The sequence below is a fragment of the Dendropsophus ebraccatus genome, chromosome 13 (assembly GCF_027789765.1).
Source record: "Dendropsophus ebraccatus isolate aDenEbr1 chromosome 13, aDenEbr1.pat, whole genome shotgun sequence".
NCBI classification, from domain to species: domain Eukaryota; kingdom Metazoa; phylum Chordata; class Amphibia; order Anura; family Hylidae; genus Dendropsophus; species Dendropsophus ebraccatus.
In genome coordinates, this window is record NC_091466.1 from 20,748,256 (window position 1) to 20,820,344 (window position 72,089).

The 72,089-nt window shown below is 46.1% G+C and overlaps 3 protein-coding genes and 1 pseudogene across 3 annotated transcripts; all 4 read left to right on the top strand.

The window, feature by feature from the left end:
* Positions 1–22,267: 22,267 nt before the first annotated feature.
* LOC138770463 (zinc finger protein OZF-like) lies at positions 22,268–23,909 on the top strand. The gene is made up of 2 exons (XM_069949566.1): positions 22,268–22,330; positions 22,938–23,909. The coding sequence occupies exons 1-2, from the start codon at positions 22,268–22,270 to the stop codon at positions 23,907–23,909; spliced, it is 1,035 nt and encodes a 344-aa protein (XP_069805667.1).
* Positions 23,910–33,770: 9,861 nt separating this feature from the next.
* On the top strand, positions 33,771–38,581 carry LOC138771059 (olfactory receptor 6N2-like; annotated as a pseudogene).
* Positions 38,582–43,713: 5,132 nt separating this feature from the next.
* Positions 43,714–44,652, top strand: LOC138770464 (olfactory receptor 6N2-like). Its single transcript, XM_069949567.1, has one exon. The coding sequence runs from the start codon at positions 43,714–43,716 to the stop codon at positions 44,650–44,652; it is 939 nt and encodes a 312-aa protein (XP_069805668.1).
* Positions 44,653–68,699: 24,047 nt separating this feature from the next.
* On the top strand, positions 68,700–69,668 carry LOC138771244 (olfactory receptor 12D1-like). Its single transcript, XM_069950823.1, has one exon. The coding sequence runs from the start codon at positions 68,700–68,702 to the stop codon at positions 69,666–69,668; it is 969 nt and encodes a 322-aa protein (XP_069806924.1).
* The last annotated feature ends 2,421 nt before the right edge of the window (positions 69,669–72,089 follow it).

Sequence of the window (72,089 nt, forward strand, 5' to 3'; positions counted from 1 at the left end):
TATATACCTCCTGCAGCCAGATATTATCCTTATAGTCAGGTATATACCCCCTGCAGCCAGATATTATCCTTATAGTCAGGTATATACCCCTGCAGCCAGATATTATCCTTATAGTCAGGTATATCCCCCCTGCAGCCAGATATTATCCTTATACTCAGGTATATACCCAGCAGCCAGATATTATCCTTATAGTCAAGTATATACCCTGCAGCCAGATATTATCCTTATAGTCAGGTATATACCCCCTGCAGCCAGATATTATCCTTATAGTCAGGTATATCCCCTGCAGCCAGATATTATCCTTATAGTCAGGTATATCCCCTGCAGCCAGATATTATCCTTATAGTCAGGTATATCCCCTGCAGCCAGATATTATCCTTATAGTCAGGTATATACCCCCTGCAGCCAGATATTATCCTTATAGTCAGGTATATCCCCTGCAGCCAGATATTATCCTTATAGTCAGGTATATCACCTGCAGACACCAGCCCTGGCACACACCCCACCAGCCACATACACTTCTCCCCACATCCATTGTGTCACCTGTGCCGCACAGAGAATATTTCATATACAATCTTAGCGCTCTGGAATTAAGGGCACTCTAAAAATACATAATAATAATAATGATACCAAGTGTCCACAGCTGCTGCAGAGTATTACACTCTGCAGACTACAGAAGAGTATACAGCAGTGGTATTTGATACTACGTGTACACAGAGGCTGCAGAGTATTACACCCCGCAGACTACAGAAGAGTATACAGCAGTGATATCAGATACCAGGTGTACACAAAGGCTGCAGACTATTACACCCTGCAGACTAGAGAAGAGTATAGAGCAGTGATATCAGATACCAGGTGTACACAGAGGCTGCAGAGTATTACATCCCGCAGTCTATAGAATATTATACAGGAGAGATCAGATACCAGGTGTACACAGATTCTGCAGAGTATTACACACTGCAGATTTTAGAAGAGTATACAGCATTGATAACAAATACCAGGTATATACAGATGCTGCAGAGTATTACACCCTGCAGACTATAGAAGAGCAAACGGCAGTGATATAAGATACCCGGTATACACAGATGCTGCAGAGTATTACACTCTACAGACTATAGATGAGTATAGAGCAGTGATATAAGATACCAGGTATACACAGATGCTGCAGAGTATTACACTGTACAGACTATAGATGAGTATACAGCAGTGATATCAGATACCAGGTGTACACAAATGCTGCAGAGTATTACACTCTGCAGTCTATAGAAGTGAATACAGATGAATGGTCACCACACGTTATACCTAGGGGATGAGCTGCAGGCCCACACTGTTCATGGGCAGCATCTCCCATTACACAAAGGTCCCGGCTCCCAGCAGCCTCTTCCCTCCCCTCAGGCTCTGCTAGCTGCAGGAGGGACCTCACTGCCAGGCCCTGGGGCTGGGAGGAGAGAGCGCCCTCTTGTGGCTGCAGGGAGAATATACAGCCTCCGGCCATTGTAGTGTATAGGGCACAGAGTGATGTATGTGCGGATTATATAGAGGGGCAGTATACAGTGTTATCATGCACAGGAGATTGCACATCTATTATCTGTCATATTCACTATTAGTGCTCTCCACATTGCACTTGTACATATCTCTCCTGTACATGATGACATCACTGGTTATGGTTGGCCCCTCCCCCACACGATGACATCACACACAGTATATAAGCAGCTGCAGAGCTCACTTACCACTTAGGGCTGCAGTGGTTGGTAGAGGTAAGTCTGCTGTGTCCATCCGTCCCCTATAGACTTCCAAATGCCTGAACCGTTTGACCCCAAATTTGGCCCACATATACATAGGGTGCCAGGGGAGGTTATAGCGAAGGTCCCGTCCCCGCCAGATGTACAGGAGGGGAGGGGGAGGGGGAAGAGCAGCGCCCCATAGAGATGAGTGGGAAAATCTCCACACTGCCCACACAGCTGATATAATTAGAAATTGCGGTTGGAAGCCTTAGCAACCAATAGGATTACTACTTTCATTTTCCCAGGAAGCTGGAATCTGATTGGTTGCTAGGGCCAGCTGCCTAACAACAGATCCACAGAAATAAATACAGTAACAGTGTATATACAGGTGGAGATTTATCAGACATGGTGGAAAGTGAAACTGGCTCAGTTGCCCCGAGCAACTAATCAGATTCCACCTTTAATTTTCCAGAGTCTGTGAGGAAGGAAAGGTGGGAACTGATTGGTTGCTAGGGGCAACTGAGCCAGTTCTGCTCTTCACCATGTTTAATAAATCTCCCCCATTGTGTATACAGTAAGCGGCCTACCTGCCGGGTGGTGATGTTGGGGAATGTATACAGTGATGGCGTGTTAGGGAATGTATACAGCATAGGGGCTACCTGGGGGGGGTGTACAGAATGGGGGTTAAATGCAGAGGGGGGGGGGGGGTTGTAAACAGTATGGTGGCTACCTGCAAGAAGGGGGGGAGTGTATACAGTTTGGGGGCTACCGGCAAGAAGAGGGGGGGAGTGTAAGCAGTATGGGGGCTACCTGCGGGGGTGGCGTGTAAACAGTATAGCGACTACCTGCACAGGGGGGGGGGGCGGGGTTATAGAGTATGGGGGCTGCCTGCAAGTGGGGGGAGTGTATAGAGTATGGGGGCCACGTGTGGGATGGAGTGTATACAGTATGGGGGCTACTTACAAGAAGGGGGGGGAGTGTATACAGTATTTGGGCTACTAGCAGGGGTGGAGTTTATACAGTATAGGGACTACCTGCAAGGGGGGGGGGGGAGTGTATACAGTATGGGGGCTACCAGCAAAGGGGGGGGTGTATACAGTATGGCGGCTACCTGTGGGGTGGAGTGTATACAGTATAGGGACTACCTGCAAAGGAGGGGTGTATAGAGTATGGGGGCTACCTGCAAGTGGGGAGAGTGTATAGAGTATGGGGGCTACCTGCAGGGGTGGGGGTGTATACAGTATGGGGGCTACTTGTGGGGTGGAGTGTATACAGTATGGGGGCTTTCTGCGGGGGTGGAGTGTATACAGTATAGGGACTACCTGCAAGGGGGAGGGTTGTATAGAGTATGGGAGCTATCTGCAAGTGGGGGGAGTGTATACAGTATGGGGGCTGCCTCTGGGGTGGAGTGTATACAGTATGGGGGCAACCTGCAAGAAGGGGGGAGTGTATACAGTATAGGGACTACCTGCAAGGGGGAGGGGTGTATAGAGTATGGGGGTACCTGCAAGTGGGGGGAGTGTATAGAGCATGGGGGCTACCTGCAGGGGTGGAGTGTATACAGTATAGGGACTACCTGCAAAGGGGGAGGGGTGTATAGAGTATGGGGGTACCTGCAAGTGGGGGGAGTGTATAGAGCATGGGGGCTACCCGCAGGGGTGGGGGGACAGATTATAATGTTGCAGGATTGTGTATGCACTTATTATTATAAGTTGCAGGTTTTCAACACAAACACATACACACACACTAATGGTCTGCAGTCGGCAGGGGGGAATTGGGACCCCCAAACTATACACTACAGGTATACAGGACCCCAGAACTATACACAACAGGTATACAGGACCTCCACCAACTATACACTACAAGTATACAGGACTTCCACTAACACTGTCAATGTTGTATATAACCAGGCTCAGCATAACACTACCAGTGTTATTCATAACCAGGCGGTATATAATACTGCCAATGTTGTATATAACCAGGCTGTATATAACACTGCCAATGTTGTATATAACCAGGCTGTATATAACACTGCCAATATTGTATATAACCAGGCTCAGCATAACACTACCAGTGTTATTCATAACCAGGCGGTATATAATACTGCCAATGTTGTATATAACCAGGCTGTATATAACACTGCCAATGTTGTATATAACCAGGCTGTATATAACACTGCCAATGTTGTATATAACCAGGCTCAGTATAACACTGTTAATGTTGTATACCAAGCTGTATACTGCATAACACTACCAATGTTGTACATAACCAGGCTGTATACTGTATAACACTGCCAATATTGCATATAACCAGGCTGTATATTACACTGGCAATTTTGCTTATAACCAGGCTGTATATAACACTGACAATGTTGTATATAACCAGGTTCTTTATACCCGGGCAGCACCGGGTAATTTTCTAGTCTATATAATAAAAATGAAAGTCTGTCTGTCTTTCTGTCTGTCCTCTATAGACTTCCAAATGCCTGAATCGTTTGACCCCAAATTTGGCCCACAGATACATTGGGTGCCTGGGAAGGTTAGAGCAAAGGTCCCGTCTTTGCCAGATATACAGGAGGGGAGGGGGAGAGCGCCACATAGAAATGAATGGGAAAATCTCCACACTGCACTCACAGGTGACATAATTAGTGCTGCAGCTTCCCAGCAGTAATGGCAATTGGAGGCCTTAGCAACCAATAGGATTACTACTTTCTTTTTCAAAGGGAACTGAAATCTGATTGGTTGCTAGGGCAGCTGCTTGAGAACAGATCCACAGAAATATATGGTAGACCCTCTACTCCAACTATACAGTATAGGTATACAGGACGTTACAGGTATACAGGACCCAAAAACTATACACTACAGGTATACAGGACCCTCCAAACTATATACAGTGGTGCTTTGGATTACGAGCATAATTCGTTACAGGACCGCGCTTGTAAACCAAATCCACTCTTAAACCAAAGCAAAGTTTCCCATAAGAAATCATAGAAATGCAGACAATTGGTTTCACACACCAAATATAATGATTTATTATTCTGAATAACATGTAAAACTGATGAAACAAACATTCAGAAACAGCAGAATATGTGATATTATAAGTTACTGTACAGTATAGCAATCAGCATGTGGTGTATAATGTAAAGTAAGTGCATAACACTGATAACACAGCAGCAGTGTGTATAGCTGAGTGTAAGTGCAGGCACATTATAGCAGTGTGTATAGCTGAGTGTAAGTGCAGGAGCATTATAGCAGGAATGAAGAAGATAGGAAACACAAAGGCAGACAGAGACTGCAGGGAGCATAAAGGAATGAGCAGGACATATGTGGGCACATACATGCAGCGCTCTCTGTCCCGGGACAGAGGGGTTACAGCTATTGAGAGATTATCTCCACAGTCCTGTGCCCTAATGGAAGCCCCAGCCTGAAGTGGATCTGCTATGATTTGGAAGGTGAGGTAGACTTCCTGGGTCAGAGGACAGGGCTGAAGACCCCACCATGCAGACCATGCCCCTCCTCCACTCGCGCTCCCACCCAGTATAGGGAGCTCTTAAACCAAAGCAATGCTCTTAAACCAAGTCATAATTTTTAAAAACTGTGAGCTCAAACCAAAACGCTCTTAAACCAAGTTACTCTTAAACCAAGGTACCACTGTACTACAGGTACACAGGACCCTTCAAACTATACACAACAGGTATACAGGACCCCCAAACTATATACTACAGGTATACAGGACCTCCACCAACTATATACTAAAGGTATACAGGACCCCCCCACCCCCAAACTATACACTATAGGTATACAACATCTTCACCAACTATATACTACAGGTACACAGGATCCCCAAACTATAAACTACACCTCCCCCAACTATACACTACAGGTATAATGGACCCCCGAACTTTGCACTACAGGTATACAGCACCTTCAACAACTATACATAGCAAATATATAGAAATTCCAAACTATACAGTGCAGGTATACAGGACCCCCACACACACACACCCACACACTCTACACTACAGGTGTACAACACCTTCACCAACTATATACTACAGGTACACAGGATCCCAAAACAATACACTTCAGGAATACAGGACCCACCCCAACTACACACTACAGGTTTACAGCCCCCTAACCCCCACCCCAACTATACACTACAGGTATACAGGACCCTTAAAAACTATACACTAAAAACTATATGGATGTACAATGTATCTGATAAGGCTATATGCTGTGATCTCCCCCTGGATACACAATAAATATTCAATTTAGTGTGTTATACAGTGCAGTAGCCCCATAAAAGTCAATGTCATTTTGATTATCTTATTTCCGATACATTACTATGGGGGCGCCCATGCCTGGTATAGATGAAGGAGTTTTGGTAATAGATTTAGGCATGTTTTTAAGTGCAGGTACAAGTTAAAGGGGTACTCCGGGCAAAATGTATTTTTAATATGTTATTACATAAGGAAAGTTATACAAATCCCTAATATACACTAATTATGGGAAATGCACATATAGTGCTATTTCCCTCAATTTAGTAGATCAGGCAGGCTTTACAGTGTAGTGTCCAGCAGGGGGCGCATGTATGCATCTATGTAGCTGAATCAGTGCCTTCTCCCTCCCTGTGCTGCCCAGTGCTCTAATGTACCCCCTCCCTCCATCCCATCACACTGCCTGTCTCTCTCCCTGCCTCCCCGGTCCTATTATACCTTCTGCCCGGTTCCCTCACCCCGCTGCGGAGGCACCCGCCGCCCGGTCCCAGCTGGGTCAGCAGTCCCCCAAACAGTTCTGAGCTCACCCAGCCGCCCCATCCTGTGCAGGAGCGCTCATCCGCCGCTCGCTCCTGGCTGTGTGAGCGCTCCTGCACCTCCCTACGTCCGGTCCCTTGCAATAGCGCTCACTCGCTGCTCGCTCCTGGCGGGGTGAGCGCTCCTGCCCCTCCTCATCTAGTCGCCTGGTCCCTTGCAGGAGCGCTCACCCGCCGCCCGGTCGCGGTGCGGTAAGCACTCATGCACCTTCTCCATGTGCACCAGTCCTCCCTCAGAGGCCCTGCTGCTGATGCACAGCATAGGAGCTGGACCGGGCGCCGGGGAGCTGATCACTGAGGCGCAGTAGGGCACGGAGTCTGTTCTGGCGGCGCCTCAGTGATCAGCTCCCCGATGCCCGGTCCAGCTCCTATGCTGTGCATCAGCAGCAGGGCATCTGAGGGAGGACTGGTGCACATGGAGAAGGTGCATGAGTGCTTACCGCACCGCGACCGGGCGGCAGGTGAGCGCTCCTGCAAGGGACCAGGCGACTAGATGAGGAGGGGCTGGAGCGCTCACCCCGCCAGGAGTGAGCAGCGGGTGAGCGCTCCTGAAAGGGACCGGGCCACTTGATGAGGAGAGGCAGGACAGGGTGGCTGGGTGAGCTCAGAACTGTTTGGGACGCTGCTGACCCAGCTGGGACCGGGCGGCGGGGGCGTCCGCAGCTGGTGAGGGAACCGGGCAGAAGGTATAATAGGACCGGGGAGGCAGGGAGAGAGACAGGCAGTGTGATGGGAAGGAGGGAGGGGGTACATTAGAGCACTGGGCAGCACAGGGAGGGAGAAGGCACTGATTCAGCTACATAGATGTATACATGCGCCCCCTGCTGGACACTACACTTGAGACGTGACATCACTTTTTTTTGAGGAAGTAAAGCCTGCCTGATCTACCAAATTGAGGGAAATAGCACTACATGTGCATTTCCCATAATTAGTGTATATTAGGGTTTTGTATAACTTTCCTTATGTAATAACATATTAAAAATACATTTTGCCCAGAGTACCCCTTTAAAGGGGTTATCTGGGGTTAGAAGACTTTCCTGAAATAACAATGCCACCCCTGTTCTCAGGTTGTGTATGGTATTACAATTCAGCTCCATTTACTTTAATAGAACTGAGCTGCAATACCGCAACAAAACTTAGGACAAGAGTGGTGCTGTTTCTGGAGGAATGGTGCCATGTTTTTCTAAGCCTTTAAAGGGGTTATTCAGCATTAGAAAAACATGGCCACTTTCTTCCAGAGACAGCACCACTCTTGTCTCCAGTTCACTTCAATGGAACTGAGTTGCAAAACCTGCACCTAAACTGGAGAGAAGAGTGGTATGGAAGAAAGCGGACTTGTTTTTCTAATGCTGGATAACCCCTTTAAGAACAGGTCTGATATATGAGAATTTCCCCTTACTCCCATATCCACTAATGTCTGATGTTCACTTTTGCATCCATAAAGCTCATTGAGTAATTCTTGACTGTTCTTCTTTACTTGTAGGAGAGAGAAAAGCGAGGAGCGAACGGAGTTGTTGGACGAGGTAGTGTTGGTGGAGGAGGAGATGGCGGGCGTGGTGGAGGAGGAGATGGTGTTGGTGGAGGATGTGGTGGGGGTAGTGGAGGAGTTTGAGGTGGAGGGAGTGTTGGTGAGAGTAGTGCGGGAGGTAGTGATGCAAGAAGTGATGGTGGTGAGGAGAGTGATGGTGGAGGGGTGGATGCTGCTGGAGGAGGTGGTGGCAGATGAGGTGGTCATATGGGAGCAGATGTTCGTGGTGGAGGAGAGAGTAGTGCAGGAGGAGGCAGTGGTTGTGGAGGAGGAAGTGGAGGAGGATGTCATGGAGGATGAGGTGGTGGAGGAGATGATGGTCGTGGAGGATGAAGTGGTGGAGGAGGAGGTTGTTGAGGAGGAGAGTAGGGTGGTTAAGGAGGAGTTGGTGGTTGATGAGGATGAGATGGTGGAGGAGGAGGTGGTTGAGCAGGAGAGCACGGTGGTGAAGGGAGTGGTGGAGGAGGAGGATGTGGTGGTCGTGGAGGAAGAGGAGGTGGTGGTCGTGGAGGAAGAGGAGGAGGTGGTCGTTGAGGATGAAGTGGTGGAGAAGGAGGTGGAGGAAGAAGAGGAGATGGTGGATGATGTGGTGAAGGAGGAGGTCGTTGAGGAGGAGAGTAGGGTGGTGGAGGAGGAGTTGGTGGTTGATGAGGATGAGAAGGTGGAGGAGGAGGTGGTTGAGCAGGAGAGCACGGTGGTGAAGGGAGTGGTGGAGGAGGAGGATGTGGTGGTCGTGGAGGAAGAGGAGGAGGTGGTCGTTGAGGATGAAGTGGTGGAGAAGGAGGTGGAGGAAGAAGAGGAGATGGTGGATGATGTGGTGAAGGAGGAGGTCGTTGAGGAGGAGAGTAGGGTGGTGGAGGAGGAGTTGGTGGTTGATGAGGATGAGAAGGTGGAGGAGGAGGTGGTTGAGCAGGAGAGCACGGTGGTGAAGGGAGTGGTGGAGGAGGAGGATGTGGTGGTCGTGGAGGAAGAGGAGGTGGTGGTCGTGGAGGAAGAGGAGGAGTTTGTCGTTGAGGATAAAGTGGTGGAGAAGGAGGTGGAGGAAGAAGAGGATATAATGGATGACGTGGTGAAGGAGGAGGTGGTAGTTGTGGAGGATGAAGAGGTGGAGGAGGTGAGAGAGGTGCTGGAGGAGGAGGTCATGGTGGATGAGGTGCTGGAGGAGGGGTTGAGAGTGATGGAGGGGGTGAGAGAGGAGGAGGTGAGAAGGGCGTGGTGGAGGAGGGCGTGGAGGTGGTGCATGAGGTGCTGCAGGAGTGGGTGTTGTGGAGGAGGAGGGGATGATGTTGAATGAGGTGGAGGAGGTCAGGAAGAGAAGACCCCCCCTTAACATCTAGAGGGGTCTGGAGGAGGCGCCCATAAAGGGGTTATCCAGGTAACTAAACTGGTGTTGCCTTTTCTCCCTCACCAGCATCTCACTTCCGGTTTGGTCTCTTCTCAAACCAACACCTTCTGACCTGGCATAAAGTGCGGTGAGCTGAGACAGTGGGGCAGGTACTAGGTTGCGAATGTCGCACGTGGGTGAAACCAGTGGCAGCCAATGTACACACGATGCTCCCGATGTCATCAGAACATTGTGTGTACATTGGTCACTGCTGGCGGTGAGTTTCACCCACATGTGGTGATCGCACCATAGTACCTGATCTACTGTCTCAGACTTGTGCCAGGTTAGAAGGTGTCGGGATGAGATGTGACCAAACTGGAAGTGAGAGGATGGTGACGGAGGAAAGAAATACCTTTTAAGCTACCCAGATAACCCCTTTAACATCAAGAGGCAGATGAGGCGCCCAGAAGATCTGGAGGAATCATTTGCCTCATAGAGGGGAAGGAGGAGCCCCGCTTAAAGATCATAAACTGGAGGAGAAGACCTCCACTTAACATCTAGTGGAGCGTGGAGGAGGCGCCCATAACATCTAGAGGCAAATGAGGCGCCCAGAATTTCTGGAGGGATCATTTGCTTCATAGAGGAGAAGGAGGAGCCCCACTTTAACATCATAAACTGGAGGAGAAGACCACCCCCTTTAACACCTAGAAGGGTCTGGAGGAGGCGCCCATAAAGGGGTTATCCAGGTAATTAAGAAAGTGTTATCTTTCCTCCATCACCAGCATCTCACTTCCGGTTGGTCTCTTCTCAGACCAACACCTCCTGACCTGGCATAAAGTGCGGTGAGCTGAGACAGAGGGGCAGGTACTCGGTTGCAAATGTCTCATGCAGGTGAAACCAGTGGCAGCCAATGTACACATGATGCTCCCGATGTCATCACAACATTGTGTGTACATTGGCCATTGCTGGCGGCGAGTTTCACCCACATGAGGTGATCGCACCATAGTACCTGATCTACCGTCTCAGATTTATGTCCGGCCAGAAGGTGTTGGGAGGAGATGTAACCAAACTGGAAGTGAGGGGATGGTGATGGAGGAAAGGAAATACCATTCAAGCTACCCAGATAACCCCTTTAACATCAAGAGGCAAATGAAGCGCCCAGAAGATCTGGAGGAATCATTTGCCTCATAGAGGGGAAGGAGGAGCCCCACTTTAACATCATAAACTGGAGGAGAAGACCACCCCCCTTAACACCTAGAGGGGTCTGGAGGAGGAACCCATAAAGGGGTTATCCAGGTAACTAAGCAGGTGATACCTTTCTTCCCTCACCCGCATCTTACTTCCAGTTTGGTCTCTTCTCTGTCCAACATCTTCTCACCTGGCATAAAGGCGGCGAGGTCAGACAGTGGGGCAGGTACTCAGTTGCGAATGTCGCATGTGGGTGAAACCAGTGGCAGCCAATGAACACGCAATGCTCCCGATGTCATCACAACATTGTTTGTACATTGGCCACTGCTGGCAGCGAGTTTCACCCACATGAGGTGATCTCACTATAGTACCTGATCTACTGTCTCAGACTTATGTCCGGCCAGAAGGTGTTGGGAGGAGATGTGACCAAACTGGAAGCGAGAGGCCGGTAAGAGTGGAAAGGAAATATCTTTTTAGTTCCCAGATAACCCCTTGTAACATCTAGAGGCAGATTAGGGGCCTATAACATCAGGAGGAATTATTTGCCTCATGTGGAGAAGGAGGAGCCCCCCTTTACCATCAGTAACTGGAGGAAAAGACTTCTTTAACATCTAGCATGGTCTGCAGATGGCACCAATAACATCTAATTCATTTGTGTCAGATGAAACAACAGTGATAGAGCTACTCACCCACCCATGCTGTCAGTGGCAGGGCTGGCATCAGCACCAGATGAACCCGAGCAAGTGGTTTGGCCCCTGTTCCAATTTACCCTGCCCTATCCTTGATGTTAATTGAAAGCTTCTAGCAAGGGAAAAGGGGTTGTGCACTTTAGACTCTCCTTTAACCGAGTTTTCTCCTTTTTGAGTTGCTGACCTAGATCTGTAAGGTACTTCCATTTAGCCATTAACAAGTTGCCAGATCTCTCTCTCTCTCTCTCTCTTCTGTATATTTGTAGTCTATTTTTATTATTTTGTTGTCTGTGAATCATATAATATGTACAAATTCTGATACTGTGTTATATTGGTATTACCCTTTAAGCCCAGGGGAGGGGCAACTCTCCAGCCATGGCTCCCTCGAGGTTTCCTCCACAGGGGGTTTTTCCTCGCCTGAGTGCTGGAAGGGGACTCTTTGTGAGTCAGGGATTTTTTTCAGGGTCATGTAATTTTAAATAAAGTTACAAACATTTGACCCCTAATTCCAATGTGTCCTGTCTTTATTTTGCTTCTTTGGTTTCACTTATTTTGCTTTAGAGTTTGTGGTTTATCACACATTGCAGAGTCATAAAACTGGACCACTGAAGAAACACCTTCATTTCATCTCTGGCTTGAGACGGCTGATATCTCTCTGTGAGCCTAAAATAAGAATGGGAAATTTAGGGAAATCGGAACTTAGAGCCCATGCACTGTAGTACCCTTGTGGAGGAGGCTGTTTAGGACACATCACACCTTTGGCCATGTTCACAGGGCGTAAGAGACCGGCCGTTCCGTGACCCGGCCGGGTCATGGAATGGCTGGTCTCTGAAAGATCATCCCGGCCAGTACTGCAGTACCGAACGGATGATCTATCGGCCTGCAGAGTTCTGATGTGGGCGCATCTGTGCGCACCTGCATCAGAACTCCCCACAGCACACAATAGAGAAAGTGGCCGGTGCCGCTCCCTCTATTGTGTGAACTGACAGGGTTTACTGCGGCCGCTATTCACTGAATTGCGGCCGCAGAAAACTGAAAATGTCAGTTTTCTACTGCGCCGCATGGGATTCCGGCTGGAACCGAACCGAACATGTCAGTTTTCTATGGAGCCGCATGGGATCCCGGCTGGAGTGTATACCAAGTGTATATACTCCGTCCGGGATTCCATCAGGCTGCACCACTACGTAAGTGCAGCAGAAATCACGGCCGCGCCACCTTTATCTGTATGTGTGCATATATGCTACATAGTATTTGTGCAACTGTTTACACTTATTACAGCAGCCAATGCAGGCCTACAGAACGTGTAACCCTAACCCCAGGTGACTGAAGGTCAATATTGCCTATTTGGGCAGAATGTTTTTTCCACTGCCTTTTTTTAGTCTAATATATCTAGTTTGCGCTCAAAATAAATCTAATATGAATTTATGAAGCTTTTTTAGACAAGACTATCCTAATTAGATGCGACTTTTTGAAAGTGCGCCAGAATTCTTTTTTTAGCTAAATTTATTAACTGTGCATTTTTTTTTTAAAGTCTCATATATTGGCGCATCGCTACGTCTGCTCCGAACCAGGTGAATTTATTAGACTAATTAAAAGACCATTATTTGTAAGACACATTTACTATGCTATTAGACAATTTACATAAATTTGACACATTAGATTAGAAATTATGCCAAAACATCTTCAAAATCGTGTTTTTAGATTTTTTTGTAAATATCCCCCTAAGTGTTGTGGAGCTATACACATTCTCTATATAGATAGTGTTAGCCAGTGTATGAGTTACCTAGCTTTCCTGGGACCCTGAAAGTGGAGCCGCAGTGGTGACTAACTAGGTAGATTTACAATTTTGCAGTTTTGGCCTAACATGGTAGATTTGTCAATTACAGCTTCCCAGAGACTCTTACCAGCATTTCCTGGATCATGGATAACACATCTGACTAATTATTCTATAATGCTGAGTAACAACCTCTGTGGAGCACTGATGAAGGATAAACTGATCATGTAAAACACCCAGGATGCATCAGTGCAGGGTATAACAGTGCACATACCAGGATACTGTGTCTATCTATCTCTCAGTTTCGGGTCTGTGGTCACCACTGTGGCTCGATAATGTCAGCTTCCCCAGCAACCTGGACCGAAAGTGTCTCCTGCTGTATATAGGGGGATTCATTACTATATAGCAAGGCAAACTTGGAATTCAGCAGTGATGGAACTTGTATGGACATTACACTCATGTGAAGCTTGTATCAGACAGATTGGAGCTTAATGTCTATATTGCTATAAAATCCTTTACATACAATGCTGTTAGGCAGCATATTATATTCGGGTACTATGTAGCTGCTTATGTGGGGACTGAATCCCACCATAGCAGCAATGCTGACCCATAAGGGCGAGCTACACCGTCACATACACAAATTGCTCTAATCTAAAGGGAAAGTTGAGCTGGAGTGAACTTAATGAATGGATCTGGATGCCCCCCCCCCCTTCATTGCTGCCTGCGGGAGGTAGCTGGTACCTGTCTGCGAGTAGGACAAGGGTGTAGGCAGGATTTTCACAAGGGTGAAAAAGGGAAGAATTAAACCTGCTGATATGTCCCAATAGCCCACAGGATGCTGAGGATGAAGGTAGCGAGCACCTGATGAATAATCATTAGAAGATGGGGGCCAGCCGAGTCAGATCAGTGCACTGAGGGCGACACACCCAGCGCGCCAAACCGCTTCATTAGCATATCAATGAAATAACAAAGTTCCAGAAAATGGCGCAGACGATCAAGGTTAAAAACTTACCTTCATCCTCAGCGCTGTGGGTATTGGGACATATGAGCAATTTAGATACTTCTAACCTGCTGATAGTTTCCCTTAAAAAAAATAAAGTAATAACTCCATACCAGGATGACATATTATTTTGATAATGACTAAATAATCCTCACCACCTGCACACGTAAAATCCTCCAGGAGCACCAGCAGCAGCAGCCAGGCCCTGAGGAGACCCCCGGGTCAGAGGATCGACAGGAGATACACAGAGCGCCATCACCGGAGAGCGGGTGAACTTATAGATAGGTGAAGCGCTGCGGAATCTGTGGGAGCTATACAAATAAATTATCATTATTATTCACCATGGTGCCCTGGCCCTCCCCCACCACACCTACCAAGTAACTACAACTAACACTCCCACGACTGCTACTACTACTCCCAATACCACTACTACTCCCACTACTGTTACTACGACTCCCACTACTACTACCACTCCCACAAACTAATCTCAATACTGCTACCACTTCCACTACTAATCCCACTACTGCTACTACTACTACTCCCAATACCACTACCATTCCCACTTATGTTACTATTACTACTACTCCCGCTAATGCTACTACTCCCACTACTGACACTACTATTACTCCCACTACTGCTACTACTACTCCCAATACCACTACTATTCCCACTTATGTTACTATTACTCCCGCTAATGCCACTACTCCCACTACTGCTACTACTCCCACTACTGATACTACTATTACTCCCGCTACTGCTGCTACTATTCTCACTTATACTCTCCCCACTACTACTACTCCCACAACTACTTCCACTACTGCTACTACCACTACTCCCACTACTGTTACTACTTCTACTACTACTCCCACTACTGTTACTACTTCTACCACTACTCCCACTACTGTTAGTATTCTCCTTCTACTACAGATACTACTACTCCCACTACTGTTACTACTTCTACTTCCACTACTGATACTACTACTCCCAATACTGATACTCCCACTGCTACTACTACAACTCTCATCCACTATTCCTCTACTACTACATCCATCACCATTAGCGGAAAAAAAAAGAAAGACATTTTATTTTTTGGCCATATCACCCAGCCCTACCCCATACCATTACTAAATAATATCCACTATACAATGACCAGTATCCCGCTATACACTGACCCCTATAGAGGTAGATGCAGACCTCCACTCTTCGGGAACACAGGTTAAAGAGGTGCGGCTAACTCTAATAGAATACATGAGTATATAGCTTACAGAATTTATTTAAAACAATAAAACAAGGATACAACACAATGCGTTTCCAGGCCAGACTAGCCTCTTCATCAGGCGCACTATGGAACGCTGTCTTCTCTTTGCTTCCATATAGAGGTAGATGCCAATGTTACACAGGCTCTGCACTCCATATAAGCGACCACAGTGCAGCTAAATCCATAGACTCACAGGGGGCGTCCTCTCTGACTGGAGTCACTCATTTTTTCTTTTCTTCTTGATCTGGACCGGCCATCATGCTGGTGGTGCCTCTTCACAGAATCTGCCAGACAAACATTTTAGGCTCTTTGCTCTGGTGCTATCCTCACCTCTATACAAAGTCCCTATCAGTATTGCTCCACACTGCAAAACTGCTCCCGCTGTGCCCCCATAAAGCGTTTAGGCCCAATGTGGACCCTCAAATAACATTAGCAGGTAGGTAACATCCCTATACCCAGTATTTCTGATGGCATCCTCTTGTAGGTTATTCTCCCTGTAAATGCAAACCCTACCCTTAGCAGGAAATAGAATGTCTCATGTAGTAAACTTTAGGGCCTGTTAACACTACAGAATCGGGGCCAAAATTCTGGGTGGAACCCCCGCTCGCGAACTTGGCGCCGAATCCTGCCTGCTATCTGTGTGACTGGGAGGGCTGGCATGCTTTAGATCTCCGCGCCTCTCCCCTCAAAGAATTGACTTGTTCCGCATGAACGGGCCCTTACAGAACAAAAATTATAAAATGTTTAGCTTCTGTTCACATTGTTCTCTGAAATTGATGTTACAAGAAGGTTACATAATCGAAATTAGTCCTTCACTTAAAGAAAAGTATCAGCAGGTTCGCGCATATGAACCTGCTAATAGTTCCCAGTAGCCGCTTACCTCCTCTTTCCGGAATTGGTTTTCTGACTCTTGTAGGTCCCCCCTTTTTTGAGAAATTAAATGTTATAAAAATATGTAAATTAGCCCCCAGTGCTCCATTGGCCCACCCGCTAATTTACAGGAGGTAAGTGGATACCGGGAATATCAGCAGGTTTGTACGCATCAACCTCCTGATAGTTCTCCTTTAAAGTCCAGGTGCAAAAAAAATCAGAATGGGCAGGGGGTAGGGGGAACATAATAAACAACCTTTACTTACCAGTCCCTGTGCCTTTCCAGCTCTCCTGGACCCCTTGGGATTCTCCATCTCTTCCCCTCTGCTACGTCATGACCCAGCTCAGGGCCGGCCTTAGAGTAGATGGCGCCCTGTGAGAAATTTGTTTTCAGCGACCCCCCCCCCCTCCCCCCTGCTGTCTGTGCTGTGCAGGCTGCCCTGCTGCTGTCATCATCCTCCCTCCTCCACCAAGTCCTGAAGTCCTGACAGCAGGAGGAGGAAGCTAAATGAAGCTACACAGAAGGCACCAAATGAAAGTATCCTGCTCTGCTTCAGGTGGGGGCCGGAACAGGAAACAGCAGGGAGGAAGAGCCCAGGAGCGTACTATTACTGACAGACACCCAGAGGACGGATTAGGTAGAGCACACCCTCAGAGGAATGTTTAGCAGACAGTATGATGGGCAGCTGCAGTGTTTCCTCACAGAGCTGTTTACATCACCACACACTGCAGTACCGGCTGCCTGTGAGAGGAGCTGACAGCTCTAACTGACACACTGATTTACAGGGTCGGGACAACAGCCGACGGCGCCCCCCTTCTGTGCGCTGGAGTGATGCGCTGGAGTGATGCGCCCTGTGCGCCCTGACCCAGCTGATGAATGCCCCAGTCAGTCTGTCAGTCATTGACTGCGGTGGGACACCACTGCAGTCACTGACACAGCCGCAGACCTTGTTACCTGGGATGAGCAGAATGCTGAGGGTTCCGTGCTGACACCCACGCTTTGAGATAGAGTTCGTAGGCTTGCTGCAACTTTGCTCTATCTAGATCAGTTCCTAGCTCCTTTGTGGATACTGTCCTGCACTGTGACCTCTCCTTGTCCACGGCGTGGGTTGAGGTTGTCTCTGGCTTGTCCTCTCCTAAGAGCAGTGTCGGACTGGGGTACCTGGGGCCCATCAGAGGAAATGATCCTTGGGGCCCACCAATAAAGAACCAGTAAGACACGACATGCTGACCCCGTCCTTTCCTGGATTCATCTGTATCTGTGACAAATCTCAGAACCCCCTACATTTATACAGCTCTCAGGGTATGCTGGGAGTTGTAGTCTCTGAGAGGACCACCCTTTAATAAATCACAGTGTGCAGAGGCTCCTGGTGGCTGCAATCTGTGGGTGACAACCATCAGCCCTGAAGGTCCAGCAACACATCTGTCTACACTGTACTACAACTCCCAGCATATCCTGAGGGCTGCAGACTGTCAGTAAATGCTGGGAGTTGTTGTGCCTGCAGCTGTTGTAGTTGGGTCCTAGGAGCATTATACACTGGATGCTTTATGGGAGATCAGAATACATAGATCTGTGGGGGCTCAGTGAAGGGAAGTGACCCCAGAACATCACTAATAGGGGATGGAACATCTACCCCTACCATATTAGCACAATACCGTGACCACCACCATTACACCACAATGACTAAGGGCTCATTCACACGTCTGTTATTCCGTCCATACACGGCCGGTGTTCTGTGGAGCGGACCGGGGAGCTCCCAGCATCAGGATTAATTATGATGTCGGGAGCTCCTAGGCAGTTTAAAAGTTTGCACTAGTGTACTGTAGTGACCGCGGGGCTGTGTCAGTACTCTAGGGCAAACCATACACTGACCCATTTAGACACCAATGGTACACAGGCTCTGCACACTATAGAGGTGATTACAGTGCAGTTACTAAAGACTTACAGGTGACGTCTTCTCTGATTGCAGTAACTGACTTCGCTTTCTTCTCCATCTGGCACAGCCATCATGAAGACTTCTCCTCACAACTCGTCTGCAGGGGGGCAGCTGGGGGTGACTCGGGCAGGTGACTGGGGAAAGGAGGCAGCTGGAGGTGACTCGGGCAGGTGACTGGGGAAGGGAGGCAGCTGGAGGTGACTCGGGGAGGTGACTGGGGAACGGAGGCAGCTGGGGGTGACTCGGGCAGGTGACTGGGGAATGGAGACAGCTGGAGGTGACTCGGGCAGGTGACTGGGGAAGGGAGGCAGCTGGGGGTGACTCGGGCAGGTGACTGGGGAAGGTAGGCAGCTGGAGGTAACTCGGGGAGGTGACTGGGGAAGGTAGGCAGCTGGAGGCGACTGGGGAAGGGAGGCAGCTGGGGGTGACTCAGGCAGGTGACTGGGGAAAGGAGGCAGCTGGGGGTTGAGTTGAGCAGGTGACTGGGGAAAAGAAGGCAGCTGGAGGTTACTCGGGCAGGTGACTGGGGAAGGTAGGCAGCTGGAGGTAACTCGGGGAGGTGACTGGGGAAGGGAGGCAGCTGGGGGTGACTCGGGCAGGTGACTGGGGAAGGTAGGCAGCTGGGGGTGACTCGGGCAGGTGACTGGGGAAGGGAGGCAGCTGGAGGTGACTCGGGCAGGTGACTGGGGAACGGAGGCAGCTGGGGGTGACTTGGGCAGGTGACTGAGGAAGGGAGGCAGCTGGAGGTGACTCGGGCAGGTGACTGGGGAAGGGAGGCAGCTGGGGGTGACTGGGGCAGGAGAGGCAACTTGGGATGAAAGGGGCAGGGGGCAGCTGGAGGTGACTAGGGCAGCTGGGGAGGGAGCAGGGGGACAGTTGGGGGGGGTGGGGCTGCTGGAGGTGACAGGGGGGGTCTTTAGCTGAGGGTGGCAGGGGGAGAAGCTTGGCGTGACTGGGGCAGGGGAACCAGCTTTAGGTGAGAGGGGCAGCTGGGGGTGACAGGGGCTGAGGAAAGAGCTGGAGGTGACTGGGGCTGCTGGGGGACAGCTGGAGGCAACTGGGGCAGCTGGGGGTGACAGACAGACAGATGGAGGTCACTGGGGGTTAAGGGGTTAACATTGGGGGGGACAGTGGCTGCTGGGGGTGACTGGTAGACCGCTGGGGTGACTGGAGCAGTTGGGGGTGACAGAGAGACAGCTGTAGGTGACTGGGGCAGCTGGGGTGATAGGTGAATGGCTGGGAGTGACAGGGGGACAGCTGAAGGTGACTGGGGCTGCTGGGGGTGACAGCTTGGGGAACAGGGGCTGCTGGGGGTGACAGGGGGACAGCTGGGGGTGACAAAGGGACAGCTGGGGGGAGAGGGGCTGCTGGGGGTGACAAGGGGACAGTTGGGGGTGACAGGAGGACAGCTGGGGGTGACAGCTGGGGGGACCGGGGCTGCTGGGGGTGACAGGGGGACAGCTGGGGTGACAGGGGGACTGCTAGGGGGGGCAGTTGGGGTGACAGGAGGACAGCTGGGGGGACAGAGCTGCTGGGGGTGACAGGGGGACAGCTGGGGCTGCTGGAGGTGATGAGGGGATAGCTGAGGGTGACTGGGGCTGCTGGAGGTGACAAGGGGACAGCTGGGGGTGACAGTGGGATAGCTGGGGTGACTGGGGGGGCGGGGACAACTGGGGGTGACTGGGGGGCTGCTGGGCGTGACAGGGGCTGCTGAAGGGGACAGCTGGGGGGGCAGGGGAACAGCTGGAGGTGACAGGGAGACAGCTGGGGGTGACTGGGGCTAATGGAGATAGCTGTGGGTGAATGGGATAGCTGGGGCTGCTGGGGGTGACCGGGGGATGGCTGGGGGTGACAGTGGGATAGCTGTGGGTGACAGGGGGATAGCTGGGGCTGCTGGGGGTGACTGGGATAGCTGGGGCTGCTGGGGGTAACAGGACGATAGCTGGGGTTACTACGGCTGCTGGGGGTGACTGGGACTTCTGGGGGTGACAGAGGGTGAGGTGGGGGTGGCAAAGAGGACATCTGGGGTGACTGGGGCTCAGCTGGGGTGACAGTTTGGGTGACTACAGCTGCTGGGGGTGACAGGGGGAAAGCTGGGGTGACTGGGAAACAGCTAGGGTGACTGGTGGGGACTGGGAGACAGCTGGGCTGACTGGGGGTGACTGGAAGACAGCTGGGATGACTGTGAGACAGCTGGGGTGACTGGGGTTGCTGGGGTGACTGGGGGACAGTTTGGGTGACTACAGCTGCTGGGGGTGACGGGGACAGCTGGGGTGACTGTTTGGGTGACTCCAGCTGCAGGGGGTGACAGGGGGACAGCTGGGGTGACTGGGAAAAAGCTAGGGTGACTGGTGGTGACTGGGAGACAGCTGGACTGACTGGGGCTGCTGGGGACAGCTTACCGCAATGGCAAGATACAGACCCACTACAGACATGAAAATATTTATAAGCAGCCCCTCCAACTGCTAAAAACAATTCCCACAAAAATAATGGGGCTCTTGGTTACCATTTGCAAACAGTGTAAACCACCCCACCAACGATAAGGTGGCCCCATGCCGGGGTGGACCTACACTGTAATAATTGAAAAAATGCAATTCTTTTTCTTTGGGGGGGGATTCATTTTTACGCTGTGTGTCCTATGGAAAAACTGTCATGTTATATATGTTCCTCAAGTCTGTACGATTACAATGATATATAACATGTATAACTTTTCTTTTATCTGATGGCCTGTAAAAAATTCTAACCATTGTTAACAAATATACGTTCCTTAAAATCGCTCCATTCCCATGCTTATAGCGCTTTTATCCTTTGGTCTATGGGGCAGTGTGAGGTGTCATTTTTTGCACCATGATGTGTTGCGCTTACACCATTTACCGTGTGAGATCAGGAATGTGATTAATTAATAGTTCGAGCGATTACGCACGCGGCAGTGTTTGTTTATTTATTTATTTTATTTATAACATGGGAAATGGGGGGTGATTCAAACTTTTATTAGTGGAGGTGGCTTTTTATTAATAATAACATTTTTTTTTTTTTACACATATACTAGAAACCCCCCTTGGGAACTTCTAGTATGAATACACTGATCTCTCAGATGAGCTGTATACATCCTTGTTTACACCTGATGGACTGGCAGTAGACGGTATACGTTTACTCGATACCTTAGAAGATCATCACATTCCGTTAGAAGAGGACAGTCGATGTATAGATCGATGAGATCAGTGTTATATTGCTTTTGGCTGCTGCAGCCAAAAGCAATAGAATGCCGAGTCGGGATCAGCACCATTACGGCGCAGACACCGGTCGGCACCAGACACGGAGATCGCTCCTCAGTGACAACGTCACGGGGGTGGGTGGGTGATCTCCCCACTAGACCACCAGGGAACAGCTGCAGTAAGTCTTCAGGTGCAGCTGTCAACTTTGACAGCTGCATCTGAAGACTTAATTAGCGGGCACGGCGTTCGGACTGTGCCCGCTAATAGCCGCGGTCCGGGGCTACATGCCGCACCCAGGACCGCGGCGGTTCAGGACGGGGTCGCCACGCGGTCCCGCTCTGAACTCCCCCACCCGTGCGAGGACGTACAGTAAGGGGTTCAGTAATAGGAATGATTAGTAAATCTGCCACAACGTGTCATAATTTGGCTTATTATTTATGTAAAACATAATATATCAATCACATTAATAAGTTCAATCTTCAATCCTTTTGTTCAGGGTATGGTAATAAAAAACCCAAATTAATATGGTCCATTGAACATGGAGAAGACCCAACAACAAGAAACCAAGGAAGACACTTCAAAACACTAGGTGAGAATTTAGTTTTCTTTAAAATTATTTTAAAGCGAATCATCCAAAACCATCAGATAAATATGCTTTAAGTGTGGCACATGAATAGAACTCTGCCATGGTGGGAGAGCCTGTGCTGTTGTCCTTTTTTAAACCACAGCCTGGTTCCCGCACACGGCGCTGGTCTATTACCGAGCACCGGCCTGGGCTGAAGCACTGGAGGCAGGTTGGCCTGTCCCCACTGGAACGAAACGCCTTGCCCCTCTATGACGTGGCTCCACTGCGTCACAGAGGGGAGGGGTTTCCTCCCAATGGGGGAGGGCAGGCCCGCCGCTAGTGCTGCTTCTGCCCTGGCAGGTGCTCGGTAATAGACTGGTGCCATGCGTGGGAACCAGACTGCGGCACCGGCACCGTTCTATTCATGTGCAATACTTAAAGCGAATGTACCTGATGATACATTGGCTTTAAAGCTAGGTTCACACTTTGTAAAAATGATGGCTGTCTTTCATAACAACGGCCACTATTTTCCCCAATCCAAAGAACTGAACTACTCATTCTCCTGGCAGAGTGAGCAGATGACTTTCTATGCACAGACACTGTCCAATAGTCCAGGATGTGGAAACATCCATGTGATCCTGCTGGGTTGTTTTCACATTGTAATGAAGTGTATGTGTGTGCACTTTCCTCTAGTTGCACTGGTGACAGTTCTAGGGGTCAAACCTCTATTAATTAAACTAATGACATGTTTTCCCTTCCTGCATTCTAAGAGCCATAAGGAATAAGATTTTCATTGAGAGCCATATGGAGCCTTGCTTTTCATAGGACAAATTGTACTTTTTTATGTCACACTTTTTCTTTACATAAAAGATAATGTAAAACCCATTTTCTTATGTTTCCATGTTGCCTGCAGTTAGATTACATAGTACAAGTAACCATTACAGCTTTCACACATGCTATGATGTATACCAAGTTTCCTTATTATTTTTTTCTCTGAATCCCTAAATGTTTGAAATGTCTATGTTTTGACTGGTTTACTTTTTGGTTGGCCAGGTTCTCACAGTGTATACCTTTATAGATGCCTCCAGCTACCGCACAGATGAGCTGTATACATCCTTGTTTACCCCTGATGGACTGGCAGTAGACGGTATACGTTTTCTCAATACCTTAGAAGATCATCACATTCCGTTAGAAGAGGACAGTCCGGCCACCAAGTGTCGGTACAACTTCCGAGACCGCGTTGGAGTAGAATACACCATATTTTTTGATGATGAAATAAGACGGCTTAAGAGGAAGAAAGGATTAGGAGTCACCTTGAGCCATGATAAACTTAAGCCAACCATCGGTGGGCTGTATTCTTGTAGTGAATGCGGCAAAAAATATAAGCAAAAATCTAATTTAGTGAAACATCAGAAGCTGCATACAGGCGTGTCATGTTATATCTGTATGAAGTGTGATAAGTGTTTCACACAAAGAGCTCTTCTAAGGAGACATGAAAGATGTCACGCCGTGAAGAGACCGTATCCCTGTCCGGACTGTGAGAAGCGCTTCAGTGATACGTCCGCTTTACAGAAGCATCAGAGACTTCATACCGGATACAGGCCGTATAAATGTTCTGAATGTGATAAAACTTTCACCATCAGCAATTACCTGATCGTTCACCAGAGAGTTCACACTGGGGAGAAGCCTTATGTCTGTGACCAATGTGGGAAAAGCTTTGCACAATATTCTCACCTCACTACACACACAAGAGTCCATACAGGTATAAAACCTTACGGGTGTATCAAATGTGGAAAAGGCTTCACAACCAGTTCACACCTTACCACCCACCAAAGGACCCATACTGGGGAAAGACCATATCGATGTGAGGAGTGCGGGAGGGCCTTTAGCCACAGCACCCACCTTGTGTTACATACACGGAAACACACCGGGGAGAAACCATTCAGCTGTGATCAATGCCATCGGAAATTTTCCCAGAGGCCACTGCTGCACAGACACCAGCAAAGATACCATGTGGATAAATGATGCCCTGCTATGTCCTAGTACTAGGTCATAGTTGTGTAAATTTTTGTTCCAATTTTTTTAGTTCATTTTTCTTTGCACTTGTATATGTAAAAGATCACCAAAAGAGTTTGAGGTGAAGAAAGCATTACTTTAATAAATAACACAGAAAGTACAGTGGAATCAATGAATGATGTATTTCGGCTATCCTTACATTCCTCCATAGTATCACTATCTTTTTTTTATTTTTTTTTATTTCAACAAAATGAGGAAAAAATATTCAGTTGAGTGCTGTGCCCCTTCGATTTTCATCACCTTTTTCAGTTCTGAGAAGGGTATGGGTATTGGTGTATGGGCCACATTCATTTTATAGTCCTTGGTGATAATTGTACCAGAAAATAGTTAACTAGCTTTGTTCCCGCTTAAAATGATAAATATACAGATGTAGCCAGCAATACTGTAGTTGACATGCTTCATCTGTTGCAAAGAACACTATGCTCTCAGCGTAACACACTTTACAAGGAGCAGGGGCACCTGTCTTTGACAGACATCTATGGTCCTTTGCATATTTTTTTTAGAGCCTGATGCTATTAGCATATAGGCTCGGTAGAAACAGGAGCCGAGTCATAGTTCCTGCTCCTGTAATTTACACTGCTAGCTTGAATAACTTTTTGGGCTGGTCACTGGATTGAACGAAGAGCGCCTGGCTTGGTGATTCTAATGACAGTAAGCTACTTATGCATAAAGCATCACTGGCTCACTGTTCAGAAAGAGAAATGAATAAATCCCTGCCTTACTTTGTAGTGTTCTGTTTTTACCATTAATACCATATGCTGAAACCAGGCCATCCCAGTGCTGGCGCCGGTCTATTACTGAGCACCGGCACGGACTGAAGCAGTAAAGGCTGGCCGTCCCGACCCCAGAGGAAAGAAACACCCTCTATGAGGCTTCTCCCTTGATTCTAATGGAGCTGTGTTATAGAGGGGAGGTTGGGACTGCCCTCCTCCAGTGCTTCAGGCCAGGCCGGTGCTTGGTAATAGACCGGCCCTGTGAGCTGGAACTGAACCATGGTTCAAAAAAAAAACTGCGGCACTGGCATCCCTGTGCCAGCGCTAGTCTATTCATGGTTAAAACTAAAAAGTAATATACTGCTATTACATTCGCTTTAACTAACTGTATGTGATGTCCAAATAGCTTCACAATGTTGCTTTAAAGCGATACTCCGGGCAGAAAATTTTTTTTAAACTATGGGTGGGGAGGGAGTGGATGCAAACCATGACATCTACTTACATCCAGCGCTGAGGCCAACATACAGCTTTTCTGGTCCCCTGGCCACTTCCTGGTCTGAGACTGAGCTTGAGACGTGACGTTTCAGGCCAGCTCAGCCATTCCTTGGCTGTCTTTACTTTAAAGTCTATGAGACTATTTAAACGGATAGAGGAGACGACCAGGGAGTGGATCAAACTGCTGCCATGTCCTCTCCCCAGCTACATCTCATGATCCCATCGGGTCTCAGCATTGAGACCCGGTGGGATCAATAACTTTTGATGTGTCTGATGACATGTCAAAAATTATTTTTCATGTCAAGTTCTCCTTAACATCATTAAGGTCAAGTAAGTTTTGGATATGTTGAACACCTCTCTGTACCAGCACCCTCTCAGTTTGGATGGCAAAATTTTGAGACAGGCCGAGTGCAGAAATGAACATAAGTGGGGAGGAGTTACGTGAACAGAAACACCTATAACAAACAAAGCAAAGTGCATAAACATATATACAAAACGATACACTGAATTGAATTAATACATATATGATAAATCAGTCTTAAAGTTCAAACCTTTCGGTGTTCTAGTCTCAAGGCGAAGTATCCAGAAAGCCTCACGCTTGCGGAGGAGGCGGACCCAATGTTCCCCCCCTCTGTGGTCTGGATACTCGCTCAATGGGAATGACACGTAGGGAACAGCACTCCCCCTGGTGAGAGTCAAAGAAGTGTCTGGTTAAACCTGACATGGCTCTACGGGGGTTAAACCTAACTGCCGCAGATGCATCAGAGATATGCTCCGCAATTCTCTGCTTTAGTTTTCTTTTTGTGCTGCAAACGTATTGTAAATTACATTCGGCGCACCAAGCTAGATATACTACAAACGTAGTATTACAGTTAATAAAAGACAGTATGTTAAACGTTTGGCCTGTGCTTACCGATGTGAATGTAGAGCTCTTTTCGATGTGACCGCATATACTGCATCTGGACAACGCACATTTGTGGGAGCCTTTAATAGAGATCCAAGTACCTCTCACAGTCGTTTGATTATGAATGGCCGTAGGGGACAAGATATTCCCGAGGGTTTTACCTCGTCTAGCAACACAGCGTATTCCTGGGGATAAAATAGCGTCACATTTATTATCCTGAAATAGGATGGGGATATATTTACGTACTATATTTTCTATCTCCTTATATTGTAGACTGTAAGGTGTGGAAAACGTTAACGGAGTAATAGATGTGGCTGACGAGGAAACATTATTACGGTGTCTGTCCCTAAGATGCTTGCTCTCAGCTATTCTTCTAGCCCTATTAATAGTATGTACATGGTAACCTCGTGATAACAGACGTGTAGTCAGATCACCACAAGCACCCTCATATGTGGCATCATTAGAGCAAGCCCTTTCGACTCTAATAAACTCACCAATTGGGAGATTACGTGTCACATGTAACGGGTGGTGTCTATGCGCGTGCAGTAGTCCATTTCCAGCAGATGGTTTTCTGTAAAGGCCAGTCTGAATACGGCCCTCCTGAAAACGCAAAGAAATGTCCAAAAAGGAAATTTGAAAGGGTTCGTATTGGTATGTGAACTTCAAGTTCAGATTATTAGAATTGGCATACTCCACAAATTTACTGAGAAGAGAGGGACCCCCAGTCCATATTAGGAGGAGGTCATCTATGTACCTCCCATACCACTGAATGTACTCGTGGAAGGGGTTAAGTGGATTGTACATGACGACCTCCTCCCAATATGCCATGTAAAGGTTGGCCAAAGACGGGGAAAATTTGGCACCCAACCAACTGTAAGTAGAAAGTGTCACAAAACTTAAAGAAATTCTGGGAAATAAAAAATTTAGTAATAATAATAATAATGTAATCTTTTAAAGACTCACCATAATTACTAAATTTTGCAAGATGATACCTCAGGATAATAAATGTGACGCTATTTTATCCCCAGGAATACGTTGTGTTGCTAGACGAGGTAAAACCCTCGGGAATATCTTGTCCCCTACGGCCATTCATAATCAAACGACTGTGAGAGGTACTTGGATCTCTATTAAAGGCTCCCACAAATGTGCGTTGTCCAGATGCAGTATATGCGGTCACATCCAAAAGAGCTCTACATTCACATCGGTAAGCACAGGCCAAACGTTTAACATACTGTCTTTTATTAACTGTAGTACTACGTTTGTAGTATATCTAGCTTGGTGCGCCGAATGTAATTTACAATACGTTTGCAGCACAAAAAGAAAACTAAAGCAGAGAATTGCGGAGCATATCTCTGATGCATCTGCGGCAGTTAGGTTTAACCCCCGTAGAGCCATGTCAGGTTTAACCAGACACTTCTTTGACTCTCACCAGGGGGAGTGCTGTTCCCTACGTGTCATTCCCATTGAGCGAGTATCCAGACCACAGAGGGGGGGGAACATTGGGTCCGCCTCCTCCGCAAGCGTGAGGCTTTCTGAATACTTCGCCTTGAGACTAGAACACCGAAAGGTTTGAACTTTAAGACTGATTTATCATATCTGTATTAATTCAATTCAGTGTATCGTTTTGTATATACGTTTATGCACTTTGCTTTGTTTGTTATAGGTGTTTCTGTTCATGTAACTCCTCCTACCTGTGGGGCGTTCCATAAATGACGTATTGAAACAGGAGCATATATATTCCCTAATTGCTTTAAATGATGTTGCCGTGATCAAGGGGTTTTCTCCCCGAAACATGTAGGCCTACGTTTTTATTCTCCCTTTTGTACTTTTTATGTGCCCTAATAAAGAATCTACTTTTTTGGAAGCTGTGGACTCTCTACGTTTACTATTGCCAATTTCCCGGGCGCGGCCCGCTTCCCATCCACCTGTTTCAACTGGGATAATCGCCAACCCTGCACAAGTCTTTTAATGGTGAGCTGGCCTATCTTCACATATTAGAAACAATATATATATTGTGGGAACATAGCCTAAAGCATATGCCTAAATTAGTATTGGTAAATTGATGTTAAATTTTTTTTTTATTATTTAGGCTATTTACATGCTTCCCCTAATTGGGTTCTAGAAATTATGATTATTAAATAACACCAACGCAATTCAAATCCCGAATGGCTGAATGCTGGTGATGATTGTAATAGTGATGTATAAATATTGGAGGGTTCCATTCCTCATTATTTCTGCTCATTTTTAAATAGCTTGTTACATGTCTTCAGTTGAAGTTGCATATTTATTCACATTCATTAAAACTCAGCTTTTCCTTTAATCCTGGTATATGTTTCCTCTCTTAGGTGAGTCAGAATAAGTATTTCATTCGTCACATTCCCAGAGAACAGAAAGTCTACATATAGATGCTTAGTATTGGTCAGCATTGCCTATACATCATTGTCTAACTTAGGTCACATGTTTTGACGTCTTCCCCAAGTTGCTAGAATTTTGGGCCCTTCCCCTGACTGAACGGGTTTGTAGGCTTCCTTGCTTGTACACTTAGTTTTTTAACCTTTGCTTTGAATTTTCTTCAGTATTGGGGTCTGAGCTTTGTCGTGTCCACTCCATGACAGTCTCCTTGGTTTTGAACTATTGTTCTACAACCTTAGAGAGCCTGCAGTCACTGTGCATTTCTATGACCCATTTATAAATGAGCATTAACATCCTGTAAGCCGCTCACCTGGGGTGGTCGTGCTCCGAGCGCGACACCGCTAATCACTTGATCAAAGAAATGCCTCTTGCAGCCAGTCCATGGAGCCGGGGGATCCCGGTAGAGAGTCAGAGCAGAGTAGCAGGCTGGAGGCACAGCCGCCCCGAAGTTACGGGACTTCCTGGCACTGAACGGCAAGCAGATGTCACTACTAAACTGATAGGAGTCGTAGTAGTGGGTGAACAGTTAACTTTATTGCATAGATAACCCGTTTCGAGGCGTGGCCTCTTTGTCAGTATTATGACTCCCATCAGTTTAGTAGTAAAAACTGCTTGCCTTTCAGTGCCAGGAAGTCCCAAAACTTCAGCACGGCTGTGCCTCCAGCCTGCTGCTCTGAAGTTTGCAATATAAATTAATTTTTAAAATTTTTTTTTGTTTTTATGGAAAACACGGCACTTCATGTTTTCGGCAAGTCCTGTGTATCCCAGGCTATCTGAGCGCTTACAGAGAGAAGGCAGTCATGTGATTGACAGACACACTTAGCGTGACTCTCTGTACTGGCTGGAATTCCTGGGTTTAGTCTTTTTTTTTTTTTTTACAAGTCAGAAAATCTGGCTTCAGGAGACTGGACCTGGATTTCTGGTAAGTACAGCTTTGTTTTACAGCATGATAGCAACAACAAAATAATGAATGTATATTGCAAACTTGCTTTATATCACATCTACTGTTGATTTAGGTTTTGTAAGTTAGGGTATGGTAACATCTCGTTTTGGGCCCCACGTCAGGCTAAATGTCAGGAATAAGTGAAAAAAGAATGCTGACGTGCAGCCTGGTGTGCGTCTGACGGCCACATTGACTTAAATGAGCAGAATGGAGTCATTATGTGACTACAATCTGCTCATTTGCCGGACACACACTGCTTTTGTGCAGGACTCAAAAGCGTGGGTTAATGGTGATGTGAGTGACCGGGACCCCCACAGCCATGCTGCGGGGGTCCCGATCGCTTGTACCGAAGGGCGGGGGTAATCCACTTACCTCCGTCTTGTCGGATCAGTTATCTATGAATAGTCTGCTTTCAGGCAGGCTCTATGCATAGATTTCAGATAACACTGATCTATGCTATAGCATAACATAGGTCAGCATATGCAATCTAATGATTGCATGTTTTAGAGTGAAAAAAATAGTGTTAAAAAAGGTTTATTCAAAAAAAAAAAAAGTTTTTAAAAGTATTAAACCCCCCTCCAAATAAAGGTTTAAAAGATCTCCTTGCCCATTATAAAAATATTAAAATAAATAAACATATTATATGTTGTAGCGTGCAAAATTGTCCGATCTATTAAAATATAACATTGTTGTTCCCGCACGGTGAACGGCGTAAACGGGGGAAAAAAAAAAACGCCAAGATTGCTTATTTTTTTAAATTATATATCAGAAAAAAAATAATAAAAAGCGATCAAAAATTTTCTGTTACACCAATATGATATTCATAAAAACTAGAGATCATGTGGCAAAAAATGACACCCCAACCAGCCCTGTAGGTGGAAAAAAAAGCGCTATGGCTCTTAGAAGGCGGAGAGGAACATTGTATAAATCTGACCCGGACATCCGGGCATCAAAGGGCTCTGTCTTGAAGGGGTTTTAAATAATGTGAAAAGGATTGTGATTTAAAATACTAGTGAATCCATTTGCCTGTGCACCTCTCAAATCACTCTCTACATTCCACAATTACTAATGATAATATCTAGAGGGTTAGATTAGGTCTCAGAATCACTAGCATACCTTCAAGCATTACGGAGCTATAACCACATAAAGTGACAGGTCAGATTTTGAAAAATGAGCTGGGTCATTAAGGCCCAAACTAGCTGCAGTACTAAGGGGTTAAATGGCTTATGTAACGAAGGTCTCACATGGAAATTACAACGCAACAAAGCTGCCATGATCTTACTTCAGCTGCAGGGGAGTGTTGGCTGTAAGATCCAGTCGACACCCACCACAAATAGAGTAAGCTCAACCCCTGAGCCTTTTTAATATACAATGAATGTCTAGCCAATGTACCTTTATGGACGTTCACTATAAGATTAAAGCGAATCTGTACCCAGAATCTGACCCCCCCCCCCCCCCCCCCCCCCAAACCACTTGTACATTCAGATAGCTGCTTTTAATCCAAGATCTGTCCTCTGGTCCGTTCGGCAGGTGATGCAGTTATTGTCATAAAAAGCAATTATAGTCCTAAACTTGCAACCCTGTGTCAAATTGGTGTGGCCTAGAGTACCCATGCTTTAGGATTGCGACACCCCTCTGTCCCTCCTCCCCACCCTCCTAATCATTATGAACGCCCCTGGGTAGGATTACTATTCATCACTTGTCTAAACACTGCACAGGTGTCTTAACAATCCAGCTCATGTACAGTGTGCACACAGGTGATGAATAGCAGAAATTGTTCTAGGGACATTCCTAATGATGGAGAGGGCGGGGAGGAGGGACGGAGGGGTGTTGCCATACTAAGGCATGGGTACTGGAGGCCACGCCAATTTGACACAGGGCTGCAAGTTTAAAAGTTGTTTTTTAGGACAATAACTGCATCACCTGCCGAACGGACCCCAGGACAGATCTTGGATTAAACCCTTAAGGACAGAGCCAACTTGCATTTTTGCACTTCCGTTTTTTCCTTGTGCTTAAAAGACCATAGCAGTTGCATTTGTTCACCTAGGGACTCAGATGAGCCCTTATGTTTTGCGCCACTAATTGTACTTTGCAATGACAGGCTGAATTTGTTCATGAAGTACAATGCAAAATCAAAAAAAAATTCAATGTGTGGTGAAATTGAAAAAAAAAACAAAACACAGTTTTTTTTTATTTGGGAGTATGTGTTTTTGCGCCGTTCACCCTGGGGTAAAACTGACTTGTTATATATGTTCCTCAAGTCGTTACAATTACAACGATATGTAACATGTATAACTTTTATATTATGTGATGGCTTGTAAAAAATTAAAACCATTGTTAACAAATATATGTTCTTTATAATCGCTCCATTCCCAGGCTTATAGCGCTTTTATCCTTTGGTCTATGTGGCTGTGTCAGGTGTCATTTTTTGCGCCATGATGTTTACTTTCTATCGGTACCTTGACTGCGCATAAGCGACTTTCTGATCGCTTTTTATTACAATTTGATGCGACCAAAAGATTATCAAATTTGCACTTTGGCATTTTTTGGCGCTTACGCCCTGGGGGACTTCTAGTATAAGCAATCTGATCTCTCATTGATCTATGCTGTATTACTATATACAACCGAGTGCCGAGCCGGGATCAGCGCCATTACGGTGCAGACCCCGGCCGGCAGCAGACACGGAGATCGCTCCTCCAGGACAACGTCCCGGGGGAGGAGATCTCCGCCACTAGACCACCACGGATCGGGCTGCATAAGTAATCAGATGCAGCTGTCGACTTTGACAGCTGCATCTGATTACTTAATTAGTGGGCACGGCGGTTGGACCGTGCCCGCTAATAGCCGCGGTCCCGGGCTACATGCGACACCCGGGACCGCGGTGGTTCAGAGTGGCGCCGCGCGGCCCCCTTCTGAACTCTCCGAGGCAGCCACAGGGCGTAAATATATGCCCTGTGTCAATAAGGGGTTAAAAGCAGCTATCTAAAGGTACAAGTCGTTTGGGGGGTCAGATTGTGGGTACAGAAGTAGTCCCATGAGAGTCCCATGAAACGAAAAAAATTTAAGGAATACAGTTGAGTGTGGGAACATAATAAACAATGTATACTTATTGTACTTATACTTATTATACCCATCCTCGTGCCTTCGCAGCAAAGCCTCCTGCTGCTGCAACATCATCACGTACCTCATTGATGGATTGCCTGCTCAGCCAATCAGTGACTTGGGCAGGACCCTGCTGCAGTCACTGACTGGCTGAGCAGTTAATCCATCATCCTGTCTGTGATGTTGCAGAGGAAGGACCCAGGGCCGTGAGGTACCCTGAACCCGGCCGCTGTGCAGAAGAGTTGAGAGCGGCGCTATGAGGGCACGGTGACGGGTAAGTATACATTGGTTATTATGTTCCCATTTTAGTTCCCATTTTAGTTTCATGGGACTTCAAGTCTAGGTTTACTCAAAGGGTTTAGGTCGGGGACAGCCAAAAACATTTACATAAAAGTAAATTTCATGAAACAGCCTTCCTATATCCTGTGGACTTATTTTTTTATTTTTTTTTGCAAAGCCTTTATGTGGGACATCAGAGGACCTTCAATTGCAGAGCTATGGTAGGGCATACAAAATGTATGGTTTTATTCGTCACAATTTAACAGTTTTATGGAGTTGTAGGATTTTTTTTTTTACAAGGATCTCTATTGAAAGCTGTTGTAATGGTATTAAATTACTTTTAGAGCACAAATATGTATGGCAGTGATGCGCAGATTGGAAGCTGGGAGGATCACAAGCCCCACTGCCAAGCCCAATGGGAAGGTACTTTTAAGGTGCAGCTACTTGCACAGAATAATGATTAAACATGAGCGCTCTTATACGCTTTTATACACATTTATCAATGGCAGAAATCTAGACTGTTCAAGAGCCGGTGTAAATTTCTGTGCTGGCTGTGTGACAAGCACAGATCCCACCAGATTTACAAATAGGCGTGTGCCTCTTAGTAAATCCTGCAGGGTGAATGTAGGTGGAGCTTAATTTTAGCCTGACGTATGCTACGAATAAAAGAGTTCCTATGTCTGTCAGCCATAGGGACACTGGGATCTCTTTTCCATCTTCAAAAGCTGTGTTGTGTGTATAGAATGTGATTTTAATGTGAATGTTGTTTGTGTTTGCTATGTATATCTTAGATATATGTTGGTAGAAATTGAAAGACCAAAAGACATAATTTACTAATTATTTTCACTCCATTTTTATATTATCTATATTTTATATATCTTTATACATGCAATTCTGAGTGTATATAATTATTTTATCAATGATATGTTCTATTTCCAGAAGAAGAACCATTGAGCAGAAATATGGCCACTTTAAATCAGTCTCTAAATGCACAGTTTATGATTTTAGGCTTTCCGGACCTCCATGGAGTTCAAGGCTTGTTGTTCACCGTCCTGAGTATTATTTATGCCTTCACCCTTAGTGGTAATGTACTAATAATCACCCTTATCTGCACTCATCATCACCTCCATGTTCCGCTCTACATCTTTGTTGCCATACTTTCCTTCCTGGAAATCTGGTACACAGGAGTCACTATTCCGAAGATGCTGGCAAATTTGCTGAATAAGAAGATGATTTCATATCTTGGATGTCTTCTCCAAATCTACTTTCTTCATTGTTTGGGTATAACAGAAACCTATCTTTTAACAGCCATGGCCTACGATCGCTACATGGCCATCTGCAATCCATTAAGATATCCATCCATAATGACAAATGGTACCTGTTTCCAGCTAGCAGCATGTTGTTGGGTTGTAGGCTTCTTTGGACCATTGACTCAGATTATCTTGTTGTCTCTGCTTTCCTTCTGTGGTTCAAACAAGATTGACCATATCTTCTGTGACTTTACTCCACTTATGAGATTGGCATGTTGTGATACATCACTCAACGTCACAGTTGACTTTGCCATCTTCTCCTTCCTTCTTTTCTTGGCCTTCATATCCATTATCATGTCCTACATCAAAATCATTTTTACCGTCCTAAAAATAAAAACAGCAGAAGGCAGGAAAAAAGCTTTTTCTACATGTGGTGCCCACCTTACTGTTGTCCTGCTCTTCTTTGGCAGTGTGGGTTTTATGTATGTCAGACTGACCAACGATAATTCAGCGAACTATGATCGTGTTATGGCTGTCATCTACTCAGTTTTAACCCCAATGTGTAATCCAATCATTTATAGCCTGCGAAACGTTGAAATTAGGGCGATATTGAGAAAGAAGTTTATTGAACTGTCTTGGAGGGTTAAAGGGAAACTGACAGTTACCAATTAATTTATAATCAAGCTGTGATGAGTGGTCAGGGACACACAGACACAAAGACAATGTGGGACCCTGACGCTGCTCCCGTCAACTGTCCCTTTTGGGGAACCTGACTCTTTACAGGCCGGCCCCAACCCGAAGACTGCAGCTACACTGGCTAGGTGTAACACACTAGATAAGGACAGGACAGACAAAATGTACTAGAGGCGAGGCCAGCAAACCGGGTCGGCAGCAAACGGTCTACGAAGTACAGAGTCAGAAGGCAGAGGAAGGGTCAAAGTCAGAATAAACGCTAGCGTAGACTCTCCAAATGAAGGCTTTATAGCAGGCAACCAGGGATGATGCGTATGTTAGTTTATAGGATCTGGAGCCCCAGGTCCTGATTGGGGCAGAATTCAATAGAAATTCCCAGCACTCACCAATTTCATAATCTTCAAAATTTATTCGGTACCCATAAACCGTACAAGTGTGAACAAATAGCAGAACGCGTTTCAGCCACCACCTTTGTCACCTGAGGCAGTTGACAAAGGCGATGGCCGTAACGTGTTCTGCTATTTGTTCATGCTTGTACGGTTTATAGATATGGAATAAACTTGGGAGATTATGAAATTGGTGAGTGACTGAATTTTCTATTGAATTGTTTTGTTGGGATTGTATCCCTTTCCTTGTGCACCAACTGGACTGCTATGGAGTGCCGCTCTGAAGTTTTCTCGATTGGAGCAGAGACTCCAGCCCCCTGCAACACTTCCAGAGCTGACTGGCAGTGCTGTATTCCAATCCGCACGATTACTATATTATTCAGCTGAGCGCCGTAGCCAGGGAGCAATGTGGCCCCGGCCGTGGCGCTAGTAACTAGGGACGCAAAGCTGGTTACTAGGGACCAGAGATGATCAAACACCACTATGTTCAGGTTCGTACAAACTCAAACCATCGATATTTGACTCCCGCAGTCTTCCTGTTACGTGGGGAAAGTGGAGAAAGTGGAGACCCTTGATAAAGCTTATACAGCGAAACGCTGCGTCGGGTGAGTGGCAATACTTGGCAGCATACAGTGCGGACCCCGTGGTTTAAGTATTTTTACTCTACTAGTTTGCTTTATAGTTTATTATAACATATGTGACGTTGTACCTTTAACTGCATTTGCAACAATAACAGAGAGGTTATCTTAGCACTTTCTCAGTCTTTTGTTTACTTGCACTAGCAGACTTTTTACCCCCCCGGGAGTCAATTGACATACCACTGTTTATCTAGTATATAGTGTATTGAACATCTATTTATTCCTGCCTTGTATACCATTTGATATATGACATTTTTGCTTCCTTTTTAATGTTTTTAAATATATTTTTTGATATGTAATAATAAAGTATTCATTTATAAATGGTGATTTTGTTGTCCAGCATTTTTATATAGTTATAGGTTGTATATATCATCTTACTAAAAAAGCCAAAACACATTTTCTTTTTGGGGCACAGTGTCACAGAGGCATGGTTACTAAAGTTAAAAAAAAAACTTTTCACATGCTCAGATTTATCTGAACCCAAGCATGTGGCATTTGATTAGCGGTGACTTTGGAAGGTGAATGTAGATACATACTGTAGATATAGCTTATGGCTGATCTCTAGTTTGCTGAACTCTAGTAGTTACTTTTAAAATTTTAATGCATATGGGTATACACTGCTTCATTTGCGAACTGGACCATAGTATAAATGGCCATTCATATTGTGTCCATCGCCTCCTCCCGTAATTCATTTGTCAAGGTTTACACCGGGAAAAAGAAGTAAACCAGAGCAGGTGTAGTCTCTTGCTAAGACGTGTCAGGAAATCCAACCAGGAAAAAAGAGTGTGGCTTCATCTAAGACTAGCGTACTTGTACGCCAGTCCTGATGATTGCCCCTATTGTGTTTATGCTTTAGTAAAGCCCATCCTTGCCTAGCTGCATTGCCTGTTACACAGTACCTATCTACCAAACTCTGATTACAGGACAGGCTTGTCTATTCCACTGTTGATGATTATCTCACCAGTGCTTATTCTTGAACGCTACTTTATCCTCCGAGAACTGTTACAGAAATTTATCCTGACCCCAGACTTTTAGGGTGTTCACTTTTTAAGGAAGAGTGTCTACAAACCTTAGGTCAGGAGTAAACACAGTGCAGTATGTCATTTGGCATTCCATCAAAAAAAGGGATGCTGACATAAACTGTGGCAAACAGCATCGGGTCTGATTCATTTCATTGGCCTGAATGTAGTCACCAATCTGGACCAATGAGTAGAGATGAGTTAAGGAAGAATCTATGTACTGTACTAAATAAGCAAAAACAGTTTTAAAAAAAAGTTCACAAACTTGCAGTCAAAAAATGCAGACAGCCAGATTCACATTTAAAATACTTATTATTAGAGATGAGCGAGTAGTAAAATACTTGAAGGCTCGAAATTCGATAAGAATTCTTCTTAATTCTCTACAATTTGAATCAAACCTAAATTTGACCACTTGGAGGTTATCAAGTCAACAATGACACCTGAGAAAATAATGCAAACACCTCTGGAATGGGACAGCTGGGGAAGCATGCATAGGTGCATCTAATGCTGCGTTTACACAGAGCGATAATTCGCCCGATCGTACGATTAACGATTTCGAAGTAACAATTTTTTTTAAAACGATCAGCGTTTAGACGGAACAATATATCGTACGGAAAAATGGTTTTTGATCGCTTAAGCCTACCTCGCACATAGGTTAAATCGGTGAACGACTGTTTACACGGAACGATCTGCAAATTTTTTGCAAACGAAGATTTAAGAACATGTTGTAAGATCAAAATGAACGATTTTTTTGCTCTTCGTTTGGTCGTTCGCTGCGTTTACACGTACGATTACTGTTCGAATTCGATCGTTATCGTGCAAATTCGAACGATAATCGTTTCGTGTAAACGCAGCATAACACGCTTAAATTGCAGTATTACGCCACTATCACAGGTAGCAAGAAATATAAACTAAAACAAGTAGCGTTATTACTGCCGGGTATTGTTAATAACACTACTGGTTTTATATCCATGGAGACCCAACCCTCTGGATCAGCAGAGGTCCTGCTGCTGATCCGGAGGCTCCCATGGGTACAGGTGGTGGTGGTGGGAGTCATACTCACCCTCCTGTGGTCTCCTTTCTTGTTTATGGCCGCTTAGCCAATCAGGCTGGGCGCACATTTCAGGAGCCAGAGCCCGACACATATAGAGCTCAGTGTGCCGAGCTCTGGTGAGGACAGAAGACATCAAGGGGGAGTTGGAACGCCCCCCCCCCTGCACTGCACCCATACCAGTAAGGAGAGGGGTCACTTTACCCCCTTCTTTACTGGTATGGGTGCAGTGTGAGATCAGTCTGGTCCCCAAGGGGTTAAGTGGGGGGTATTATACATCCTCACTTAACACCCTGGGGGCCAGACTGTCCTGTATGACACCAAAAGGGTTAAGTGTGGATGCAATGCATTCTCACTTAACTCCTTGGGGGCCGCACAATAAGCAGCTATCTGTAAAGATGCTGCATGCTTTCAAAATTATGGGTGTTCTGCTGCCTTTTGTTGTGTTTCTCCCTTTATGTTTTTCAAATATTGGTATCCGGAGGATTACATCAGATTTGGGGGACTACGTCGATGACCTGCATTTTGTCTTGTCTTTATTTCTTTACTTTCCAGGCTTAATAATAGAAGCTGTCTGATAGATGGAATCCATTACTAAGCCCGGGCCTAGTGTTATCCAGTATAAAATGGCTATCATTAACCCCCTTAAAGAGCTGGTAACCAGTAGTCCCATAATTGACACTCCTGGACTAGGCGGTAGCAGGCTGGTATTATTAAGCTGGGGAGGGCAAAATAAATCTCTGTGCCCCTCCTGGTGCTACTAGACTGTTTGGTTTTAAACCTGGTTGGTTATGAAATTGGGGGAAACCCTATGCAATTTTTTTTTATTATTTATTTAAAAAAAAAAACACACACATAGGATTCCCCATATTTTCATAACCAGCTAGGTTAAAAACCAAACAGCAGCAGCCTGATAATACCAGCCTGCTACCGCCCAGTCCAGGAGTGCCAATTTTGACGCTCCGGGACTACTGGTCCGGTGCGTACTGGGGTAACAATGGGGGGGAGTTAGTATTAGCCATTTTATACCAGCTATCACTAAGCCTTGGCTTAGTACTAGAGGCCATCTATCAGAACACTTCCACTACTAAGCCTGTAAAGTAAAGAAATAAAGACAAGACACCAGTGATTTTTTTTTTAAATTCAAGTAAAAGCACCCCTACACTCCTCGTTGACCATTTTATAAAAAATGCTGGTTATCGACATAGTCTATCGAATCCTCTGCATTCGGAGAAACATGAAAAAGGCAGGAGCAGAACACCCATCATTTTGACAGGTCTGCTCCTCACAGTATGCATTATCTTTACAGATGGCTGCTTACAATTTGGCACCCAAGGGGTTAGGTGAGGATGCATTGCATCCCCCTTAACCCTTTTGGTGCCATACAATGTGGCCCTCATCCCCACTTAACTCCCTGGGGACTATCCTGAACAATCTGACACCCAAGGGGTTAAGTGAGCATGCATTGCATCCACACACAACCGCTTGGGGTCCAGTCTGATTTCACACTGCACCCTTACCAGCAAGGAAGGGGGTTAAAGGTGAAGCGTTGATACTCACATGACATCTTCTTCAGCACCTGGCACTTACAGTGCCCCAGGTGCCTCAGGACAGCCCCACAGCCTGGGAATGACTGAGTGGGCTGGCACTCATCTGGAGAGTGACAGTCCGCTCGGCCAATCACTGGCTGAGGTGCTATCCTTTCTCAGTCACTGATTGGTCAGTCAGTGTCAGACTACGACAAGACAGCTCCACAGCCAAGCTGTGGGGCTGTCAGTGGGCCAAAGGACGCCGAAGAGGACCCCCGGGGAACATGGACAGGTGAGTGATTTATAGTAACTGTACTAAAACAGCTAAATAATTGCAGTTTTTTAAGATTCATATTTTCAATCTGATATTCGATTGGAATAGCTCAATCTAAACTTAATCGAATAGCTACTTAATTGAGTAGTGCTCATTCATTTCTACTTATCAGAAGCGTAGCTAATAGGGGCCAAAGCTGGCAGCTCACCACCAAGGATGCGATCAACTGTAGCATTAGAGTGGCCCATCCAAGTATCAGAGGATCCTCTGGTGGGCTCTGATGGATGTTAATCTGCTGTAGGGCCTCCCAGGGAATCCAGGAAACCTGCTTGCACAAGGGGTGCTTATACTACATGAGGCCACACATAAATCCCTAATATTTAATGGGGACTGCAAAAAGGGGCCTATTGCTATACATCGAGGGGGGAATTTACAGTACTAGCAAAGCCCTTCACTAGGCTCAGCTGTTGGCTTGTCAGCCAAGGCTGGATCCAGTCCTGGGAAAAGTTCCCAGGACTTCAACCAACTTTTTCTGGCACCCAGAGTGCGGTGGCACAGAGTTTAAGGGCAACAGGCTGACAAGCCAACGGTCGAGCCTAGTGAAGCACTTTGCTTCGCTAGTACTGTAAATTTGCCCACCCCTAGCTATTACTTTATAGAAGCTGCAGAGAGAAGATCTCGTGTTATATAGGAAATGGGGGGGGGGGGTTGTCTAATACAATACCTTAAAGGAATTTGTCCATTGATACCTGTACATACAAGTTGAATCTTGCTTTAATAAAAGCTTGCTGTGCATATTTAATGCCTCTAAGGCTTGAGAAAGGCACTGATGGATTAGAGTGCCGAAACGCGTTGCTACCTTTAATAAATCTGCTTTGGCATTTTTTACTATTATCTGGTCCGGGAGTCATATCCATTGGCAGCCAGTAACACGAGGCTTACCACTGACTACCCTATCCCAACATATATACCTGCGCTATGCCACTTGGAGGATCTTGTGTGGGTTCTAAAGTCTTTTAAGGACCCTATTGCTTTGGTGTATCTACTCCACACGCTGTGTGGATGATCCTGTGCTGAGCTGCGGTATTGGAATTACGCATGATATAGTGTTGTGCTTATCATTGCACAACACCAAAAGGTGAGCACATTGAGTGATAATCTCTACACTATTGTTACATAGTAACTACGGTATTGCACTAGGAGGCGCCCTTTCCCCTCTTCTCTTTTGCTCATTTCGTTTAATGGAATATTAGGGTGCCTTTACACAGAGAGATTTATCTGACAGATTTTTTGAAGACAAAGCCAGGAATGGATTTGAAAAGAGGAGAAATCTCAGTCTGTCCTTTATGATCGGTTCTCTGTTTATAGTCTGTACCTGGCTTTGGCTCCAAAAATCGGTCAGGTAAATCTCTCTGCGTAAAGGCACCCTTAGACGAACTGCTAATTGCGCTCATGATCAAGTGCATGGCATTTGGCAGGAATGGGTTTCAGCCATGTTGATTCCTATTTTCCCACTCATATGGTTTTTTGTGGCTGTCTACATTTTCCGTGATGTCTCTGGCTTTGCAGGGAAAGGCGTAGGAGTTTCATCCAATCAGGCTGCTCGTGCTGGAATTCACCCTTGAGATCTAATTACATTTATAAGTGGGTTGGTGCGAGTTTACATCAGTTCACAATGTTTTGCTTTGATTTTCCAAAATTGTGGTAAAAATTATGCATTTTACTGGAATTTGCACAATCACAGAAAGGCTATGTTCACACTGTCAAAATGGTGACTATTTTTATTGAGCAGCAAATAACAACTGTTATTGATATAATAACGACCATTATTATTGTTGTTTGTTGGTAAATGACGCTGTTCAATAAAAACACCTACGATTTCAACTGTGTGTGAACATAGTCTAAAGGTACTATAGTGCCATTTTGCTGTGATTTGGGGAAAATCGAACGTAAATGCAAAGTTAACTATTCTGATCCCTCAGCAGATAGCAGAAACAGCAGGATACAGCTAAGATTGGGAGAGGCCTCGTAGGTCACAATGTAATCTTGTAGTCATATGACCCATGACTAACCATTTACACACTGAACACTGTGATTTTATGTGGTCTGGTAATCACATGACCCAGTTATAGTTATTAAAAACATGAATTCAGCTGTACTGGAATGAAACAGTGCTGTGGGACTAGTGATGGTGAGTTTTACTTATTTGGGGGGAAAAAAATCTAAAGTGTTTCCAAATCCAGCATATCTCTAAGCAGGCGAGGACACTGAAAACACGTTAACAGGTAGCAGCTGTTTCGTGCGTACATGCGTTTCATCAGACCTTTTGATGAGGCTTGATGAAGCACGTGTACACAGGGAACAGCTGCTAACAATGAGTGTGTGTTTAGCATCCTCGCCTGCACAGTGATGTGCTGGATTTTATGCTTCACTTTATGAAATAAAGCTTCATAAAATTGCCTGTAAGTATCTTCTACAGCAGCAAACATCAAAGATGAATGCGGTTGGACATGTGGGCAGATGATGGACAAGGCTGTGTGACAGTCTGTTTGGTGCTGCACATGTTACTACAGACCCCTTCTATGGCGGGGTCTGTAGAAGCGCGAGCAGTGCGAAACAGACTGTCACCCAGCCTTTTCCGGTGTCTGGCCGCATGTCTACACTGCACTCGTCTTTGATGTTTGACGCTGTGCATTAATAAAGTCCTGAAGATACTTACAGACTACTTATGGTGAGTGCGGTTCCTTTTAACTTTACAACACTATTATGAACTTGACAATGTCTACTGAATGAGCACCATGTAAGTCCTTCTTATTGTGGGCAACTGGTTACAGTGTAGCAGTGCAGTGCCAACCTACATCTTGTTATAGGGATCACGACTTTGCCCCTGCACCCTATCAGTTTGGATGGCATACTTTTGAGACACATCAGGGGCATAAATGGACGCAAGGGGGCAGAACAGGTAATACCATTTACAAAACCTATAAAGCCTATTAAGCATAAACTTACATCAGTATTGGTAAATCAAAGTTGAGAGTAAAATGTTGTTATGATAAGATTATTTCCATGCCTTTCCTAACTGGGTTGTAGAAATTATCCCGGGAAAGGCACTCTAGGGGTAAATGTCTCTTGTATGATCATTAATTGGCACCAATGCAATGTAAATCCTAAATGGCTGAATCCTGGTAGTGATTGGTATACTGATGTATAAATATTGGAGAGTTCCTTATTATTTCTGCTCACTTTAAATATAACATGTCTCTAGTCGCACATTTACCTACACCTTAGCCACATGCATTAAAACTTTTTTTTTAAAAAATTGAATCTCAGTATGTATTTCCTCTCTTGGGTCAGTATTGGAGCAGTGGATTCTTTCTTGCTGGGTGGCCTTTCAAGTCATAACGCAATAGGAGATGTTATACTATTGATATAGAAGACTTTGTACCTGTTTCCACCCTTCATAAGGGTCCTTTGTTGTTGTTTTTTTTAGATTGATTTGTATTATTGAACTAAAGTATATTCTCCAGAAGACCAAAAGCATCTCCTTCCTAAATGATATGAAGGCTGCCTGGTCCTGTGGTGTATAAATGTGCATATTATCATTTCATCAGATGAACGTGATACCTTCAGCAGGTGGAAATTGCTCTAGAGGCCACATTTTTCTGTTGTTTTGGCTGCTTTTTGTTGATTTTTTTAGACTTAGATACATCTCCAATAACTGCAATGATGTCAGTTAGCCGACCAGCGCCTTCTAAAGCCATTACATTGTTTTCTGGAATGTTCCAAGGTAATGGAAACTTCTATGTATGTAAACTTTTCATGGAATGATTTGTCTGTAAGCATTTGTTTGAAATTAATACCCTCTATTTTCTATGGGTTCCCTAACACTCTAGCAATGTTTTATATTATTATATTGCACATGCTAACACGTTTCCTTGTCATTGTGTTATCTTTTAGAAATGTCTAACCATACTTTGGGTCACTATGACTATTGAAAACTGTTTTATAGCAAATGCACTACTAATCTATGCACAATATTTTACAGAAGAAGAACCACTGAGCAGAATGATGACCAGTCTAAACCAGATAAATCAGTCTCTAAATGCACAATTCATTATCTTAGGCTTTCCGGACCTCCATGGAGTTCAAGGCTTGTTGTTCACCGTCCTGAGTATTATTTATGCCTTCACCCTTAGTGGTAATGTACTAATAATCACCCTTATCTGCACTCATCATCACCTCCATGTTCCGCTCTACATCTTTGTTGCCATACTTTCTTTCCTGGAAATCTGGTACACAGGAGTCACTATTCCAAAGATGCTGGCAAATTTGCTGAATGGGAAGATGATTTCATATCTTGGATGTCTTCTCCAAATCTACTTTCTTCATTGTTTGGGTATAACAGAAACCTATCTTTTAACAGCCATGGCCTACGATCGCTACATGGCCATCTGCAATCCATTAAGATATCCATCCATAATGACAAACGGTACCTGTTTCCAGTTAGCAGCATGTTGTTGGGTTGTAGGCTTCTTTGGACCATTGACTCAGATTATCTTGTTGTCTCGGCTTTCCTTCTGTGGTTCCAACAAGATAGAACATATCTTCTGTGACTTTACTCCACTTATGAGATTGTCGTGTTCTGATACATCACTCAACATCACAGTTGACTTTGCCATAAACTCGTTCCTTCTCTTCTTGGCTTTTATATGCATTATCATGTCCTACATCAAAATCATCTCTACTGTTCTAAAAATAAAAACAGTAGAAGGCAGGAAAAAAGCTTTTTCTACATGTGGTGCCCACCTTACTGTTGTCCTGCTCTTCTTTGGCAGTGTGGGTTTTATGTATGTCAGACTGACCAACGATAATTCAGCGAACTACGATCGAGTTATGGCTGTAATCTACTCAGTTTTAACCCCAATGTGTAATCCAATCATTTATAGCCTGCGGAATGCTGAAATTAGGGCGATATTGAGAAAGAAGTTTATTAAATTGTCTTAAAAGGTTAAATAAGACTTATCCCCCTTAATTACACAATTTTTATCATTGAAAAATGTTTAATATATAACAATAACAAATTGGTCCCCCAGCTTACTTTTAAAATTTTAATGTTCATTGGTAAACACCACTTTATTAGAAGACTGGGACATAGTATAGGTGGCCATTCATGCTGTCTCTTAGTTCCCTGAAGAAGCTGTGTATATGGCAAAACATGTCAGAGGAGCACTATTCTGGATGCGGTTAAAACATTTTTAATTTACTAGAGGCAGGTGACATGACATAGGTTGGCAGTCTGAACACCTACACAATACTATTTAACCTATTTAAGTCTCTGTAATAATGAGGAACTCAACATTACACACAATTCATAGCAGGTCACAATAGACGTGGACAAGTGAACTGGGCAACAGCCTGTTTCGCGCGTTGAACTATCGCCCAGTTCACTCGTCTGTCGCATCTATTGTGACATGCTATGAGAGGAGAAAATCGTGTGCTTATTACGGAGTGGTGAGCGCCTCCTCATTACAGTGACACTGTTGCTTTTGGGATGTTGTATAGACTGTATGGCATGATGGATCACCACCTACATGCATGATCACTAGCAGCGGTTCACGCTTTCCGGCTCCTCTGGGATAGTAGTGCCAAGACACCTCTTGTTTATTTTGTTTCTAATTTTAACATTAGAACAACTGCAACTATTCCATAGTTTTTGAATCACTGTATAAACCCAAATCCTTGAACGTCCCAGAGAGGAGATTCTATCATGCCCCACGACTTCCTATAACACCTAATGGCACCCTTGCACATGAGAACATAAGATCTTATCGTTGTGAATCTACAGGACTATGGACGTGCCTCTGTAACTGTCTGCATTTGCTTTGACCCATGCATTTAATAGGTGGTCCCATTACGGATCCTTAATGCCTACAGATGTGCTAATGGTGCCATAGAAAACAATGGGTCCTTATTCAGGAGGCCCAACTGTTCTTTCTCCCAACATCTGCTGTTGAGGGAGAGTTGGTAGACGCGAAACATTAGATCATTGGCCAATCTTTAAACTTTACAAACTTTTCAGCAAAAAAAGACCATCTGGTCGATCTAGCCTGCGTTTTTAGTATTTCTTTTCCTATTATCTTAGGATAGATATATGTTTATCCCAGGCAGGTTTACTTTTAGTTAATGTAGATCTACCAACCACATCTGCTGGAAGTTTCTTCCACAGATGTAGTACTCTTGATTGTAATGCACAGCCAGTTTTAGGCTATGTTCACACTACATAAGTTCTGTAGTAATTACAGTCGTTGTTGCTGATTTGCAACAACGACCGTGATTACTACGGAACTTGCGTAGTGCTGCAGGCTAAGGGAATCCTGGCCGGAGTGCATACACATAGTATACACTCCGGCCAGGATCCCTAGTGGCGCCACAAAAAATTACATGTCAGTTTTCTGCGGCCGCTATTAAATGAATAGTGGCCACACAGAACCTGTCAGTGCACACAATGGAGCGTGTGTCTCCAGCCGCAGGCTCTATTGTGGGCAGCAGCGGAATCGGATGCGGGCGCGCATGGATGTGCCCGTATCCAAATTCAACAGCAGTGAAGATCATCGAGTCAGTATTGCAGTACCGGCCTGGATGATCTTCTCTGACTCGGCCGGGTCACGGAACAGCCGGTGTCTAACTACGTGCGAACATGGCCTTAAAGTATATAGTTACTAACAGTAGCGTAGCTACCATAGAGGCAGGGAAGGCGGTTGCTATGGGGCCGTAGAGGGAGGGGGCCCAGAGAAGATAAGAGCCTCCTGTGTCCTTTTGCTTAACCCCTTATGTACTGCAGTGTGTAAGTGACCCAGTGTTCTCTTACATGCTGCAACACAAAAAAGGGTTAATATAAGCTCAAGACAATTAGCTCTCTGATAACCTCTGAGCTCCTGCAGAAGTCAGGGGTTATCAGTGCAGGAGTAGCAAAGGAGAGAGCTAATTGTCTCCTGCATTAACCCTTTGTTTGTGTTGCAACATGTAAGAGAACACTGGTTCACTTACACACTGCAGTACATGAGGGGTTAAGCAAAAGGTAGTCTGCTCCTGCACCTATGTATATAACCATGAGGCTCCTAAGACGCTGTTATAGTTACATACAGTGGATGGACAGAACAAGCAGACATTGGGTTTCTCCTCTGCCAGTCACTATTGTGGCTGCACGCAGGATTTTGCCTCTGGCCACAAGAGAATTTTTTTTTTGCCACATCACCGAGTATATATATATGGGAGGGGCCCCATACAGCTTTTTTCTATGGGGCCCCATGAATCCTAGCTACGCCCCTGGTTACTGAAGTTCTTTTGGGGTGCTTTATGAAATAGGTTTTAAAAGTCGAGCAGAACTCAAACCTAATATTACCATATGCAATACTAAGCATAGATTGGAGGGCTGTAAAGGATGCTACCACTCTGGAGCAGTGGAAATGTCTTATTTACAGATTAGAAATCTGTCAGTCTGATAGAGTAATCTGGGCTGGGATGATCCCTCCATTTATAGATCACTGCAAGCCGGGGAGTGAAGCTCTTATGCACTCGCTTCTTTTCCTTTATTCTACTGATCAACGGGGATCTCAGCACTGAGACCTCAAACAATGAAAACCTTTGACATGTCTTTGTTACGTTTTGAAGAAATGTTTAATAACAGGGTCAGAAAATACTATGGGGGAGATTTATCAAACATGGTGTAAAGTGAAACTGGCTCAGTTGCCCCTAGCAACCAATCAGATTCCACCTTTCATTCCTCACAGACTCTTTGGAAAATGAAAGGTGGAATCTGATTGGTTGCTAGGGGTGCAACTGAGCCAGTTTCACTTTACACCATGTCTGATAAATCTCCCCCTATATCTTTTCTTCGTCTTGGTTTGGTTGCCAGCATACCTCTTTGGGCCACGGGTCTATAATATAAGACTTTGAACTCCAATAAATGTATCTGTTTATAGTTGCCACCACAACTACAGTATATTTTGTGTGCGCTGATCCCCCATAGGAAGATGCTCCTGATTGGGGATGCCTTGGATTGGGGCTTCTATGTTAGTTTACAATAAAGTCAGCTGTTGTCTGAATTGGTGAAAATGATGTCTTATCTGGCCACAGTCTTTAACTGAAAATATCTTTCCTGACTTACGGAAATCAGTGTCAAGTGTATAAACTTTATTGATCTCTATATATGCACTAAATGCAGCTTTCATTTGGAAACCCTGTATCTCAGGCTGTATAACAAATAAATCTGGAAGTGACCGTTGCAAGTATATGCAGCCATCACCTACCCCTTAGCATCTTTTTTACAGGGTCTATTCCAGGTTAGATATGAAAAGAATAGGAGCTAATAATAGTTATACACTCTTAGGCTATGTTCACACAGCGTAAAAGTATGGCTGTTGTTGCCTTATCTTCTATGGGATCCCGGCCGGAGCGTATACACATCGTATAAGCTCCGGCCGGGATCCCAAGGGGCGCCATAAAGAATTAACATGTCAGTTTTCTGCGGCCGCAATTCAGTGAGTCAGAACACTGCGGCCGGAAATATCATCTGGCCAGTACTGCAGTAACGGCCAGGATGATCTTTGCAGGGACTGGCCGTTCCGTGACCTGGCCGGGTCATGGAACGGCCGGTCCTATACGACGTGTGAACATAGCCTAAAAGCTAAAAAGTTCTACACTCTAAAAGCTATTAGTAGTCAGAATATATCTCATACACTCCTGGCTACTGAAGTTCCTCCCTGCCATGTCATCTGAGATATGTCCTTGGGAGAATAAAGCTTAAAGGGTACGTGTGACTAGGACTGCTGCTGGATCAGTGGTGAATTTGTCATCCTGGTACTATACCTGGTGAGCAGTGTTTTTGTGGTTACTAGAGATTAGCAAACTTTTCAAAAGTTCGGTTCAGCAGGTTCGACGAAACAGCTAAAAAACTGCTGGTTTTTAGCTGTTTTAATGTGGTTTCTAAAGGCCGCTCCTTATACTTACATGTCTGCACTCCCTCAGGGTCCTTCTTCTGTGCTGAAGGCCCGCTCAGCCAATCACAGGTTGATTAGGACGGTAGAGCACCACGGCCTGTGATTGGCTTATCGAGCTATCACTCCTGAGAAGAGAGTGACAGTCCGCTCAGCCAATCACAGGCTGCGGTGCTCTCCCTTCCTACTCTTGTCTTAGGAGTGACAGCACGCTCAGCCAATCACAGGCTGACTGGGATGGGGCATCAGTGACAGTCCGCTCAGCCAATCATAGGCCGCATCCTAGTCAGCCTGTCACCAGGATGGGAACAGAAAGCCACCAGGTAACACTGTGGGACTGGGAAAAGGTTAGAATATGTTTATTTTTACCAACTTGCCAAACTCCTACATACTTTGCAGAAAGTTTGAATCAGTAAGAAACCAAATTTTTTGCAAAGTTCAAAAGGAATATGGGTTGGGCAGGTTCGGTAGGTTCGGTTTGCTCATCTCTAGTGGTTACTGCTAATCCCGAGCTTGATCAGAAAACAGGGTTGCTTTGCCCTTCCTCCTATTTGTGTTTTCCATCTTACATCATACAAGCTGCGGCTATTGCACAAGCTTTATACCGAAAAAAAATATACCGGCTGCTGCAGGAGCTTTATACAGCTCTTCATGGAACCATTACTGCCCAATTCGGCTGATTGGTTCCCTTTAAGTAGCCTGCACAAAACTCTGACTGTCTTTGGGATGTATCAGTACACATGTTGAGGCCAGACCTTTCTTTAACCTGCATACAAGATGACAAATGATTTCGTATTGAATAATGTCCTATGAGATAAAGAAACAGGCACTCACCAAAATGCGTGTAATCTTCTTTTTTTCGGCTTCATGCCCATTCTAAAAACCGGCATCAAGCACAAATAGTCACAGACGTTCAGATCTCCCCCCACCTGTCATCCGTGAGTGCCGTTTTTTCAATATAGGCCCCAATCAGGTAGGTTCCCCAGAATATAGGCACTTAGTTGGTAGCTTCCCCAGCATATAGATCCCTAGTAACTACTTTTTTATTACAAATGGGCCCCCAGCAGGTAGTTCCCCTCAGTATATAGTTCCCTAGTACTAGTCCCAAGTTTTTCCCAGTAGATAGGCTCCCAGTAGGTAGGTTCCCTTTGTCACTTTCTCTGGCCTCTCATGCAATCACCCATGTTATCTATTTCATCTTCTAGACCGAAGGCAGCTTCATGCCTTTGGTTAGTAGAGGCACCAAATGCATGGAAGATGTGTGTGCATTAAACAGCTATCTGCAGCTCCCGTACGACATAAATATATGGACAGGTGGGAAGCTGCTGTGGGCAGAGTGATTTCTCCCGAGTGCTGGAGTATTATCTGGGATAGGGCGGCTACTTCTTCCATATGTACTACATACAAGGAGACACACTATAAGGTCATGATGCATTGGTACCATACCCCCGAGCTCCTCAATAGACTTAATAGCTCCATCTCTTCCCTGTGTTGGCGGTGTAAAAGAGCTACTGGGACATTGTTCCATATATTTTGGGAGTGTTCATTGATCACTGGTTTCTGGGGGGAGGTCTGCTCCCTTGCTACTAGAATTCTCGATTATCCCATCAGTATAGACCCGGTAGTCTGCTTGTTAAACCTGACCCCTAAACAGTTGAGGAAAAAAGCCTCTAAACTACTTTTAGTAATACTGACTGCAGCTAAGTCCTTAATTGCTAGGTCCTGGAAGCAGACCTCCCCTCCATCCCTCTCATGCCTAGTTGATAGAATGAAAGAACTACGATCTCTTGAGCGCCTCACTGCCTCTCTAAACAACAAAATGGAGTTATTTGATCAGGTATGGGCTCCCTGGGATGAACACTATCCTCCTGTTCGATTGTAACTGACAGAATTCTGCTTCCTAACCTTGTTTCCCTTTCTGTTTTTTCCTTTGTCCCCCCCCCCCCCCCTGTCTTGTGTGCATGTCATGGCTGGTCTTCTTCCGGAAGTTCAGTTTGTCTGGTGGTGAGTGAGTGTCTGTCCGTTGATTCGAAGCTACTATAGGTTACTACAATGCTACATACAGCCTATATTCTAGTTTTGATATATAGATGGTGACCCGTTCTGGGCCACTTGGTCTCTACTGTATGTGACTGATTACTTTGCTTTTTGGAATTTTCCTGTTGTCTTTTATATGTTTATATTGAAAAACCACTAATAAAAAATTACATTTATAAAAAAAAAAAACAGCTATCTGCAGATGGGAAATCTTTCCATTTGGAGAGATAGTTTGGCTTGGCATAAAAACCTCAGTCAATGTTCTAAGGCTCCTTGACTGAGCGAGACTTGGCTTGAAGGGATATCTCTTTGCTCAAGAGGTGTTAGAGCTATTTTGCATATCCTTTCTTTCCAGAATTCCCAGTGGAGCAGCAATGGTCTGTTAGTCTCCACACGTCTTTATGACAGGCTCTCCTTAGGGAGAGTCACTACCCCTTTGACCATCCTGAAGGAAAAAACACTACAGGTTTCTAGAGGCTTAAGGCATAAAGCTGCTTGCAGCCTAGAAGATATTTGGCTGCTATTATCACATCCCCCCCAAAATATTAACGTCTCATGGTCCTTATGAAGAACTTTTGACATGTGAGAGTAACATGTCAAAAGTTTTGATAAATCCGGGTCTAAGTGTTCCAAACCGTACAGATCTTGACAGTAGTGAAATTAGAGGGGGGCAAAGTGGGCGGTCGCTCCCGGGCCCACCAAGGCTGGGAGCCCCCGGGCTGGTCCCCCCAGTACACTTAAGAGCCGCAGAGGCCGGATGTTAATTAGGCCGCTCTGCCACTTTAAGGCTGCCCGGAAATAGCGGCCGCTGCTCTCAGGGTAGACACTGCACCTTCCTGTCTGTGTGTCTGCTCACTCTATACCAGGGCAGAAGAAACACAGACAGGGCCTCCTCCTCACAGCCCGGGCCCCTCTCCCGCTCCCTCACTACCTCCTCTGGCTGCTTCCTGCTCTCGGATGTCGGGACAGAAGAAGAGGAGGGGCCCAGAGTCCGACTGTGAGGAGAAGATCAGAGAGCTGCACCACATGGCCCCCTCAGAGCTTCCCTGCAATTACAGTAAGTGCTGTGTGTCCTGGGTGCATGGGATGTGTCTGTGTCCTGGGTGCATGGGATGTGTCTGTGTCCTGGGTGCATGGGATGTGTCTGTGTCCTGGGTGCATGGGATGTGTCTGTGTCCTGGGTGCATGGGATGTGTCTGTGTCCTGGGTGCATGAGATGTGTGTGTCCCTGGGTGCATGGGATGTGTCTGTGTCCTGGGTGCATGGGATGTGTCTGTGTCCTGGGTGCATGGGATGTGTCTGTGTCCTGGGTGCATGGGATGTGTCTGTGTCCTGGGTGCATGTAATGTGTCTGTGTCCTGGGTGCATGGGATGTGTCTGTGTCCTGGGTGCATGGGATGTGTGTGTGTGTCCTGGGTGCATGGGATGTGTCTGTGTCCTGGGTGCATGGGATGTGTCTGTGTCCCGGGTGCATGGGATGTGTCTGTGTCCTGGGTGCATGGGATGTGTCTGTGTCCTGGGTGCATGGGATGTGTCTGTGTCCTGGGTGCATGGGATGTGTGTGTCCCTGGGTGCATGGGATGTGTCTGTGTCCTGGGTGCATGGGATGTGTCTGTGTCCTGGGTGCATGGGATGTGTCTGTGTCCTGGGTGCATGGGATGTGTCTGTGTCCTGGGTGCATGGGATGTGTCTGTGTCCTGGGTGCATGGGATGTGTCTGTGTCCTGGGTGCATGGGATGTGTCTGTGTCCCGGGTGCATGGGATGTGTCTGTGTCCTGGGTGCATGGGATGTGTCTTTGTCCCTGAGTGTATGGGATGTGTCTGTGTCCTGGGTGCATGTCATGTGTCTGTGTCCTGGGTGCATGGGATGTGTGTGTGTCCTGGGTGCATGGGATGTGTGTGTGTCCTGGGTGCATGGGATGTGTGTGTGTCCTGGGTGCATGGGATGTGTGTGTGTCCTGGGTGCATGGGATGTGTCTTTGTCCCTGAGTGTATGGGATGTGTCTTTGTCCCTGAGTGTATGGGATGTGTCTGTGTCCTGGGTGCATGGGATGTGTCTGTGTCCTGGGTGCATGGGATGTGTCTGTGTCCTGGGTGCATGGGATGTGTGTGTGTCCTGGGTGCATGGGATGTGTGTGTGTCCTGGGTGCATGGGATGTGTGTGTGTCCTGGGTGCATGGGATGTGTGTGTGTCCTGGGTGCATGGGATGTGTGTGTCCTGGGTGCATGGGATGTGTCTTTGTCCCTGAGTGTATGGGATGTGTCTGTGTCCTGGGTGCATGGGATGTGTCTGTGTCTGGGGTGCATGGGATGTGTCTTTGTCCCTGAGTGTATGGGATGTGTCTGTGTCCTGGGTGCATGGGATGTGTCTGTGTCTGGGGTGCATGGGATGTGTCTTTGTCCCTGAGTGTATGGGATGTGTCTGTGTCCTGGGTGCATGGGATGTGTCTGTGTCTGGGGTGCATGGGATGTGTCTGTGTCCTGGGTGCATGGGATGTGTCTGTGTCCTGGGTGCATGGGATGTGTCTGTGTGTGTCTGGGTGTATGTAATGTAAGAAGAGATAAGTAAAACTTAGTGTTTAAGGCTATGTTCACTCTACATAAGTTCCGTAGTAATCATGGCCGTTGTAACAATGGCCGTGATTTCTACGGAACTTATGTAGTACTGCCTTCTGAGGAATTCCTGGCTGGAGTGTATACACATAGTATACACTCCGGCCGGGATCCCTAGCAGCGCCGTAGAAAACTGACATATCCGTTTTCTGCGGCCGCTATTCAATGAGCGTGTGGCTCCGGCCGCTTGCTCCATTATGTGCAGTGGGGAGTTGTGATGTGGATGCACCCGCATTAGAACTCAGCGGCGCTAACTCCCATTGTACCCTGGTGGCAGGACATGATGAGAGTTGTAGTTTGGTAACAGCTGAGGAGTCACTGGTTAGGAAGCAATCATTTAGGTAGAGTTTATTTAGTAGTGTTCTCAAACCTGTGACGATTCAGTGCAAAACTACAACTCCCATTATGCCCTTCTAGCAGGAGATAGTGGGGATTGTAGTTTAGGAACAGCAGGAGGGCACATGTTGGAGAACACTTTACTAAATAAACTGTACCCCTAAATGATTGCTTCCTAACAGTGGCTCGTCAGCTCTTACCAAACTAAAACTCTCATCATGTCCTGCCACTAGGGTATAATGGGAGTTGTAGTTTTGCCACTGGTAGGGAAACAATAATTTAGGGGGGAGGTTTATTTAGTATAGTGTTCTCCAACATGTGACCCTCCAGTCGCTACAAGACTAGAACTCCCATAATGTCCTGCTGACATAATGGAGGTTGTAGTTTAGGAACAGCTGAGGAGCCACTGGTTGGAAAACAATGATTTAGGAGGTCAGTAGTTCAGTAGTAAAGTACATTAGAGAGGACAATGGTACAGTACATTAGAGGGGACAGTGGTACAGTACATTAGAGAGGACAGTGGTACAGTACATTAGAGAGGACAATGGTACAGTACATTAGAGGGGACAGTGGCACAGTACATCAGAGGACAGTGGTACAGTACATTAGAGGGGACAGTGGTACAGTACATTAGAGAGGACAGTGGTACAATACATTAGAGAGGACAGTGGTACAGTACATTAGAGGGGACAGTGGTACAGTACATTAGAGGGGACAGTGGTACAGTACATTAGAGGGGACAGTGGTACAGTACATTAGAGAGGACAGTGGTACAGTACATTAGAGAGGACAGTGGTACAGTACATTAGAGGGGACAGTGGTACAGTACATTAGAGGGGACAGTGGTACAGTACATTAGAGAGGACAGTGGTACAGTACATTAGAGAGGACAGTGGTACAGTACATTAGAGGGGACAGTGGCACAGTACATCAGAGGACAGTGGTACAGTACATTAGAGGGGACAGTGGTACAGTACATCAGAGGACAGTGGTACAGTACATTAGAGGGGACAGTGGTACAGTACATTAGAGAGGACAGTGGTACAGTACATTAGGGGGCACAGTGGTACAGTACATTAGAGGGGACAGTGGTACAGTACATTAGAGAGGACAGTGGTACAGTACATTAAAGAGGACAGTGGTACAGTACATTAGAGAGGACAGTGGTACAGTACATTAGAGGGGACAGTGGTACAGTACATTAGAGAGGACAGTGGTACAGTACATTAGAGGGGACAGTGGTACAGTACATTAGAGGACAGTGGCAGAGTACAATAGAGGGGGCAGTGGTACAGTCCATCAGAGGGGGCAGTGGTACAGTACATCAGAGGGGACAGTGGTACAGTACATCAGAGGGGACAGTGGTACCGTACATTAGAGAGGACAGTGGTACAGTACATTAGAGGGGGCAGTGATACAGTACATCAGAGGGGGCAGTGGTACAATACATCAGAGGGGACAGTGGTACAGTACATCGGAGGGGACAGTGGTACCGTACATTAGAGAGGACAGTGGTACTGTACATTAGAGAGGATAGTGGTACGGTACATTAGAGAGGACAGTGGTAAGGTACATTAGAGGGGACAGTGGTACGGTACATTAGAGGGGACAGTGGTACAGTACATTAGAGAGGACAGTGGTACAGTACGTTAGAGGACAGTGGTACAGTACATTAGAGAGGACAGTGGTACAGTACATTAGAGAGGACAGTGGTACAGTACGTTAGAGGACAGTGGTACAGTACATTAGAGAGGACAGTGGTACAGTACATTAGAGGGGGCAGTGGTACAGTACATTGGAGGGCAGTAGTAATATAGTTTATTAGGTAGGCAGTGGCAAACTACATTGTGGGCTCAGTATAATACGGGAACAGAGGCACTATTTAATATAGAAACAGTTCATAAGAGGCACAGTTTATCCAGGTGGGCAGTGGTACAGTTCATTAGGACAAAGGGGTACCATTTATTTAGCACAAAGTGGGGGCTAACTGCAGATGGAGTCACAAAGTGGGGGCCCAACTAGTGTTGAAGGCACAAAGGGGGGGGGGCTATCTACAGAGGGCAAAGAGAGGGAGCACAACTACAGATGGGGCACAAAGAGGGGGTCTTACTACAGATGAGGACACAATGATGGATCCTAACTACAGATACAGGCATAAAGAAGGGATCTAAGTATAGAAAGAAGCACAGAAAAGGAAAATGACTACAGATTGGTCTTCACAGAGGTCTCAGTTACTGTTTAAAGGCACTATGATGGAGAGTTTGTATAGAGGTGGTTAAAGGTTTTGTAAAAGTAAGGTGCTGAAGATGTTTGTCTGGCAGATACTGCTGTGATGATTTGTGGTTGGAAGAGTCTTCACGATGAAAAAGAAAAGGAAACCTGACCCACTCTGATCAGAGAAGACGTCACCTGTGAGTCACTGGATGTGTCTGCACTGTACTTACACCTTTATTTGTTTGGGGTCTACTGAAGTTCCCTGTGGGTAACATAATAGGTTGGGGGCCCACTCAGACTCACTCGCCCCCCCCCCCCCCCCCCTAGGCTGAACCCCTAGCTACGCCCCTGGATCTTGAGAATGAGCAGAGAGAGGACCATGCAGTTGCTCTGCCATTTCCCCCACTCTATGTCAGTGAAAAGAGTCGGGCTCCATAGTCCGGCTCATCATGTGACACAGAGCCGGGAGAGGATCGTGCTGAGCGCAGACTTCTCCCAACTCGTTTTCATGATCGGTACGGATCTGAACACTCCGATCTAGACTGACATATCTCTTTAAGTGACATTTTAAGTGTTTAAAAATCACATCTACCCCTAAAATGGTAGTGATAAAAATTAGAAATCATGACGAAAAAAAAGTTATAGAAGTAAAAAAAGTTGATGCAATGCACTTATTTTTTTTTTTTTTTTAGATATAGTAAAACATTTTTCTTTCATCTGTTGATTTTGAACCATTTAAATGATTCAATCTTACCTGACCTGATCTGACATGTAGATAGATGGCTCATTACAGTGCACGTATTCAAGTGAACTTGTTAAATGGTATTGATCAGTCTGGTCTGTCACTGCTGAGACTTCCACCAATCAGGAGGAGGAGGGAGGAGGCGCATGTGGTAGCGCACTTAAAGGGGAACTATCAGGAGGTTAGACAAATCTTACCCTGGGGACACTGAAGAGGAAGTTATGTGTCTTACCTTCCCCCTCTGTGCCAGTCCCATGCTGTTAGTCGGGGTAAATGCTGCTTCAGAGCACCGTTAGGAACACTGCTGCGTCATCCGGCCCGCCCGATTAATTAGAATCAGTGGAGGGGACGGGCCAGATGATGTGGCAGTGCTTTTGACGGTTCTCTGGAGCGGAGTTTATCATGCTGGACCAGTGCCGAGGAGGAAGGTAAGGCACATACCTTCATCCTCAGCGTCCCTGGCGTTATAGGTGGCTATGAGCAGGTTAGATTTGTCTAACTTGCTGATACTTCCCCTTTAACTTCCCCGCTGTCAATCATCTCCGTCCAAAAGCCCTATAAACTTATAATGAAGCTACCTGGACTGGGATTACTATGCTTCTAATAGCCCTTGTGACGTATCAAAAGTTTTCTTAATCTTGTGCTCACATGTGCCAAGGATCCTATACAGGCCTATACAAACAAGAATCTTAGCATTATGTGGCATAAAGTATGTTGGTGAATGATATCACTTTATATTATACAGTGTATAACTTGCATTGGCTATGCCATCTTCCTTTCATCAGATCCGTATATCTATTTTTATTCCTTGCTTCCAGTAATTACATTTTCAGAATCTACAGTATCATTATGTGTAGCAGAATAATGAATTCGCAGGGGAGGATTGTTAAACACGATAGTAATGAAGCTTCTTAATGACATCGCTCTGATCGCTCTGCTGTTCGGAGACTTTACTAGTCGCCTGGCTTATTAGTCCCATGGCTACTAATTAAATCATAGCGTTCTGTGGAGGACAATTACCCGGCACAAAGCTAATAGGGAGAGGTACAAAGTTGTAATTCTCTTTGTCCTTAAATGACTCTAGAATGCTGTGAGCCATTTTGTTCACAACGTGAAACTATTGCCGTATATGATAGATACATTGTAGTACATTGCTCATCCATTAAGAAGACAAAGGGGGTCAGTATAATAAAATAAAAGGATTACATGGCATCCATTGAAACCAGCCTATGTATTATTATTATTATTTATATTGCACTACCATATTCTGCAGTGCTGTACAGAAAGTATTATTATCAGGACCAGACTGGGACATAAAATCAACCCTGGCATTGTCCAGCGTAAATCCTTTTCTTTCAAATCAACTGGTTTCAGAAAGTTATATAGATTTGTAATTTACTTCTATTTACAAATCTCAAGTCTTCCCTATATTTATCAGCTGCTGTATGTTCTGCCGGAAGTGGTGTATTCTTTCCAGTTTGACCCAGTGCTCTCTGCTGCCACCTCTGTCCATGACAGGAACTGTCCAGAGCAGGAGAGGTTTTCAGTTCCTGACATGGACAGAGGTGGAGAGCACTGTGTCAGACTGAAAAAACAAACAAACGTTTCCTGCAGGATATGCAGCAGCTGATAAATACGGGAAGATTTTTAAAAAAATACAAGTAAATTAAAAATCTATATAATTTTTTGAAACCAGTTGATTTGAAAGAAAAAGATTTTCGCTGGATAACCCCTTTAAGTACACCACATTCACATCTAGAATATATTACATCAGTGTCCTAGGCTTTGAATAAAGTTGCCTACCTGATTGCCACTCCAGTCAAACTCATCTTAGTTGTGGTCTTGCAGCTCGACCAACAGTGGACAAAGTTCCTTATTTTAGGTGTTTGGTTGGGGTCCCTTCACTGATCTCCAATGATCAAGCTTTTTAAAGGGGAACTATGAGCAGGTTAGACAAATCTGAACTGTAGATAGTGCCCTATTGCGCATGGGTGATGAGGATGAAGGTAAATGTAGTGTTCTGGTATGGGGGTCCCCTAAGTTTTGTACCAGCTAGGTAAAGTACCTCTGTCAGGTATATTTATGTGTATTCTGAAGGCTGAAGACTGCACTACCCCTTTTCTGCCACTAGGTGTCACTAAAGCCTATGTGATGCTTTCCTTACTATGCGCATCTGAAGGGAAAAAGGGTTAAAAAAGGTTAAAAAGGGAAAACTGTGTTTTCTGTGTTTAATCACATGTGCAGACTCTCTTCACTCCACACCTACTCTATTCCTTTCCGGCAGGGCCGGGACAAAGAGTAGGCAGGGGTAGGCGATGGCCTAGGGCGCCAAACGTCAGGGGGCGCCATCTGGATGGGTAAGTAATTTATTTACCCATCCATCCTACCCCCCGCTCGCCCCCCTGCCTGTCTGCCGGCCCGCCCTGCACTGTAACTGTTACATACAGCAGCAGGAATAGAGTGTCCAGGAGGTGTAAAGGACCTTTGATGACATCATGCCCATGTGACCAGTGTGGGAGGAGCTATCTTCCTTTGCTAGGCTCTATGAGGCAGCTAGTTTCCTAGGCTGTTTATGAGGCAGTGAGGGCAGTGTATAAGATCAGCAGGAGGTAAGCCACACTGAGGGCACTGGTCGGGAGGGGGAGGGGGAGGGGGAGGGGGGGTGTGCATAGATATGAGATGTTCTGCAGGGGTGGGTGTGTGTGTGTGTGCGTGCATAGATATGAGATGTTCTGCAGGGGGGGGTGTGCATAGATATGAGATGTTCTGCAGGGGGGGTGCATAGATATGAGATGTTCTGCAGGGGTGTGTGTGTGTGTGCGCGCATAGATATGAGATGTTCTGCAGGGGTGTGTGGGTGCATAGATATGAGATGTTCTGCAGGTCAGGGGTGTGTGGGTGTATATATGTGAGATGTTCTGCAGGTCAGGGGTGTGTGGGTGCATAGATATGAGATGTTCTGCAGGTCAGGGGTGTGTGGGTGCATAGATATGAGATGTTCTGCAGGTCAGGGGTGTGTGGGTGCATATATGTGAGATGTTCTGCAGGTCAGGGGTGTGTGGGTGCATAGATATGAGATGTTCTGCAGGTCAGGGGTGTGTGGGTGCATAGATATGAGATGTTCTGCAGGTCAGGGGTGTGTGGGTGCATAGATGTGAGATGTTCTGCAGGTGTGTGTGTGTGTGTGCATAGATATGAGATGTTCTGCAGGGGGGGGTGCATAGATATGAGATGTTCTGCAGGTCAGGGGTGTGTGGGTGCATAGATATGAGATGTTCTGCAGGTCAGGGGTGTGTGGGTGCATAGATGTGAGATGTTCTGCAGGTCAGGGGTGTGTGGGTGCATAGATATGAGATGTTCTGCAGGTCAGGGGTGTGTGGGTGCATAGATGTGAGATGTTCTGCAGGTCAGGGGTGTGTAGGTGCATAGATATGAGATGTTCTGCAGGTCAGGGGTGTGTGGGTGCATAGATATGAGATGTTCTGCAGGGTCAGGGGTGTGTGGGTGCACTGTTATGTGATGCTCTGCAGGGTCAGGGGTGTGTTGGTGCACTGTTATGCGATGGGGAGAGCGGCCTCTTGTGACCGCAGGTAACTCTGCCACAAGAGTGCAGTGAAGAGAAGACGCATGGCCCAGGTGAGTATAAGTGGTTTTTTTTGTCTGTTTTGGAGAATTACTGTTATATGGGAAGGGTTAGGGAGCACACAGGGGTCTATATATAACTGGAAGAGCACACAGGGGTCTATATATAACTGGAAGAGCACACAGGGGTCTATATATAACTGGAGGAGCACACAGGGGTCTATATATAACTGGAGGAGCACACAGGGGTCTATATATAACTGGAGGAGCACACAGGGGTCTATATATAACTGGAGGAGCACACAGGGGTCTATATATAACTGGAGGAGCACACAGGGGGTCTATATATAACTGGAGGAGCACACAGGGGGTCTATGTATAACTGGGGGAGCACACGGGGTCTATATATAACTGGAGGAGCACACAGGGGGTCTATGTATAACTGGGGGCAGCACACAGGGGGTCTATGTATAACTGGGGGAGCACACGGGGTCTATATACTTCTGGGAGAGCACACAGGGGTTCTATATACTTCTGGGGAGCACACAGGGGGTCTATATACTTCTGGGGGAGCACACAGGAGATCTATATATTTTTTGGGGAACACTCAGGGGGTCTATATATTTCTGGGGGCAGCACACAGCAGTCTATACTATATTGGGGCTGCACAGAGGGGCTTTACTACAATACTGGGGCACAGGGACACCTTAAAACTATGGGGGCACAGAGGAGTGTAACTACTATATAGGGGTACAGAGGGGGGCTAACTACTGTATGTGTTGGAGCCTAAAATGTTTCTCTGACAGATTCTGGAGAGAAGATTCACAGCCAGAAGACGACTTCTAGGTGGCCCAGGCTGGATGGAGGGAAAAAGAAAATGTGACAGATCGGAGAAGACGGCCCATGTGAGTCGCTGGATGTAACTGCTCAGTTATAGGGTTGTAGTGATAGGGGTCATGGTGTGGCGGTATTATGGAATGGTATCATTGCGGATATCTTTCTGTTCTGTTCAGTGCAGTTTTCATGTAATATGTAATCACTGTATGGTGGAAATAGTGTTATAAGGTAACTACTGTATGTATTGGGGCTCTTAATACAGTGTGGGGGTACATTCAGGGCATTATACTGTGCGGGGAGCACCAATTCTAATGTGGGGGGGGGGGGCGCCATTTGCCTTCTCTGCCTAGGGCACCAAAACTCCTTGTCCCGGCCCTGCTTTCCGGTCATACAGCCCTATATAGGGGGAGGTAACTTCATGGTCAGTCAGCTATTAGTGTGTATGAGAGACAGACTACTGACCACAGTTCCTGCTGCAGTGACAAAGTGGGCCTGGCGTAGGCCAGAGCCCTTAAAGGGGTTATCCAGCGCTACAAAAACATGGCCACTTTTCCCCCTACTGTTGTCTCCTGTTCAGGTGCAGTTTGCAATTAAGCTCCATTTACTTTAATGGAACTGAGTTTCAAAACCCACCCAAACTGGAGACAACAGTAGGGGAAAAGTGGCCATGTTTTTGTAGCGCTGGATAACCCCTTTAACAGGGACTTAGATTATTTCCCAGAGACTTTTACCTGCACTAAGCAGTGCTAAACCTTAGACTGGATTTACATGATGCTGGGATCAGATACGGTGGGAATTTGGATGCTAAAATGCTACGCAATGTCATGTCTGAACTGAACCCAGCTCTCTATCCCTGCCTGTTTCGACAATCAGACCGGCCTTTGGGGTGTGCGACCTGTGCGCTTGCACAGGGCACCTCACTCCTGGCCAGCTGGGGGTGCTCCAGGAGGCAGAGAGCTGCACTGCACACCTGACTTAGAAAGAGAAGTTTGCCGGAGCTCACCCCCCCCCCCCCAACTGGCCGCCCCCTCCTCCCGGGTTCCGGCAGACACGCAGCACATCTAACTTCAATTTCTAGTTAGATGTGCAGTGCAACTCTCTGCCGGAGCGTCCATGGCCGCCCCCCTCCCGCTGTGCTTGGCTCCTCTCCCCTGCTCCGCGCTGTAGCATGACGTCACCTGGACTGCACGTCCAGCTATTCAGTAAGGGGACATGCGGTTCGGGTGAAGTCATGCCATGTCGGTGCTCTGGTAAGAGAACAACTACCGGGAGTGGTAGTTGCGTGGGAAGCTGGGGGTGGTAGTTGTGTGGGGGCTGTACTTGTTTGGGGGCTGGGGTTGGTAGTTGTGTGGGGAGCTGGGGGTGGTAGTTGTGTGGGGAGCTGGGGGTGGTAGTTGTGTGGGGAGCTGGGGGTGGTAGTTGTATGGGGGCTGTAGTTGTGTGGGGAGCTGGGGGTGGTAGTTGTGTGGGGAGCTGGGGGTGGTAGTTGCGTGGGGGGCTGTAGTTGGGTGGGGGGCTGGGGGTGGTACTTGTTTGGGGGGGCTGGGGATGGTAGTTGTGTGGGGGCTGGGGGTGGTAGTTGTGTGAATGGCTGAGGGGTAGTTGTGTGTATGCCGGGGGGTCGGGTGATGGGTGTTGTTTGGAGGAGTGGGAGGCTAAAGGAGCTTCATGTTACCTTAAGGGGGGGCGCTGAAAAAAGGTTTTGCACAGGGCGCCACTCAGCCTAAGGCCGGCCCTGGACAAGTGTTACATCTGTGACGGCAACCTGTATTCCAGCCTGCCGCCCTATTTGCTTCTCTGCCCCCGTCTCTTATAGTAGATGCCGAAGCCTGCATGCTGGGCTTAGCGGTGCTGTCTCTTTGGCCCCTTGGGATGCCTCACCTCTCCCTGCTCCTGCTCCATGCCCTCCCGGCCGACACACTTGCTTGTTCAGATTTAAAGGTCAAGTAACCCTAAGTACTGTGGTCCCAGCCTGTCTGCCTGTGACTCCTGTCCGTGGTTCCTGCCTGTGACTCCTGCCACTGTTCCCTGCTTTGTTCCTGCCCGCCTATGGGCTGACTTGTCTATGTTGCCTCCTGCTGCACCTCGCCCACCACCACTACCAAGCCAAACCAGGGGTAGCAACCTGGGGATCACCTACTGCAGCAAGCCCATCCTGCCTTGCGGCGGGTTTTGGTGAAGACCAGCGGTCCCTTAGACTCTACTCCCTGGTGCTGGTTACACCATTTCTAGCAGCGGTCTAGTGGATCCACGACTCCAGTCATTACAGCTTATGAATTAGTCTAAACCTTCATTTTACATCTCTACATACATTAAGCCATAACAGCTACAGTGGGGAACAAAAATTATTTAGTCAGTCACCAATAGTGCAAGTTCTCCCACTTAAAAAGATGAGAGGCGTCTGTAATTTACATCATAGGAATACCTCAACTATGAGAGACAAAATGAGAAAACAAATCCCGGAAATCACATTGTCTGATTTTGTAAGAATTTATTTGCAAATTATGGTGGAAAATAAGTATTTGGTCACCTACAAACAATCAAGATTTCTGGCTCTCACAGACCTGTAACTTCTTCTTTAAGAGTCTCCTCTTCCCTCCACTCATTACCTGTAGTAATGGCACCTGTTTAAACTTATCAGTATAAAAAGACACCTGTGCACACCCTCAAACAGTCAGACTCCAAACTCCACTATGGTGAAGACCAAAGAGCTGTCAAAGGACACCAGAAACAAAATTGTAGCCCTGCACCAGGCTGGGAAGACTGAATCTGCAATAGGCAACTAGCTTGGAGTGAAGAAATCAACTGTGGGAGCAATAATTAGAAAATGGAAGACATACAAGACCACTGATAATCTCCCTCGATCTGGGGCTCCACGCAAAATCTCACCCCCTGGGTTTAAAATGATCACAAGAACGGTGAGCAAAAATCCCAGAACCACGCGGGGGGACCTAGTGAATGAACTGCAGAGAGCTGGGACCAATGTAACAATGTAACTCAGATACTGCAGTGCCAGACGTGTCCCACTGCTTAAGCCAGTACATGTCCGGGCCCGTCTGAAGTTTGCTAGAGAGCATTTGAATGATCCAGAAGAGTATTGGGAGAATGTCCTATGGTCTGATGAAACCAAAGTGGAACTGTTTGGTAGAAACACAACTTGTCATGTTTGGAGGAAAAAGAATACCGAGTTGCATCCATCAAACACCATACCTACTGTAAAACATGGGGGTGGAAACATCATGCTTTGGGGCTGTTTCTCTGCAGAGGGGCCAGGACGACTGATCCGGGTACATGAAAGAATGAATGGGGCCATGTATCGTGAGATTTTGAGTGCAAACCTCCTTCCATCAGCAAGGGCATTGAAGATGAAAAGTGGCTGGGTCTTTCAACATGACAATGATCCAAAGCACACTGCCAGGGCAATGAAGGAGTGGCTTTGTAAGAAGCATTTTAAGGTTCTGGAGTGGCCTAGCCAGTCTCCAGATCTCAACCCTATAGAAAACCTTTGGAGGGAGTTGAAAGTCCGTGTTGCCAAGCGGCAGCCCCAAAAAGTGGGAGAACTTGAACTATTGGTGACTGACTAAATACTTTTTTTCCCAACTGTATGCTTTTCATTAATGCAGCCAGATGAAAAACAATATGCAATTCTGCAGGAGAGGCTTTGCTACTCCTCTGGACAGTTCATGTCTCAGACAGAGGTGGCAGCAGAGAGCACTGTGTCATACTGAGAGTAAACACCACTTCCTGCAGAACAGCTGATAAGTACTGAAAGACTGAAACCACCTAATTTACATAAGAATGCAATGATTAAATTAAATTAAGAAAATTACCTTCATCCTCAACTTCCCCGGCGCTATGGGGACATAACTAACCTGATGCTAGTTTACCTTTAATGGGTAAAGCATCTTTGAAACCCACACTTTCACTTATCTATCTCCTTAACTAAAACACTAAATGCCGATTAGCTTTTGGGAAAGTCAGTAAAACAGAGGTTCACTTACTCCCCCCCCCCCCTTTAACAAGGATGTTTATTCAGTATGCTAAGCAAAAGGTATGAACGGTAGTACAACTACTTGTGTTATTAGTTTAGGTTGTGTTTGTCTATAATTGTGATCAGGTAAGGCCAAAGGGTTCACTTACTTTTTCCTGCTACCATATATTTGGCTTTATCTGGTGCTTTTAATAAACATTGTAAGATTCCATAGGAAACAAGGCCTGTCTATTACCAATGAATCCCTCATTACCTTCTACACCTGGGAGCCTGAAACTCTATATAATCTCCTCGGTAAGGCAGCGTGAACAGATAGCAGCATGATAATTCCAGGGTTAGCAAGTGGAATGCTATGTCTTACATCACTGACTTCTGTAGCAGGAACGTTACATGTGATCATTAATCCATGAAGAAAAGGTGAGAGCTTTTTATTGGATGTCTTTATCAGGTCCTAATAGCTCCTTTATAATACACTCAGCATTAGCGCTACAGTAAAACTTCATTAATTTTGCATCTAGTGATCCACAAGTTGAAAAATTTTATTTTCAGCACAGGATCACCATCTAAAATCCCTCAAGTCTGGAAGGCTTCCCATAAGAATATAATATTATTAGATTACTTTTTACTTACAACTTGATGATCACCAATAAACAATTTTTTTTTCTTAAAAAAAAAAAGTAGGAAATTCATGTTATGATTCTTCTCTCTGTGGACTGCCTTGTATATGTTCTCCTCTCTTTCTCCAGTCTATTTGAGTTGTCCTGGAAAGTTTCCCCCACCACCACTGTTTGTTATCTGAGATAGTGTGCAACAACCCCCCCTGTTATCTAGGAGGCCGAACGCCGTTGAGCCTGTGACTAACCTGTGGTTGAGATAGGTGAACAAATCAACATGCACCTACCTCCCTGGCTCTATCGCTAAGGTCCGCTGTCCTCCGCTCTGGTCCCTGGCTGTGACTTGGGATGTGATGTTCCAAGCCTGCTCAGCCAGCCGGCAGCCATAGCGGGTTCCCACCTTGGCCGCTGACTGGCTTAACGAGCCTGACATGTTTCATCCCAGATCCCACTCAGGCCTAGAGGCAGCCGGGAACCAGAGTCAAGGACAGTAGACTGGAGCCGGGGAGGTAAGTGCATATTTTTTTGTTCACCCACCTCCCGCCCAGCAGTTTTGAAAAAAAGCCCTAGCTGATGCTGCTTTTTACATACCCAAAGGAAGGAACTGATATGTTAATAAATGTGTTGCCCCAGCCCAGGTATAAAATTGTTTTGTGCAATATGTGGTTAATACAGTATGTGGTCTCCACACCACATACTGTATCTAAATATAGGCTATGTTCACACTACGTATATTTCCGGCCGTAGTGCGAAAGCCCATAGTTTTGAGGTTGATGTGCACGCTTCAAAGTATACGATATCTGGCCGCACAATGCACACTACGTGGATTTCAATGCGGTCCCGTACAAAGTACTTATTTCAGCCAAATTGAACTTGAATTTTAGATCCAAAAGGTTCTGTGTGTTTTATTGGGCTGGGTGAAGATTTCCAAGTAAATGACCTGTTTCAGATCGCTTCGAAACAAGCTAGGAAGCATAACTGTACTACGGGCGTATGTTCGCGGTTCGCCCGCATGTTCGCAATCCAGCCACATGTCTATTTTTCTCACGGCCGTAGTTTCAGCCGCACATGTCCGGCTGCGTACGAACTACGGCCAGTCATATACGTAGTGTGAACATAGCCTAAAGGTACAAACCCACTTTCCGGATCCGCAGCGAGTCCCCTTGCTGCCCCTCGCTGCGGATCCCTGCTGAGATTTTGACTGCAGCCCGCCCCATTAACCCCCTTGCCGCCAGACATTATACATTACCGGGTCCCCGCTCCATCTTGCTTCGGGGCTCCCGGTGCCTTCACAGCCCGCTCGGCCAATCACTGCGCTGCGGCAGGGCAGCGCACTGATTGGCCGGGCGGGACGTGCCGGGAGCGGCCGAAGCAAGCAGGAGTCGGGATCAGGTAATGTATACTGTATCCTGCCCGCCCCCCTGCAGCCCTGATCGCCCGCAGCCCCCGGCCGCATCATTGCCCCCAGCCCCGGCCGCACGATCGCCCCCAGCCGTACGATCACCCCCAGCCCCGCAGCCCCCGGCCGCGCCATTGCCCCCAGCCCCCGGCCGCACCATTGCCCCCAGCCCCCGGCCGCACCATTGCCCCCAGCCCCCGGCCGCACCATTGCCCTGGGGGCTGCGGGCGATCGTGCGGCTGGGGGCTGCGGGTGATCGTGCGGCCAGGGGCTGGGGGCAATGGTGGGGCTGGGGGCAATGGTGCGGCCGGGGGCAATGGTGCGGCCGGGGGCTGCGGGGCTGGGGGCGATCGTGTGGCTGAGGGCGATTGTGCGGCCGGGGGCTGCGGGCGATCGGGGCTGCAGGGGGGCGGGCACGATACAGTATACATTACCTGATCCCGGCTCCTACGAGCTTCGGCTCCGCAGCGCACTGATTGGCCGGGCGGGCCGTGAAGACACCGGGAGCCCCGAAGCAAGCAGGAACAGGGACCCGGTAATGTATAATGTCTGGCAGCCAGGGGGTTAATGGGGCGGGCTGCAGACAAAATCGCAGCAGGGATGCACATCCCTGCTGCGATTTTTTCTTCCATTGAAAGAATAGGGGCCGGATCCGCAGCGAGTCTCGCTGCAAATACGCAGCAAGGGGACTCGCTGCGGATCCGGCAAGTGGGTTTGTACCCTTATAGTTTAAACTGAAAATGTTAATTTTTGGGTGTGCATTGGTAATCGAAAAAAGACAACGCATTTATGTATCGAGCAGTTAACACAGATTATCTATATTGTTCTTTACAGGACTCAAATACTATGTCATGCGGTTGACTATGAAAATGTCTGACGAGACAGCTGTTTCTGTCATATACTCTGGTACGACATTTATTCACAACTTTCTATAAAGTACACTTTTTTGTATAAATTACCATAATACCAAAAAACGTTTAGCTGATATTTAGAATAAGGGATATTCTCAATTACAATGACTTATCCTGTGGGGAAATCTGAAGGCTGGGACCTCCTATGACCTCCTATGATCTATATCTCCACCACCACTCCATTCAATCTCTATGGGAACTGCTGATGGTAGCCAAGTGGTGTTTTTTAGTTTTACAGATAATAAATGGGCACACATGCATGATTCACCACTTCATTTAAAACAAAAACCAGACCATGAGCTGGAGATCATAGGAGGTCCCATTGGTGCAATATGTGGTTAAAGGCAAGTCAAGTTGATAAAAGGCGTTGCCCTATTTTGGACCCTTGTCTACTGGGTGAGAAAGTACCCACACAGTGACTCTCACTTTGGAAACAACAGTATGTCCATGCATTTCACAGACAGTACATTTATTTCAATAGGCCCTGTGTTTTGCCTAATTCTCCCTGTAGTGGTGCTGTAAAGAACTCAAACACCTGATGTTAGGTTCTCCCACCGCTTGATATTATTGCTGGTTCCCAGCAGCAGGACACCTCTTCAAAAACCTATAACAACCCCTTTCTAATCTTAACCTTAATTAAAAAAGAAATTCCAAAGTGGGCAACTCCTGGAACATTGGGCCAGAGGCTTACAGGTTTTATCCATCATCGCTTAGGCCTTGAGCTAGACATAACCCAGTTTAGCCTGGAATATCCTACAGAAAGTCATAATCAAAAACTAATGTGTAGTTTGCTTTTAGACTCCAGTTTTTCGAAAGACATTATAAACCACACATCACTGGAAGAGTTCATCTTGGTTGGCTTCACGGAAGTCAAAGAACTTCAAGTTATCTTATTTTGCCTATTTGTGATGTTTTTTCTCTTAAACATCACAGGTAATATCTCTATTTTGTGGTTTGTGACTTTTGATGCCAGTCTCCATACTCCTATGTATTTCTTTTTGGGGAACCTTTCCTTTTTCGATATTTCCTTTTCATCCGTGGTCGTACCAAAAATGTTATGTGACTTCTTGTCTCGGCAGAAGACCATCTCATTTGGTGGCTGCATTGCTCAGATGCATTTCTTTCATTTTCTGGGAAGCTCGGAAGTTACTTTACTCACCATTATGTCTTATGACCGTCTGGTGGCAATAGGCAACCCCTTACGTTATTCCGTCATAATGAACCGAAAACTTTGTATTTGCCTCGTTATTGGTACTTATATTATTGGTTTTCTTCATTCTCTTTTGCATACCTTGCTTACGACAAAGCTTCCGTTTTGTGGACCCAACAGAGTCAACCATTTCTTCTGTGACGTAAAACCAGTATTGATATTAGCTTGTGCGGATATTTCTCTTAACCTAAAGCTCCTCACTATGGTAACTGGGTATCTGGCAACCACGTCCTTTCTTCTGACCCTTTTCCCATATATTTTAATTAGTAAATTTCTTCTGAAAATACAAACATTTGAAGGTCGGAAGCGGGCGTTCTCTACCTGTAGCTCCCACCTCATGGTTGTCTCACTTCTCTTTGGAACGGCCATGTTTACTTACTTGGGACCTTCTTCAAAAGATATTCTAGATCATGATAGAGCCGCGGCGGTGCTGTTTACGGTAGTTACACCAGCTCTGAACCCAGTTATATATACATTGCGTAACAAAGACATGAAAAAAGCTATGAAAAAGGTCATTCAGAAATGGTTACAAATGTAAAATAAACTCTCAGGTCTTGTTCTCTCAATCAGACATGGGCTCCACAACATTTCTGGGGGTGTCCTGTAGTGACATAATGTGATCACTTTTAGGCTAGGTTGGGAATTCACAGCTGTCTTTTGATAATGGCGGCCACAAACAATGTTCATTATCATTATGAATAGAGGGACCTTATTTTGCACTGAAAATCCCGTAGTGGTAACATAGGGGGAGATTTATCAAACTAGTGTAAAGTAAAATTGTCCCTAGCAACCAATCAGATTCCACCTTTCATTTTCCAAAGAATCTGTGAGGAATGAAAGGTGGAATCTGATTGGTTGCTAGGGGCAACTGAGCCAGTTTTACTTTACACCAGTTTGATAAATCTCCTCCATAGTCTTATTCTGCCTGAATAACTAATTATCAGGGAGGTAGCCAGTGGTTTCTCCTCATCCTACTATCCTTGATTGATAGATCTCTTCCTGCTTGGATACAGTGAGATATCTATCAATCTCGGCCGTTAGGGTGAGGAGAAGCAAATGTGGGCCGTCCCAATGACTTGTTATTCAGACAGCATAAAAATGCTGACAGATTTCCTTATAGTCCTGTAGGTTGTTATTTGGGGCTTTCATTGATAGAGATCTGGGGAACTGGAAACACCTTAAATTCATTGTGGGCAAAAAAAGAAGAAAATAAATAAAAAAAATAAAAATACTATAATAAAATTATTTGCATTTAAAAGAAATATGGTTTTATAATTTCATACGAATTCAAGAATTTGTTTATTCTGAACTGGTTCCTGGGTAAAAGAATATAGTCAATACAAATGTTTTATTGTCTGTCAGGGGTAAGTACTGTAGTATGATTGGCAACTAAGAACAAAGAGTCACGTGGAAAAGTAAGGACAGCCATTGAAAGGTTTCTGTTTTGTACTGTATATGGCCATATTCCGATGTCATCTTCATTATACGGGATATAACTGAGCAAAACCAAAAAATCCTCTTTGCAGTCATTTACTAATCATGACATTTGTGGATATACCACTAATAGCTGGAAGCCCTGGAAGGCTTTAAACATTGAATGGAATCCCCCCCCAATGGATACAGTTGGGACGCTCACATTATATATCTCACACATTATATCTCACTACTAGGGATAATGGTGTGAACATGACCCAAGTGCAGCATAAAGTCAAGTTAGCAAGTTTTCACATAAAAAACCACCTTGTTTCATTGTATTGCAGGGGTATTCTCCTCTCTAAGCAATGATTTTATGCAGACTTGTCCACTGCAGACAATGGGGAAAATCTGCAATAAGGCCATGTTCACATGGCATAGGAGACCGGCCATTCCGTGACCTGGCTGGGTCACGGAACGGCCGGTCTCGGAAAAGATAATCCCGGCTGGTACTGCAGTACCGGACGGATAATCTTTGCTGCCGCTGAATTTGGATGCGGTCGCATCCGAATTCCCCGCTCCTCACAATGGAGCCATTGTGTTACTGACAGAGTTTTCTGACATGACATGACTGACATGTCAGTTTTTCTCGGCGCTGCTAGGGATCCCGGCCGGAGTGTATACTATGTGTATACAAAAAAGAAGAGCGTGGGGCCCCTCCTTGTGTATTATGTACAATAAGGTGCTTGCATAGGGTGAGCGTAAAGTTGGAACCACTCACCTTCTCGAGTTGTGCAAGCTTATAGGCACAACTCTATAGCATGCATCCAATGGGATTCTACCGCAGCTCCTCCCGGGAGACACTGAGCCGCAGGTAGCAGGCACAGGTAGAATGGAGAGAGGATTCCAATGCAGGGTGTTCACGGCGGGACATATAAATGTAAACTACTCCCACGGATTAAAAGTGCCATCTATAAATAAGAAGCTGAGCTTGAGAAAGACAACGTCTTATTTAGATGGCCAAAACGCGAGCTTAAGAAAGGCCACGTCTTATTTAGATGGCCAAAACGCGTTGTACGCAATGAAACTGCATTTTGCACTTTTAATCCGTGGGAGTAGTTTACATTTATATGTCCCGTGGTGAACACCCTGCATTGTAATCCTCTCTCCATTCTACCTGCACCCGCTATATCCTGTGAATACGACGTCCTTGGGTCTTCTGGATCCATTACTGCCTATACTATGTGTATACACTCTGGCCGGGATTTCCTCAGCCTTCAGCATAATGTAAGTTCACGACTGTTGCAATAACGGCTATGATTACTGCGTAACTTATGTTGTGTGAACATAGCCTAAATCTGCAACACAATTTAGATTTTTCATCTGCTGCACTGGTCAATTTCTGCTCAGAATTTCTACACACTGGGGGAGATTTATGAAAGGGTGTAAATATACACCAGGTGTAAACTGCCCACAGCAACCAATCACAGCTCAGCTTTCAGCTCTGGTAGGATAAAAGAGGAGCTGTGATTGGTTGCTGTGGACA

Excerpts from the sequence above, each read along its gene's own strand:
- LOC138770463 (XM_069949566.1), top strand. The coding sequence starts at position 22,268 with ATGCGTGGGAACCAGACTGCGGCACCGGCACCGTTCTATTCATGTGCA. Across the intron at positions 22,331-22,937 it reads GTGCAATACTTAAAGCGAAT|GTTCTCACAGTGTATACCTT; the intron begins GTACCTGATGAT and ends TTGGTTGGCCAG.
- LOC138770464 (XM_069949567.1), top strand. The coding sequence starts at position 43,714 with ATGATGACCAGTCTAAACCAGATAAATCAGTCTCTAAATGCACAATTC.
- LOC138771244 (XM_069950823.1), top strand. The coding sequence starts at position 68,700 with ATGTGTAGTTTGCTTTTAGACTCCAGTTTTTCGAAAGACATTATAAAC.